General features: G+C 36.4%; 2 protein-coding genes and 1 long non-coding RNA gene across 3 annotated transcripts in view; all 3 read right to left on the bottom strand.

The window, feature by feature from the left end:
* Positions 1–1042: 1042 nt before the first annotated feature.
* Positions 1043–30191, bottom strand: LOC129452959 (uncharacterized). The gene is made up of 3 exons (XM_073861805.1): positions 29834–30191; positions 29334–29621; positions 1043–1364 (listed from the first exon to the last, which is right to left on the bottom strand). The coding sequence occupies exons 1-3, from the start codon at positions 30183–30185 to the stop codon at positions 1189–1191; spliced, it is 816 nt and encodes a 271-aa protein (XP_073717906.1). The 5' UTR covers positions 30186–30191; the 3' UTR covers positions 1043–1188.
* A 14397-nt stretch (positions 30192–44588) lies between these two features.
* The window catches only part of LOC141359324 (uncharacterized), a 564790-nt gene continuing 548430 nt past the window's right edge, over positions 44589–60948 (bottom strand). Inside the window, exons 2-4 of the mRNA XM_073861604.1 lie at positions 47814–48152; positions 45240–45527; positions 44589–45004 (exon numbers count right to left, since the gene is read on the bottom strand). Coding sequence (XP_073717705.1) covers positions 44895–45004; positions 45240–45527; positions 47814–48152 — 737 coding nt within the window. The 3' untranslated portion in view covers positions 44589–44894. The remainder of the gene's footprint in view (positions 45005–45239; positions 45528–47813; positions 48153–60948) is intronic.
* The window catches only part of LOC141359347 (uncharacterized), a 1960-nt gene continuing 149 nt past the window's right edge, over positions 59138–60948 (bottom strand). The window contains exons 1-3 of the long non-coding RNA XR_012365794.1: positions 60493–60948; positions 60075–60224; positions 59138–59540 (exon numbers count right to left, since the gene is read on the bottom strand). The exon at positions 60493–60948 is cut by the window's right edge and continues 149 nt beyond it. This is a non-coding gene — a long non-coding RNA (uncharacterized lncRNA). The remainder of the gene's footprint in view (positions 59541–60074; positions 60225–60492) is intronic.

Here is a 60948-nt window from a genome sequence, read left to right as displayed (position 1 = left end):
ATTTTTTAACTTTTTAACTTCATGCTGTATTTGTTTACAGTACATTGTAAATAGTATTTTAATTCAGCAAGATTGATTTTACTTTGTTCACTCGTTCAGAACTCAATTAAGGTAGAAATTATGAACTGAGCTTCAGCTGCAGTATAATTTTGTAATGCGCATGCTCATAGTGTGGGTAGTCTGAGAGGCAGAACAGATCATCAAAACATCTGCTCCAACCGTGCATTCAACACTATTTCGATTTCTCTATGCGCATTTCCAAACATCACAATTCTTTTTTCATGTCATCTGTGAAGATAATTCCTAACGTAAATCATGTAAATGTCAGTGAAGACCCAATCTGCAACCTAACAGGATGAAGCTTGGAAGGCACAAGAGTTACTACATTTTGTACAGTCAAAAGATGGTACTTACAACTTAAAACAAAAATGTATAACAACATAGCTGCTACCAAAAATGCATCTACAGGTTCACAGTATAGACTTAGAAGAGCACAGTGTTTGATGTCCTGAGTCCCAATATTCAAGTAATCTTTGTCAACACTTAGCATTCATACCTGACACTGTAGATGGTGCATCGAGAAATCAACTAGAGCAAACTAAGCATTTGGTGAGATAAAATGTGCAGAATAAAGTTATTGTAACAATAACATATATGTTTTTTATCCTCAGTACCGACAGCAAAACCGATAAAGGTGGAGCTTACACTCTAAAAGTGTTGGGTTGTTTTTAACCCAGGGTCGGGTAACCAGGACACAACACATTACTGGGTCAAAATGACCCAAATAATGGGCTGCTTCAACCCAACTGATGGGCTGCTTCAACGTGGTTGATTAACAATAACCCAGCAGTTGGGCAAAAACAACCCATTATATGGGTCATTTTAACCCAGAAATGTGTTCTGTCCAATAGTGACCCAGCCCCTGGGTTAAAAACAACCCAACATTTTTTAGAGCTTAGCAATGCTCTGGTCTTTCATAATTTTGCCCCAGAGCTCGTTTAATACCGGGTTTATTCTTTGTCAGAATGCTACTAAAAAAAAATTATTTTGCAAAACATAGGTAGTAAGTAGGCTAAGTTATCATACATTTTGATATCAAAATGTTTGATTTCACTGCTTTATTGCACTGGAATTAAAACGGGGAATCGAGAAGAAGCAGAATTGATCAAATTCAAACGATACCCAACACTAATTCGCAGATGAACCAGGTGTATTTAGCTGAATGTCTGATCTTCTCTTCTTCTGTTCATCTCTTCTGGATCTGATGTCATAAACCATAAAAGCAAGAGCAGCAATGCCCACCAGAACAGAGATGACCGATCGGATCACAACTTCAGTAAAACCACACTGACAGGTGTAGACTTCTGAGAGAAGAGAAGAAATAGCAACAGTGAAACAGAATAATTTTACAGTATTTAAAAACAGACTTATAGTTGCTCTGAGTTTATCTCAGGAAATAAACACCTGAACACATCTGACAGAGATCAGTGTTGAGATGTTGAGTTTGATTACTGATTGAATTGTTGAGTACACAGCTGTAAGAATCATCCAGACACTTCAGATGAAGAGAGATGCTGTTGACGATGTTGAGATCAGACACACTGATGCTGGACAATAAACTGTTTCCTTTATACCAGGACAGACTCACATCTCTCACATTCAACACTGAACACAATAATGAACAGATTGATGATGATGATGAAGAAACTCTGCTGATGACAGGAACAGGTAGACGAGCTGGAATACATTTAAAAAATGTATATAATTAATAACCTAATATCCAACCTGTTTGATTAGCTAATGATTAAAATAGGTGTGAGTAGACTAATTCATACATTCACAACCACTTTAACATTTACTTGGAAATTATGCTTTCCACTAAGATTGTTTGGTCTGCTGTAAGGAACTTTACAAGCTGGACTTTGAGCAATTGGTGTCCCATGATTATCTATTAATGTAAAGTTCAGAATGTTCTGGAAAGCACCAAAAAAAAAATTCAAATTTTGATTTTTAGGTGAACTATACACCTTTAAAGAAATAGAACAAAAAAATCTATTTCCACAATTAGGACATTAATGAATAGGCTACCAATAACATATATTTAAAAAATATATGATGTTACTTCCCCACAATTTACTATAGCATGTTTTAAATTGCCACGTTGTAGGTGTGAGCAAAAATTTGATGTTTTTGCGTGTGTCCTTTAAAATGCAAATGAGCTTATCTCTGCACTTAATTGCAGTGCTGTGGTTGGATAGTGCCGATTAAGGGGTGGTATAATCCCCTTCTGACATCACAAGTTTGTTTTTGCTGTAGTCCTGCACTGAATAAATTACTTCACATAGAAATTGTTTACAATAACGGTACACTCACACGGGCCATAAGCAATAACGCTTCTTACTTTTAATGGGTGACGTCATGCATTGCCAAGTGAAGTGTGGAAATAGTGCGAGCCACAGAGAATGTGTTGTGCCTACTGTGATTGGCTGTTGGTCACACTTCAGACATGCCTTCCATCAAGCAACACAGAATAATAAAAGAATATTGAAACATAACCTAGTTCAAGTTTTTTTAACACTGCATGTTTCCTGGACAATCAATGACAGTTTATATGTTTTGTGATAGTTGTTTAAAGGTTTTTCCTCCAGGTCCTGCAGAATCTTTGATTTTCAGCATCTTCTGCATATCTGGACCCTGAGCATCACTGAATGTACTGTATCATGTTAAGATTCAAATTTTCATATTGAGGACAATCAAGAGACTCATGCAACCTTTGAAAATGATTGTTGGTGTAAATTGTTAATATTTGTTTTCTAGAAAAACATGTATGTATTTTTAAAGCTTCTGAAGGACATTGCTAAATGAAAAATAAAATTTTAAAATAAAATCATGACAATTTACACGTCAACTTCCACGTCCTGACTTTTAAATGTATGGTTTCTTGAGCATCAATAAATGTTTGTATCCATTGTAATAGTAGCGTATTAGTCTCTTGATGGTCCTCAATGTAAAAAATTATCTTAACATCATACAGTCAAATATGCAGAAGATGCAGAAGGATTTTTCTTAAGATCACTGATCAGTTTAATGTCTCAGGACAGGCCGCCATTGAATTTTCCAAAATAATTTTATGTATGTATGTATAACTAGTTGTTCTTTACTTACCATAGACAGTAATGTTGAATGTTTTAAGTTTGGTGTTTTGTTTTGGTGTTGATTAGTTGATAAAGTCCACTGTGTGTGATGTTGGTGTTTGTGATGGTCAGAGATCCAGTGTGATCCAGCTTCAGTCTGAATCTGAATCTTCCTTCAACTCTATCTTTGTAGAAACGGAAATTATTTCCCTTATCTTCTATTTCAGCTATGGTTGTTTCTGGTGCGTTAATTTCTTGAGGTCCAAACTTCCAGGTGATTCCCTCTTCTATCTGTGATTCAGTGAGACTGACAGATAAAGTCACAGAATCTCCCTCCATCACTGACACAAACTCACTACCAAACACACCTGAAGAAATAAACAACAAGTATTACGAACATTCTGTATAAACCAGTATTGATTTAAATGTATTTGCAATAACTCTATTTTCATGTAGCCTAATTATAATATGTGTGCTTGCGTGTTGCTAAAAAAAAGATCATATGCTGTTAAAACTCTATTAATATTACATTTACAATAAAACTGATATTTTAATATTTTAATTTTCATGTTTTAGATTTGTGTAGTGAAATGTTTTTATTGGAGAAGATCAGATTTGTAATCACCAAAAATCATTACTGACTGACTGAAAAACTGAATATATAAAAAATACTCATATAACTTACCAGACAAGCACAAACAGAACAAAATCACATCAATCATTCTTCAGCAGTTCTCAGAACAGATCCAAATAATAAAGAGAAATGTTTGATCCTGAAAGTGTGATGCGCAATCTCTCTCTTCACTGATAGACCAGAAGAATGCGCAACTGATTTGTCAGATAAATCCTGAAATATGGGTTGATTCTCCCAAATCTTGTTTACTTGGGTTATAAAACACAGTTTAAGAATATGCATTCAACATGCTGAAAGCATACACCCATACCTGTCAAGTTTTAGATTTGAAAATAAGGGAAATTTTCCAGCACCCACCGCCAGCAGTCCTACCAACCCAACAAGCTCCAGTATCCCTTACATTTTAAGACTGGTTCTATAGCCTAAATGACAACACAAAATGGTATCAGGGGTGTCAAACTCATTTTAGGCTGACTGAGGGCCGGATGGTAAATAACGCCACAATGTGAGGGCCGGATAATATTTATTTAACCTTAGTGTGCTGAAATTGTGTTAAAATTAACTAGACAAACTAATTTAATAGCAAGAAAACTAGTGAAACACACAGCTCTGTGAAAACTACTTTTCATAAGTCACACTCATACTGTATACTATACACACAAATTTGCATCTGTACAAAACCCACTAGCCTTTGGTTGAAAAGCCTAAACTTAACTTATTTTGCGTTATACCTTAATGCCAAATTTATTTATAAACCATTCACTTTTCTTTGTAATGAGAACAGTCATTTAGAAAATGAAAATGCTAGATTGGGCAGTGTCCCAAACCAAAAAGGGCACTAAGGGGGGTGGTATAGTATGGTTTTAATAAAGTATAATAATATGATGTGTTATATTACTAGCATCAACTTAGACAAGTGATTATAATAGGAAAATATAATAACAAGAATTAAAGTGTGACAATAAATATTCAATATGATTTACCTGCTGGCTTGATGGATCTTTGAATCCATGTTTGCAATGTTGAACTTCCTTTAGAAGCAGCCTCCCTTTCCGTTCTCTGTCTTTATTTTGTGAAGGCATTGGTGTTTTTATGAGTTTTTTTGTCTACAAAGTGTGCCAACAACAGCAAATTTAGTGTTTATATTAACTTAGATCTGATCGGGAACATTAAATCCATTAGACAAGCGATAATACTAAGAATGTGGATATTTTGTTGTTGTTTGCTTGCTAAGTTTTTAGCAGTTTTAGAACACCGACAGCAAATCATTACCGGAAGAAATACATAAACAAACTTTCAAATTAGTAATTCTGCGGTTTAACAACTGATATAATGTAATAAATCTACCTGTTCATGCAACAAACTTCAGACAGAAACTGTCGTCTTCGCTCTCCAGGCAGAGACAGAGATGCTGCGGAGTGGGCGGGAAAACACGAAGTGGATTAGCGGAATCTGTGGATCTTTAGCAATCTTTAGGATCTTTTTTATAAATCACAACCTTTGCGTGCGAAATTACGGAGGTTAAAATACGGTAGATTTACGGGAAAATACTAATACTGGAGGACGGCGGGAAAGAAGGGTAAAATACGGGACTTTCCCGGCCAAAACGGGATACTTGACAGGTATGCATTCACCGGTGTTAACGCAGAGGTAACTCGGTTCTGGCTAGAAGGGATACAGCTACGACCGAATCTCGCGAGATACTGGGTTTAGGGTTAGGTTTGGGGGTAGGGGTTAGGATGAAAACAGCGCTCATCCGGCGAGATTATGGCCATAGCTGTATCCAATTCTAACCACAACCAGTTCACAAGTAACCATGGAAACGGCAGTGAAAATTATGACTGCATTAAATTATTAACCAGGTTAAAGTTTTATGAAATATCTAAAATATAAACTTTCGTTCATTAGTTTGGTCAATGTTTTTCTTCCTAATTTATGTGCCATGTTTGTGATTTGTCACAAATCTTTTTTTATATATAATGATATAGTGTGTGTGTGTGTGTGTGTGTGTGTGTGTGTGTGTGTGTGTGTGTGTGTGTGTGTGTGTGTGTGTGTGTGTGTGTGTGTGTGTGTGTGTGTGTGTGTGTGTGTCTGTGTGTGTGTGTGTGTGTGTGTGTGCGTGCGTGCGTGCGTGCGTGCGTGCGTGCGTGCGTGCGTGTGCGTGCGTGCGTGCGTGCGTGCGTGCGTGCGTGCGCAATGGCGTCAATATTTGACGACACTTGACCATGCGTCAATATGTTGACGCGGAGGGTATACCTTTCGCGTCATTTTTTGACGAACTGGGGACTTCAATACTATTAAAGCAACACCAAAGAGTTTTTTTTAACTTAAAATAACGTTTCCAAAAAAGTTTCAGTTGTTCATCCACTCAAAACAGGGTGAACGGCACTTTCACATTTGCTCTGCAGCCCTCTATCGGCTAAAACCGCACTAAAAAAGTTTCCAACCGTCTGGTCACGGTCCTGTAGTTCGAGTGAAAACTACAAAAACTTGCTTTACGGCAGACCTACAATCCAATCAGAGCCAGCTATGCTGCAGTATTTACGACAGTGGTAATGAACAATTACGCTTCTAACCTGTAGGGGGAGCAAAGAGCCAGAGTTCTTTAGTGTTGCTTTAAGTCCGTTGCATTCTCTTTCCTATTTTCTTACCATTTTCTACCATTTTCGCGTCGGTTTAGGGTTAGATTTACATAATGACATCCCTACCCAAACCTAACCCTAACCCCAATGCCAGGTGACAACTGTTTAATTTCGCGTACCTAATAGTATTGAAGTCCCCAGTTAAAAGGTTAAAAGGTATACCCTCCGCGTCAACATATTGGCTGCGTCCGAAAACTCTAAATTGCTGCCTTCTGAGGCAGCTTTCCAAGGCAGCAAGGCATCAAGGCATGTCTGAATTCAATGTTTGGTTTACTTCCTGTGTCCTGAGATACCTATGCGTGGACTTACATTAAGAATGTGATTGGTCGAGTCCGGTAGAGTTCGAAAAAATAAAATGGCGTCCAAGGACGAGACTTGAACACCAATATAGTGTAATTAATGGTAAATTTTCACTTTTTAAAACTATTAATTGCATTACAAGAGACAAATTAGAATTGTAGTTTTCAAATATGTGATTAGTTATCACAAAGGCGCTCTCTGTTTAAATTTCAAACACGCTGCCTTAGAAGTGTGTCCGAAAGTCTTTCTTTGAGCTACCTTCATGCCTCAGAATTCATTTCCTCATGAGGCAGCGAGGCAACGAGTGTCTGCCTTGAGTTTTCGGACGCAGCAATTGACGCATGGTCAAGTGTCGTCAAATATTGACGCCATGGGTGTGAGACTGTGTTAGCGTGCGTGCGTGCGAGAGAGAGAGATAGAGGAAGAGAAACGGAGAAGTCCAGACTCATGACAGCTATAACAGTGATGAGCTGAAAGGTTAGGATGATGAAGATTAAAGATTCATCTGAACACACAACAGTTTCTACATTTTATTGATAAAAATGTTTTTTTTATTAAGGGTAGGAAACAATGTAATAACTACATAGACCACATGGACTACAATAAGGTTAATATTAATATTAAAAAGTACTTAAGTAATTAAGTAAAACTTAAGCAAAGAATTGACAAATCATTATTATGGATTTATAATATTGACGATACAGAGATCAATGTTTAGTAACTGATGGAAGTGTATATGTTTGTTCCATTTCTACATCCAGTGTTTTCTGGACATGTTTTAAAAATAAACCCTACTGAAAAGTCAGACTAAAACCAGCCAACCAGCTAAAAAAAAAATAGCCAAAGCACCTCTAAAACCAGCCTGCTACAAGCTTAACAAGCTAAAAAAAATTAACAAGGAACCCTGCTGAAAAAACAGCATACCACCAAGACCAGCATATGTTGTGTTTTGGTGCTGGTTTGCTGATGAACACCAGCTAAACCAACACCAAACCAGCATCAGCACCAGCATTATCACCAGCTAAACCAGCACCACACCAGCATAAAAGGATCAGCATCCCATGCTGGTCATACCAGCAAGACACAGCATGTTGTGTTTTGGTGCTGGTATGCTGGTGCCCACCAGCTAAACCAGCGTCAAACCAGCATAGACCAGCATAATTCCCATGCTGGTCCATGCTGGTTTGATGCTGTTTTTTTTCAGCAGGGATGTAGCTACTGTATGATGAATAGTTTTCAGTGTTCCCATGTGTAACCACTAGATGGAGCTGGAGCTGCAGGTCCTAAAGTAGCAGAAACAGACTGCACCCTGAAGTTATTTCAAACCTGTGTACATTTATTTGTTCTGCTGAACACAAAGGAAGATACCAGTTATCAGAAATACTTCATGTTTACAGATAATCTAGAATTGAAGCATGTACAGAAACACACACAGATGTTAAGCATGAAGATGAATGAGATGAAGAAATGACATTACACATAAGAGCTGTAAGTGTTATTTGGTCAAAGACCAAATATTCATCTGAACACACAACAAGTTTCTACATATAATTTATAAAAGAGTAATAGCTCAACATAATCAATATGCACTCATTTTGTAATCTGTTTATCTGCCAGTTTCATTTAAAGTAATATAAAATATATATGTATATGTCTTTGCACAATTTTAAAGTTACTTTTCAGATGGACTTGTTTCTCACCTTTTCTTTCTCACCCATTTGCACATTTATATCAGTAGAAAAGATCTGTCGATGTTTTTGTCACGTTGGGTTTCTGTAGGCTTCAGTTTTCCATGAGCTCATTTCTCGGTGTTTATTTCAGCAGACAAAAGCTCAACACATTCATCTTCGCTTCTCTGTTCTTTCACTTCACTAAATTTTTATTTAAATCATCACATGTGATGGTAAAGTGAAATAAAAGTTAAAATCTTTCTTCGTTCTGCATTTTTAATATAGTTTGTCATTTCAGGATCTAAATTTATGCTCCATTTTCATTTGCTTTGACAATCAGCATTAGCCATACAACCGTATGTTTGAAACTTATATCTCATGACGAGAATATCATATAATTGGATGTGATCTTTTTGACCTGGGCCAAAAAAAAAAACACCCAATAATTCAAAACTTCTAAGCTGCAAAGAACATCCCAGTAAGCAACACACTTTAAGTTATTATTTGAGAATATGTATAGAAGATATAAGTGTACCCTGCTGAAAAAACAGCATACCAGCAAGACCAGCAAATATTATGTTTTGGTGCTGGTTTGCTAGTGAACACAGTATCAGCACCAGCATTAGCACCAGCTAAACCAGCACCGCACCAGCATTAGCATCAGCATATGTTGTGTTTTGGTGCTGCTATGCTGGTGACCACCAGCTAAACCAGCATCAAACCAGCATAATTCCCATGCTGGTTTGATGCTGTTTTTTCAGCAGGGTGAATAAATGTTGTTTATGAAGATGTTGGACTGAGGTCAGGGGTGCCAAATCCTGCTCCCGGTGATCGACTGTCCTGTAAAGTTCAGCTCCTCCAACCCAAATCAAATACACCTGAAGCAGCTAATCAAGGTCTTCAGGATCACTTGAAAATTGAAGCAGGTGTGTTTGATTTGAGTTGGACCTGAACTTGATAGTGGATCGTTAGGATTGGATACCTCTGCTTTAGATGAAGTTTGGTTTGTAGATCTCTGAGAAACATTGACCACTAAACCACAGACCTGAATTTGCTCCTGACTGTTAAAGAAAACACACAAAACTCAATCAGGAAACACTGGCGAGAGACATCTGAAGAGAGGAATCTCATGAGCGTCAGTAGATGAACAGATGTCGATAAAGAGATAAAGATCAAATGAAGAACCGAGAAGAACTTTTCGTCTTTATTTTTGTCTATAGGTTTGTGGTCAACAGTCAGTTTACATCTCTTCTGGAGCCAGTTTCACACTGAATGTTTTATCACTCTGAGGCCCTGCACGTTTTCTTAGTAACTGTTAAACTGTGACTTTATCAGCACAAATAGTTTTTTGTTTAAACTTCAGAAGACATTTTAAAGTTTGAAATGAACAAACATCTAGTTAAATAGTCATTTAAATGATGTACATGTACATTTACATTCAGCTAATGCTTTCATTCAAACTGATTTTTTCATAAAAATAATCATCACAAGCAGTTTACTATTTAAGAGCTAAAGTGGTGCCAATCACAATGATATGATATGTGTTCCCCAATAGTGTTGTGTGATAAGGTTTTGATCGGTCTCCAGAAACAAATGCTGTTTGAATTTATTCTAAAACCAAGAAGTAAAAACGTCAGCACATTAACCTTAAAGAACATGAATCTATAGCTGAAGTTGTACAGAAAAGAATAATACATTTTATACCACGGGTTAGTTAAATACTTTATTCTGATTGGTTGAGAAATGTTCCATGGGTTGATTATTTTTCTTTATACCACGGGTCTGTTGAATGCTGCATTCTGATTGGCTGAGAAATGTTCTATGGGTGTTGATTATTTTTCTGTAAACCGCACACCTATCTTTTCAAATGTCTTAAAAATAGGCACCAGAGCAATGTTTGTGGTAACCGTGGTATAAGCGGAATAATTGACTCCGGTCCTTTGAATTATTTGAAAATAATGCACACCTGCAGTGTAACGGCACTCCGCTTCGCATCGTGCCGCATTACCACCTTGGTGTGCATTATTTTCTTATAATTCAATGGCCCGTTGTCAATTATTCCTTACTAATTCAATGGCCCGTCATCAATTATTCCTTACATGTTGCACACTGTCACTTTAAATGGTTATATTAGTGACCAGTGTTGGGGGTAATAAGCAACGTGCATTATGTATTAATATTTCTTTTCTAAAGTAACAAGTAAAGTAACACATTACATTTTAAATGTACACATTAATATTTGAGTTACTTTTTAAAAAAAGTAATGCAATATACTTTTAGTTTAAATAATTTGATTTTAAAAAAATATGTACTGAATTAAGCTAAAGGTAGTCACATTATTTACTCTATGCGTACACGCCTGTGTGGGAACAGTTTGAGTCAGAAACTGAGATGGCAGGTCAGAGCTCCACATTTTTATGATGAAATATGCAGTTTCTGAATGCAGAACTTTTCAGTCATAAAAAAACATCTGCAAGGCCTGAAAGAGATCAAGCCTCAGCCAAGAAAAAGTAACTAAAAAGTAACGTAAGTATTACTTTCCATGAAAAGTAACTAAGTAACGCAATTTGTTACATTTTTTAGGAGTAACTAAATATTTGTAATGCATTACTTTTGAAAGTAAATTTCCGCAACACATTTAGTGACTGTGTTTATGTGTTTCTGTTGATGACAACTAGTATGTGAGCTAGTTTCTCAGTTTCACACTCAATGTCTTTATTTTTCTATCCTATGCTTTTTCCTGCAGGTGCTTATTCTCAGTAGGCCCAAACACTATGTACTGTATGTACTGCAGATGTACAATACTGATACTGTAAACTCAAAGGGAAGCTGTGGAGAAGGAATCTCTTACATCAATAATGCACACCTGCCCAACAAGTGAACATGAGACTATCAAACACTGGTAGCCGGTTGCTTCTCTTCCAAGGGGCACAAATTCAAAATATGTGTATTCATCATGCATCATCTCAAAATACATGCCTTCTGCACATGCGTTGAAAGGTTTTATGATAAAAGAGATGCTCACGTTCACAAAATACTCGCAGGACTCCAATTTAACACTAGCTCTGATTACGCATAAGATTAAGCGAGTATCTGGCAAAAGTGAGCGTCTCTTTTAGCATAAACCCCTTTGAAGCTTCTGCAGCAGGCTCGTATTTTGACGTGAATAACACACATGACAGGCTAAATACATGCTGTGACGAGCTTTGCATCATGCGCCCTTGAAAAAGAAGTCACCAGCCGCCACCGCTTTCAAATCTTAACTGATTTTAAGACCGTGAGAGACCTCACACATGCAAATAGTTGTAAAAATTTCACAGTGACACAACATCTCACAGAAACATGACTTCAGATGAGAAACAAATGAAGAGTTTATTTCAAAACGACATAACTTTAAAATTTTTCAGAAATCTTGTTTTTGTGGTTGTACATTCCAATTAACATCAATTCAACTGCAGTTGGTTTGTTTTGATTTAAACCTTCATAACTTAAAAAATACAGCTAAGTAGCACCATAAAACAAAATAATAACATGATAACATAATATTAAACATGTTTTGACAAAAAAAAAAAAACTGATTTATCTCATCTTTATTGCACAACACATTATAAATGCACTCATACTGCTGTGATAGTTGTACAAGTTGATCTTTTTTTAGTACACTCTGTGAAAGGATGAGTTAATGTTTACACATTTTTTGTTTTATGCTTTTATGTGTCATTTAAAATCAGGCCTAAAAGCACATTAGACAGCTCAATCAAAACATGTTTGGTTGTTTAGTGTACATTTTTTTTATTTTAATTCATTACATTTTTTCCTTCAGTCAGCATATTTAAGCTTCTCCTCCATTAACATCCTTTGAAAAACAGCCTCTGGTCTCCTATGCATACTCTTATGCATGCTTTGTAACACACCTAAAACAGACCTTTTTCATATATTGATCTTACGTTTGTTTTCAAGTCACATCATTTAAGTGCCATTTATCTGTATTGTTTTGTTTTGTTTTTTAATAAAAAATTACAAAGCATTCTGTGATTTGTGAGTTTTTGAATGTATGCTGATTAACAATATCTCTGATGTAACTGACTTGAAGATGACAAAGATGCTGCTACTCAATCACGAGACAGATACAGAGATGAAGGAGAAAAATAGAAGACACAGTCATGATAAAACAAAAATGAGCAAAGTTTATTGAAAAATCTGAAAAAGTTGTTTTTCAGTGCTCAGTCTGACTTCATCTGAATACAAACAGATGGTCAAAAGCCCTGCAAAAAGCCCTGTCTATTGTTTTTTTTTTAGCAGGGAGGTGTTATTATACTAAACACAGACAGTATAAATTAACTACTACACAACATTTATGTTATTAAAACGTTGCCACTATGAAAATGCAAAGACAAAATGTTGAATGCAAGTAAAAATGTTATGAGACTGCCTTTTAAGAATATTCAAACAAAAGTAACTGCACACTTTGTGCACATGATGTTTTACCATTTGTAATACGAATCACACATCTACATTCAAATGAAAAATCACTTATACATAAACCTCCACAGAATATCACAAACAAACAAAAAGCAATGAACAAAGTCAACCAGGCTAGTTTTTTACAGGAAAGTGCCTGGTTTGGTGTTTGTCTAACTGAAACAGCCACTAGTGAAACTAGCCAGCCTAAGGGCTCAGTCACACCAAAAGCGTTTATGGCAGTTGCAGGCGCCTTTTTTGAATGATATTCTATGGGCAGGGCGCGTTTGCACGCTGTTTATGCTCGCCGAGCGCCTTGCGTTTTTTTGCCGCCTGCCGCGCACGCGTTTTTGAAGGAGCTCTGAGAGCGGAGGAGCGCCTGACGTCATTCGCGTCTTCCATTGTCCAATCGAATGAGGGGAGAGGCGGGCCTTACGTTGTGGCGAGGGAAGTTTACAGTTGCTTTGAAGAACCGGACTCCACTCGCTCACTCTCTCCTGCGTGTTTGTGCTCCTCTTATCCTCAAACAAGGTCAGAGCAAGCGTCATCTTTTAAAAGTTTCTGCTAATATGACAGTTAACAGCAAAAGAGCGCTCACGCTTCAATATTTGATTGACAAGACAGCTGACTCGGTGGTTGCTTAGCAATATGAAAAGCCGCGCTGCACTGCTCTTTTTTAAAAAAGGCAGTGCGTCGCGCCTTGCGTTTGCAAGCGTTTAAAGCACTTTTGGTGTGACTGAGCCCTAACTGTGTTCTTCTCCAACATAATTTACTCTGTCAAGCTATCTGGACACCATGATTCAAACCAAACACAAGCAGAGATGGCTACACTCTAAAAATTGCTGGGTTGTTTTTGGCCCAGGGCTGGGTCGCTATTGGACGGAGCACACTGCCGGGTTGGAGTGACCCAGCTGCTGGGTTGTTTTAACCCAATTGCTGGGTTGTTGTCAATCAACCATCTTGAAACGGCCCAGCGGTTGGGTTAAAATAACCCAGCAGTTGGGTCATTTTAACCCGGCAGTGTGTTCTGTCCAAAAATAGTGACCCAGCCCTGGGTTAAAAACAACCCAGCATTTTTTAGAGTGTACTGTAATCTGAATCACAGTGAGTGTGTTCATCGTCTTTTGACTCCTGCATACACCACATCATCCTCTACTGCAGATCTCTGTATAAAAAAACACAAAACATGCACATGTACTTTAACATGATTATATAACAACAGTTTTTAGCATTTATCTGATCTTTCTCTTTTTAGTGCTTTGACAATACAAATACAAAATGTCCTATAATATTGGTTTCAAATTTACATTTTGTGATTTTGCCTCAGCAGCTCTGACTGTCACTGTAACCCAACATTAAAGGCGGATTCCACGATTCCACTTTGGAAAAGACAAACACACTAATAGCCAATCAAATCAAATCAAATGCCGGGTTGCGTATGTGTGGGGCGGGTCTATCAACAGAAGGTCAAGATTCTATTGGTGTATGTGCGTGTTTGTTTAGGTGATTTCAAATATCAACATTGGCTTTCAAACATCATGTACTCCGTCTTTAAAAACTAGTATACGCACAACCGGCGCAACGTCATAGAATGTCTCTGAACAGGTTCACGCCCACTTTTGGGGGAAACAGACTAGACCTTCCATTGGCTTCCATTCAAAATAGCGGAACAAAGCAACCTTCGTACACAGCCGGCAGGCGTAAATAACTCATGAAATCACTCAGATTAAACATGTTGAGTAATTATCTGTCCACCCTGCCTGCCATAGAGCGCGAAAAATACATTAACATATTTTATTTGGTCAATATGAAAACATGTCTCTTTCATTCTCCCAGCATCAAATTTGTGTAACAACGCTCCCTATTGGCCAGAGGTGTCTTACCCAAACATTTACTCGTACCTCATCGAGTCAACAGGGAAGCAAGTGAATGATTTTACTTCGTATTTGAAAGTTACTTTGTATTTATTTATTATGTCTTTATATTTAGAGTAATGAGTGCACGTTTCCGTCGAGTCATACAACTAACTGGCTTAGCGATATTTCCAGCAATCACTGGATAGCGTTGTTACACAAATTTGACGCTGTGAGAATGAAAGGGACATGCCTCTACACTGACCAAATTAAATGTGTCAATGCATCCCCCGGGCTCCACGGCAGGCAGGGTGGACAGACAACCACTCAACATGTTTAATCTGAGTGACTTACTTAAGTCATTTACGCCTGCCGTCTGTGCAAAAACGTTGCTTTGTTCCGCTATTTTGAATGGAAGCCAATGGAAGGGCTGCTTTTATCACCCAAAAAGGGGCGGTGACGAAATTTACAGTCAAGTTCCCGGATGTGCCGGTAGTCCGTATACTATTATAGGCTGCTGTCACTGTTTCTGTGTCTTTTTGTAAACAGCAGAATTCATGGTTCCATTTATCACAGCAAGTCTTCCAGGTCCTGAAGCAGCAAAACAGCCCCAGACCACCACATTACCACCACCACCATATTTTACTGTTGGTATGATGTTCTTTTTCTGAAATACTGTGTGACGCAGGAACGCTGCGGAAGCCCCCCTCTGGTGGGGTAAACGGGTGGTAGATGATATGAACAACCAATTGGTTGACATAAATAGACAGTAATAAGACATACTGGGGAGATGCAGAGCGGGCTCTGCTGAGGGAAAATGTGGGCTAGTAGGATTATTCCCATCGCAAAATACTCACAAAGGAACCCCGTGTAGGGGATGCAATGTGGAGGCCCAAGCCAAATTACAGAGAATGCAGCTAGTTAAAGGCTGACAGCTGATGCTCCGCAACATCATCTGTCAAGGCAGTGGAGGGAGTCAAAAGAGAACTTTCACACTTTTTGACCAATCGACCTTCCATACTGGTACTACGGTGTAGAGCCACTACGGGGCTGCAAGCTGACATGCAAGCCAGCGCTCTGTGTTCCACCAAATGAGGAGAGAACATGAGAGGAGACCATTTCAACATGCAAACTATAGAATCTAGTGAAAGTGTTAGGTGTCGCCCAACCAGCAGCTCAGCAGATGTCAGTTAGCAAGGAACCACGAGCGAGTGCCCAAGATGAAGTAACACTTCTAGTAGAGTGTGCTCTTAAATTAAATGGGCAAGGGGTGCCCTGCAGTTTATAAGCAAGGGCAATAGTGTCTACTATCCAGTGAGACATTCTCTGCTTGGTGACAGCTTTCCCTGCTGACCACCATAACAGACAAAGAGCTGGTCTGAGGTACTAAAACTTTGCATTCTGTCAACATAGAGGTGCAATGCGCGTACGGGACATAAAGCCATGGTTGGGTCTGCCTCCTCCAAAGGCAGCACTTGCAAGCTCACCACCTGATGTCTGAAAGGAGTGGTGGGAACTTTGGGGACATAGCCTGGCCTGGGTCTCAATGTTACACTAGAAACAGCAGGTCTAAACTGAAGGCACAACTCATCGACTGAAAATGCATGGAGGTCCCCTATCCTCTTAACGAAGGCCAATGCTAACAGTGTCAGAGTTTTCATTGTGAGAAACTTCAGACTCGCTGACTGCAAAAGCTCAGGGAAGCGGCTTGCAGAGCTTTCAGCACCATGGACAGATCCCAATGAGGGATAGAGGGAGACATGAAGGGTTTAGACTCCTCCTAAAAACTAATAACCAGGTTGTGGTGACCCACTGACCAGCCGTTTATTGGGGCATGGTGAGTGGATATCGCGGCAACATCTACTTTAACTCATTCACCGCCAGCCTTTTTGAGAAAAGTTGCCCACCTGCATTTTTGTGATTTTAACAAAATTTTCACAAAATTCCTTGCAAGAAAAATCATTTTCTATAAATATATAAACATACAAATTATATCAAATTAAAGAACACAGGGTGCTTTCAAACAAACAATAAACAAACAAACAAAATGGGGAAAAAACGTTTCATTATATATTTACTTTTTTTACTTAATTTAACCACTGAAATATGGATATTTCTCTTCAAAAATACAACATTTTGAGCAAAAAGCTTAAAAAATTGCGTTTTTGTAAAGGAATTTATGTTAGAGATCAGACTCAGAATGACTATCAAACATAAAGGCAGTTAAAAAAAATCATTAACTCTTTTTAACTTCCGTTTTTGATAAATTCGATTTGGTGTTATCTGGTGGATAAAAGCGGTATTACACTTTCACTTTGAAATTCGTCCAAAAAGGCATATTTATTAGTTAAATATGAACTCATAAATGACGAGATAACTCGTCAATGGCGGTGAATGAGTTAATGGTGGAGGGTGACAGCCTACCGTCCAACCGATGCTGAAGGTACGAAGCAAAACGCTAATGGGGCATTCTCGGGGGTCTTCTTGTTGAGAAGAACACCATACGACAAACAGGTTCCATTTTAGCGTGTTAGCGTTTCTTGTAGACATTAGTGGATATTAGCCATAACAGGACGTCCTCGCCGAAGAGCAGGCTGAGGCGGCAGCGTAGATGGACAGTAAGGGGCAGCTGGCTTCCGACGCGGCATGATGGCCTCAGTCTGCTTGGCGGTCGAGAACTGCTGTGAAGCACTCGATCATGTCACCGAAAAGGCTAGTCTGCACATTCAGGAGATGATTCTTATCGACGTCCTTCATGTCGGCAAGACACAGCCAGAGATGGTGTTTCTAGACCAGTAGCAACAGAGGGGGGGCATTCCCAGAGGAACATAAACCGTCTCTGCATATCTGCGAGGGTCAGGCTCTTGCAGTGAGAACATGAACCCCCCACAAACCGCACCTCAGTGTGCTGAATGCCCAACACGAAAGACGGAGATTGTAACCATCCTTAGGATCCATACATTTGCGGCATCCGTAACGGCACGGACGAAATTGCATCTTTTAAAGGTCCCGTTCTTTCTGTGTTTTCAAAGCTTTGTGTTTACAGTGCGCAATATAACATGTGTTCATGTTTCATGTGTAAAAAAAATTTACACAATTGACTTATCTGTATAGCGCTGTTTTCACTGTCCTAGATACGGTCTGATGTCTTCCTTGTTCTATGAAGTCCCTTCTTCAGAAATACATATCGAGTTCTGATTGTGTAGCTTGTTTAGTGTGTTGTGATTCGATAGCAGCTTAGCTTAGCAGAACCGTTTGAGCCAAAGCTGGGGACTGATGTATTCCTGTGGGCGGAGTTTAGCCAAAAAACTGTTCTAGTGACGTCATTAAAGCAGGAAGTAGAGGGCTGTAGTCCAAACCGGCTGTTCACTGTAGGCTTTGAAAGACGACCTTTATCATTTTACAGGTATTATTTATGCTATTATCGCAACATTACACACTAAGTAGGGTTTAAAAATGTGATCAGGAAAAACGTGACCTTTAAAAGATGCACTCTGCCGAGACATGAGAGAATGGCCTTTAAAAAAAAGACAAATTCCACCCGTGCTGCTCTTTTAAAAGGAAAAACACTCTATAGCTGTTGATTGATTGCACGCATGGGATAGGCAAGGCACACACTCAAACTCAAGTTCAAAACTGAGAAAAAAAGAGAGGTGAAGATCCACGAGCTCCCGCTGCAAAGCGCGGGATAGCCTATCAACTACGAGCCAGCAGCGTCTTCCAGAGCAAGTAAGAGAGTTTCTCAATAGCAGTTGATCTGCCGGCTTTCGAAGCGAAAAAATTTAGACTGGTATTGCATTTGCCTCTCGTTAAATACTCAACAGGCGGGGCGGCGCCGGCAGATGAACATACCTGCATGCAAAGTTCATCTGCATTATAGTAGTTTCTTGAAGAAGATGTATCCTGCGAAGCACGTTCCCAATTCGTCGGTTACGATGTGACGTCGTAGTGACCGAAAGAAACGGAATGACTCATTTTAAGGTTAATCTGGTTCATGTAAGGTCTTTATACACCACTGATAATATAGTTATGTAGATTATATTGCATTTCTGTCAAGAGATACTTCTAAAAGTTACACAATGCACCTTTAAATATGCGAGACTCCAGGTATCTTTTGCGGGGATGGGGTGCTCTATTCTTAAACCTCTGTATATTCTTTTGTTTTCTGCCCTTTGATCATGTAGCACAAAACAAATAACACAGATGACATGATTTACTTGCACTGTAACACAAGTAATGACCTATATATATGTTCTCTTTATTTTAAAACGAATGCTATATGGATTATTATGATGTTTAATGAAAACCCAACAAAGTAAAATCGTACAATACAATCTCGCTTATGTACATGTATGTAGACGTAATGTTTTTACAGCATTAAACTCACATTTCAAGTTATCATACTTGACAATCATGTCATTTTCACGTTATTGTGACAGAAAAACTATCAAAGGACCGCAAGTGCCCTCTTGAGGACGATACTATATCACACATGACGTCTTCAATGAGGACACATATCCAATTCTTGCATTTGTGGATCAAAGCTGTCTTCAACAAGAATCCACAAGTTCAAAAGTGCAAATTCACAGATATTCTTAAAGAGCACCTGGAGCTACAAAAATGCATGGTACACTATATTGCTAAACGTTTTGGGATACCTGCTTTTATATGCACATGAACCTGAATGACATCTCATTCTTTTTCTATTGGATTTAATATGGAGTTGGTCCTGCACCCTTTGCAGCTATAACAGCTTCAGCTTTTCTTGGAAGTCTTCTTACAAAGTTTAGGACCATTCTTCTAAAAGCACATTTGTAAAGTCAGACCCTCATGTTGGATGAGAAGGCCTCGCTTGTAGTCTCCGCTCTAATTCATCCCAAAGATGTTCTTTTGGGTCAGGTCTCTGTGCACTACTTTTTAGCACAAAAGTAGTCCATATGCCCTATAACTGCACTGTTGTGTTCGGCAGACGATTTCTGGGTTTTTGGGCTTTCTGGGCAGCAGTCTTTCCATTGCAGCCCCCACAGGTCAGGTCATGCTAGCTCACTTTACTTTGGCTTGGTTAGCTTTTCTATTAAGTTTAGTACCACTTCAGAGTGGGTTTGGTTGTGCTGGCTGGGAGTCCGGCCAGTAGCACATTGCAGTGGTCCAGTATGGACAGGACAAAAGCCTGGGACTAGAACTTGTGTAGCATGCTCAGATAGAAAAGGTCTAATTTTACTAATGTTGTAGAGGATGAATTAAAAGAGCCGGCGGTGCTGGCAATATGCTCTGTGAAACTAAGCTCACCATCAATGAACAAACCCAGGTTTCTGTCTGTTCCGAAAGGCCTAATGATCAAAGAACCAAGTTGAATGAAAAGATTGTGATAAATCTTAGGGCCAGATGATATGACAAGCAGTTTTGTCTTTACAAAGTTCAGCTGGAGATGATAATCCTTCATCCAGAGTGGCATAGCAGAGGTAGAACCCAGGAATGTCATGACAATGTCATAGAAAAGAGCAGTGGTCCAAGCACTGAGCCTTGAGGTACCCCGGTATTGAGATGTTGGGGTTCAGAGACATCACCTGTCCAGGACACTCTAAATGACCTCCCTAAGAGGTAAGACCTGAACCATAGTAGCACCATGCCAGAGACTCCTATAGCCTTGAGGGTCAACAGGAGAATGTGGGGATTGACAGTGTCAACAGTGGCAGATAGATCCAGTAGGATAAGTACAGATTATTTGAAGGCTGCCCTTGTCTGCCTTAGAGCTTCAATAACTGAGGGCAGTGCAGTTTCAGTGTAGTGACCGCTTTTGAAACCAGACTGGTTGCTGTCTAAGAGGTTATTTTGTGTGAAGAAGGAGGAGAGCTGGTCTAAAACAACACCCTAAAGAGTCTTGGCAATGAAGGCAAGAAGAAATACCGATTTGTCGTTTTCTAACATTGCAGAATTAATTTTGGGTTTCTTAAGGAGTGGTGTTATTCGGGCCCTTTAAAAGCTGTGGGGAATGTTCCAGTGGAAAGAGATGACTTGATTATGTGGGTAAGAGCAGGGATAATCAATGGAGGAATGGTCTAAAGGGGATGGGTGAGTATGGGATCTAGCGGGGAGGTAGAAACAAAGATCATGGAAACATCTGGTTCAGCTAGAAGAGGGGAGCAAGCATGCATCAGGAGTTTGAGCATGGGCAAGAGGTGGTAGCGCAGATGATGGACTGCTGATAGTGCTAGTTTTCTTCACAAAGAAAGAAGCAAAATCATCAGCCATTAAGTCAGATGAAGGTGGGGGGTGGTTAAAGGTTCAAGTTATATTTAAAAATGTCGATTCTCCCAAACCAATCAGTTATGTACAGTGTTTTCACATCACGTTTTAGCATCAGCTCAGTTGCTTGAAACCTCAACCGTGGTTGTACTAAAAAATTATAGTGTACTACGTACTGTACCCAGTAAAAAGCCCCCAAAAGTGAGCTAGAAGTTTTCTCCTGTTCAGGAACCAGTTCACCAATTTCCATCAACCAATCTGGGTGGGGGGGGGGGGTTTAAGAAGTCAAGGATGTATTTTGTTTAAAAAATTCAGAGTTACATTGAATGCCAAGTCTGTGTTTTAGCAAGAAAAGGGTATGTGTTTAAAAACACATACTGAGTAGTAGGGGTGTCAACAATAATCGATTCGGCAATGCATCGCAATGCGTGTATGCACGATTTAGCATCGATGCAGCAAAGTGCCATAATAGATTATGTCACTGTTTATTTTCTGGCCTCGAGTGGACAATAAAGTTGTGAAGTTTCAGTCACTTCCGGGTGCATAACAACAACAATCAAGATGGCTGAGGTGGAGAGAGATGACCGTGATAGACGGGTAAATAAAAACACACCCTTTTCCATGGAAAGTGGACATATTGGCACATTTCGGAATCTATGAAGTTAATGGGAAACTAGACAAGACTTACGCTGTGTGTAAAATTCTCATTTCAGGTATATAATTGTCATTGTCTTAAAGCTGCTAAGATTCAGTTTTTGTTGAAAATAGTTGCACTTGACTTTACTACTTGACTGATTAAACATTTGCCTTGTTGTGTAAAGTAGCATTCTGATGCATCGCAATGCATCGTAGAATCAACTTGAATTGAATCATTACCTGGTGAATCGTAATTGAATTGAATTGTGAGGGCAGTGCAAATGCACACCCCTACTGAGTAGGAGTTACATGGCATAAGCTACATCGTTTACATCTTTGGTTCACCCCAAAGAAAGATAAAACTTTACAGTAATCTCACAAAATCATGTATTCCATAAGTATGTAATCATGTCAGTGAAATTAGAGATTACTTGGCTAGGTGAAATAGTGAAGGAGTTAGGATATTTTAAGGGCTTCCTGCCCATATTGGATGCCATCTTGAAAATGACACCTTTCTAGTTGTCAAACCTTGGCAAACTTCCAGCACGTTACCAAGGACACCTAACACTAAAAAAAAACAGCTGAGAAACCCTTTGTTAGGGTTTTTTAGGGTACGGTGTTTTTTCATATATGCAGCCGCCTATAACAGAAATCGTAGCTATCGTTTTACAGACTGTCAAATATGGATTGTTCATGCCAACATCCACTGACCACAGGTGGGTCGACAAGTTGCTAGGGTCACTATCAAGTCCAACTTCGGCATGGCTTGTGGAAAAGTGACGTTAATGCAAATCCATTGTGAACATCGTTGCCAAAGTGTGAATAATATGTAATCATGTAATCCATAAAAAGTAACGGTAATCTGATTACGAGTAATTTAAAATGTAGTTTAATCTAAATACAAGTATACTTGATTTTTGGAATCTGATTACGTAATCCAGATTACATGTAATCTGTTACTATCTGTCGTTTTTCTGTGCTTTCCACTGCTTCTATTAATGTAAAGCTGCTTTGAAACAATCACCAATTGTGAAAAGCGCTATATAAATAAAATTGAATTGAATTGAATTGTTACTACCCAGCTCTGCTTACAGTATTTGTGGATTACAATATGTGCAAATTTCAGCAATAGGGTGGTGATGGTGCAGTGGATAAGACACACACCTTTGGTGTGAGATACCTGGGTTCAAATCCACTGTGACACACCATTGCGTCCCTGAACAAGGTGTTTGACCTCTGACATATATAGCAATTGTAAGTCACTTTGGATAAAAGCGTCAGCTAAATTAATGAATGTAAATGTTTATAGTTGTGTGTTCTGATACATGCATTTGTTGATTGCAGTGCTTGGATCTCTGTTGCACATTTGTGAATTGCAGTGTGCGCATCTGGAATTATTGTGTGTTTAGAATTGAATTGCGGTGCACAAACGTGATCTTTAGCATTTCTGAGAGGATTTGATACTAATTTCGCTCCATATAATAGTAGTAGTAGTATTATTTTATTATTACATGGTAACTTTTTTTATTTGTGTAAGGTATCTGTCTATTTTGTATGAGTTCTCAGTTTTCTAATATATTTTGATTAATTTTAAAATATGACTTATTTACATTTTATTTTAACTTTTTTCAATTCACAAACCCCCACTGTATGACAATTAACTCCGCTGTGTAAAAAGTTTTTCAATCCCAGGTATCAGTTACTAGGAGTTGCTGACATGTTTCAAAATGATTTTATGTTTTAGGTAACAAGACAGTGATTAAAATAATACAAGGTTGGATTTGGTGACTTAAGATGAAGAAATTTACTTCCATGCCTCCAAAACACTCTTTGTTCAATACCTTAACCAAAACACATGAAAACTTTTCACAAATTCACAGGAGATCATCTGACTGTAAGAGAAAAAGACCAAAAACACAGATTGCTCAGCCCTGTAGAAAGATGTAAAGTAGCCGTGTTACAGTTTGTGCCCCGCTGCACCTATACTCTACACAAGGATTTCACAATCTCACATTGGATTTAAACTAGATATTTTTATATTCCTATGTTTCCTTAAGCTTTCTTAAGTAAGATATATCATGCTTTATTTTGTTAGCAAATAATACATTTGAAAAATAATTTCAGCTGACAGCTAGATGGGGCCAGAGCATTATTTTCAGAAAGCATTTATTTAAATGTTCCTACTGCCAGTTTAATCTGTTTTGCTCTTAAGTTTTCAGTCATTTCGACCTGCTAATTCATAACTTACATTTTATTTCTTATAGTTTAGTCTTTTGTTTCTTGTGTTCTACTTTTATCTTTTGCGATAAAAGTAATGTTATAATATAATATAAAAAATAATATGTTTAAAAAAATATGAAAGATTAGTGATCAATTTTGTATGGGGAAATAATGTTCAATTCAAGTTTATTTGTAGGCCTATAATGCATTTCACACTACACATCTATACAGAAAATGCATGTATGTTTCAAAGTTATTCAATGTTATATTAAATGCATGTCAGAGATCATTGTAAATTAATGTGACTTGTATGTATTCTTCTTCTTCTTCCTTATTTACTCTTTATCACATTTCAGCATCTATGACTAAATTCATGGTGAAAACCAATTAATCCATACACAGGTTGGGGAGGGACATTTTGGTATCTCCAATTCACCTAAGTTGCATGTTTTTGGCCTTTGGGAGAAAGCCGGAGTACCCGGAGTAAACCTACGCCGACAAAGGGAGAACATGCAAACTCCGCACAGAAAGGCCACCTGACCTAGCCGGGACTCGAACTGGGGAGACCTCTATGTACTGAAGCCACTTTATGGCTTTATGTGTCCATCAAAGTGTTTTATCCTAAGGTGTCCATTTAAATTTTTCTCCAAAGCATGTATTTTAAATAAACTAGATTCTGAAGAAAATGTGAAGTGGTGCTTGCCGTGGCAAAATTCAGGAAGCAACTGGTACAATAATGTTAACATGTTTCAGAAGAAATGTTTCTACAATACTCTGCTGCAGAGTTATAGCTTGCTAAACGGTTGCTAAGGTACCTATATTTGGTTGATAGGGAGTGAATTGGCATCCACCAATGATTATACTCCAAACCACATGTGAAACGATTCAACCCTTATGTTTCTACAATGTTCTGATGCAGAGATACAGGCTTTGTTTATTCCATTGCTAAAGTACTGTCTTTGGTTGCCAGGGAGTGGCTTGGCAGCAGCCAATGATAGTACTTCAAATGCTGCTTGCCAGTTTGAGTGATATAAACCAACCGTCATGTCTCTACGACATTCAGATTTGAAGATATAACTGTTTGAGTTTTGGTTGCTAGGGTGTCATTGCACATGCGCAGGGCATCCGTTTCAGTTATCAATCCGATTAAGTGTCATTACAAACGGTATAAACATTCCTCTCCTTCCCACTCATTCTCCTTCACTACTCCCTGGCCTTGCTGGTGGAATCAATGATTAACAATCTGCAAAGTTACAAATCCTACGGTCTATGATGAGGCGAGTAATCATCTCCAACTAAAATCTGTTTTTAGATTTCTGTGCTGATCTTCAGCATATGTTAAGAAGCATCACATTTCCATCACATGCTTGAGGTAGAGGTCTTCTCGGGTCCAAAGAAATGTACCCAAACCCGACGTGCATAATCGTTTTTTTTTTTTTTTAAAGACCTGACTCGAGACAAACCCGTCAAAATTAGACACCTGTGACCAGTGGTGTAGTGGTGTCTGGAGAAGTGGGTACTCTTAATTTATGCCCCCAGTAGAAGTGGGTATACCCCATGCCATCAAATAAAGAGGTGGGTATACTCCGTATACCTGCGTATACCCTGCACTACACCACTGCCTGTGACTGACCCGAACCAGTGGCAATTTTTTTAACCCGAATGTAAATGACACTGAGGTGTGTGTAGTCAGCAGCCCCACACGCACCAGTTAGACAGAAAGAAACCCCATATTAAAAAAGCAAACATGAAGTGCAATTTTAGTCATTAGGAGAAGGCTGTCTAGCCTGGCGACGTGCTTCCGCTTAATTTTCATTTCGCTTCAGCAGTACGTCTGGGATTGCTCTGTAGAGATTCGTTTTCTCCTGCAAAAATCTGCAGGACCAATCAGCGAACAGATGGGGGTGGCTAAGAACGATGACTTTGAGGTCATGCGTCAGTTTGAGTTGTATTCAGTAATGGCAGCGGAGAAAGACGTGAGAAAAGCTATTCGGTCCGTTGTTGCAAAACTGCAGAATATACAGGAGTTAAAGCCGGAGCAAGAACCAGGTTTGCTAAGTTTTGTTTGTCTGATTATTCTGACTTGTTGTTTCCGGACGGTTTCGGTGCATGATATGCGTCACGACCACACGTTAGCGATTGGCTTTGGCAGATCCTGAGTGACTCAGGGCAGATCCAATAGTTTTAAACTTCAGCAATGGACCCTCCTTACCGGAAGTAACGCTTTGCAATGGAGAGTGGCCAGACTCTCTGTACAAATGAAATGAATGTACAAGAGTCTGGTTGGACCAGGCTAAAGGCTGTCTATATGTTCTGAATACTTGAAATGTGACAATTTATGAAAGTTAAACAGTTATAAACAAAAGTTTACTACATGTGTTGATCTTTTACACTTGCAATTTTTGTGCAATGTTAATAGTTGAACTATTAACTAAAATATGAGTTTTCAGTAATTAAAAGGCAAAATACTGGATACAAGAAGTGTGCATCTTTTTTTGAAAATGTGTGTATTTATTTATGGCCTATAACAAAAAGTAACAAAAGCAACATAAGTTATAACATATATATATATAATAGGTCAAAGTAAAAATAAAAGGTAAAAATAGGGGTAAAAGTTTAACCAATCTCATATTTACAATTTTAAAATCTGGCCCTCAAGAAGAGTAGCTGAAGACCTCTGATGTACGGTATGTAGAAAATAATGTGTTTTTAACCATAAATTACGTAAACACATTGCATTAAACCAAATGCACAAAGTAATGTTATTTTTAGCAACATCATAGGGGCTCTTTAAGTAATGAACTGCACTATTTGGTTATTTTCAGTTAGATGATAAGATAAGATATTATATTTGTGTTACAATTGTGTAGCCTGTAAAACAAAACAACCTCTCCAAAAAAGTAAACTTACAGACCTGACTATAGAGATCCTGGGCTTTCAAAAGTTAATGACCAAGATAAAACATAATATCATATAATACGGAAAAATATGCTGTGTTAACCATATATTTGATTATCCTTTAAAAATCAAGGAGGTAGGCCAATCATGTAAATATTATTTTACCAAATTTGGTTGTTATTGCATTTATATATATATATATATATATATATATATATATATATATATATATATATATATATATATATATATATATATATATATATATATATATATATATATATATACTGGGTTGATATATATATATCAAAGTCAGACATCTAAATCGGATTTACTGCAGACATAATACAATAATAAACAACAAGACAAATGATCTTACCCCTTTATGTGCATTTCGTTTGCAGAAGGTAGGATCTGCATAGGTGATCTCTTCAGAGGTTTGATCTGTTTCAACAATAAATCACAAAAAAAAAACATTTTACCACAACATAAGTCTGAATTAAAGGATGTTTTCAAACGTATATTCTTCTTTTCTCTGTAAAACTGTTTGTCGCATAACTTATTAGTTCAAGTTCACAAACAACTAAAAAATGAAATACTAAATAAGAAATTAATAAGTGCAATTTAAATTAAACAATATTAAGAGAAAATAAAAATAAAAATGACTGATGAGCCAAAGAAAATGAATACCTCTTTAAAAGAGACTTATAAATAGTCTGAGAGGGTGCCAATTGAATAATCACAGCATGAAGTATGTGAAACTACCGCTTCAGTGTTTACAAGTGATGGTAAGGAGAAGCGTTCAGACGTTGTTGATTGTGGACTGATACTTATTAATGTCTTTGTGTCAGTTTATTGTTTAAAATAGTTCGCAGGTGTGCTTTTCACATATGTAACACGTGACCTTTCCATCTGTACAGTAATACGTAAGGTTGCGCTGGTGCATCACATGGCTAGTGCAAGATGAGCAGTTGTAGTTTAAAAGTGCATATTTTTTTTCTTGTCAAAAATGACAATCGTTTCGCTAGATAAGACCCTTATGCACCCTTACACTGCAAAATCCCGGGAGTTAAATTAACACTGCTCAGTGTTTATATAGGTCCACCCCCCAGAGTGTTAAAAAAGTAACACCGAAGAGAGCCAAAAGCTACAATCTGCGACTCTATTCTCTCCATCACCAACTCTGTCCGAAAACCGAAATTGCATTTTAGATCTTACTTGTAGAGTTATTTTCTTAGCTTAGGATTAGATGTTGGCTGTTTCATTTAAAGTCACCATTATTGTGATTAGTGGTTGTTTTAATTGGACTCTTGAGTCTTAGACTTCGCTTTTTAGCTTTTTTTGGCTGTTATAATTGCATGTATTTAAAACATGTTTTTTTGTGGCCAAAGTGGATACACTAGTGCATTTCTATGATTATAATGGTTGTTAGGATATACTTTCAAATAACACTCTTAAAAATAATTAATTTAGTGACTTCTTACCAGAAGTGTTTATTTCTGTCAATAATATGATACTGTAGTATGAGGTCCAGCCATCTCATAGCAGTTTTTCATTCTGAACCATTTTTAAACACTGACACTTACAGATTAACTGCAATATAACGTAGACACTTAAACATCAAGAATCAGAGTATAAATCACAATGATGGTGACAGTAAAATGAAAAGCTTCATGCTGCAATGCATGCTGGGTATTAACAAATTACAAACCTCATCCAGAACTCCCAGAATGCACTGCGGCATGAATAAATAAAGAACTTTTTTACCATATTCTTTGTCACCATTGTTGAGATTCATACTCCGATTCTTGATGTCTTTGTATCTACATTGTTCAGCGGTTAATGTTTTTGTGCACACTATCAAAGTCTTTTAGAATGCCAAACTGCTATGAGAGTTCTGGACCTTGAACTGTAGTAATTTATTATTAATAGAAAATGATACTTCTGATGAGGGGGAAAACTATATTAATAAATCTGTTCATTAAATGATTATGTTTGACATTTTGTTTTAACCATCAATATTCAATCACACAATAACCTTTTCTTTGCTATAACAATGTGTGTTAAACACACTAAGATATAGCAGTTAGAAAAAACTAACAAGCTAATAGTCAAGAGTCAAGTCCTACTAAAACAACCACTGATCACAAAAATGGTGACTTTTAATGAAACAGCCAACATCTAAACCTAAGTTAAGAAAATAACCCAAGTAGGATGTAAAAGTAAGATGTAAAATGCAACTTCAGCCCTCAAACAGAGATGGTGACAGAGAGGATAAAGTCACAGATTGCAGCTTTTAACTCTCTCCGGTGTTACTTTTTTAACACTCTGGAGAGTGGACCTATATAAACACTGAGCAGTGTTAATTTAACTCCCAGGATTTTGCAGTGTATGAAACTGCAATTTGAAACTGCATTTAAACATTTACCTTGCTGTTGTGTGTTTTTGTGTTTTCTGTAGACGCAGAAGATCAGAACTGAAGCTACAATCATCAGACTGCCACCAGCAGCAGCACAATAGATCACAACTTTATGAACTGAGAAGAGGCCCTCTGTAATGGATAAACAGTTAACATTACTGTAACTGAATCTGACATTTTTATCAGATTAGTTAATAAACACTTATATGGAGCTATGTACCTGAACAAATCTGACAGAGATCAGTATTGAGATGTTGAGTCTGATTACTGATTGAATTATTCAGCACACAGCTGTAAGATTCATCCAGACACTTCAGATGAAGAGAGATGTTGCTGATGTTGAGATCAGACACACTGATGATGGACAGTAAATTGTTTCCTTTATACCAGGACAGACTCACATCTCTCACATTCAACACTGAGCACAATAATGAACAATTTGATGATGATGATGATGAAGAAGAACTTTGTGATGAAACTTTGCTGATGACAGGAACGGGCAGACGAGCTGGAAAAACATAAAAAATTAATTGTTAAAAAAGGCTAATATTTTCACATTTTTAATAAAGTTCACACAAATTTACATATATTGTATCAATCAAACTGTTTAAAAAGAAAGCATTAATAAATCTTGATGTAAGTTTTCTATCAATAATTCCATAATGTTCTGAATAATTATGACAATTAACAAGTTAAAAGGTGAACCTAGTTCTTACTCACCATAGACAGTAAGACTGAATGTTTTAAGTTGTTCTTTTGTTTTGGTGTTGATTAGTTGATAAAGTCCACTGTGTGTGATGTTGGTGTTTGTGATGGTCAGAGATCCAGTGTGATCCAGCTTCAGTCTGAATCTGAATCTTCCTTCAACTCTATCTTTGTAGAAACGGAAATTATTTCCCTTATCTTCTATTTCAGCTATGGTTGTTTCTGGTACAGTCATTTCTTGATGTCCAAACTTCCAGGCGATTCCATCTTTTATCTGTGCTTCATCAAGACTGAAAGATAAAGTCACAGAATCTCCCTCCATCACTGACACAAACTCACAAAACACACCTGAAGAAATAAACAACATGAATTACAAACATTCTGTACATCTGTATTCATTTAAATGTAGGCTATTATTCATTTATAAAATGTATGATTTACATTTTCATGTAATTCTAAAAATAATATGCTACCAAAAAATGAACAAATAATAAACAAACTCAATTATTAACGGATAAGATTAAAACGTTAAATTATAATTTAAATAAATTAGAATGAACAAGTGTTTACAAACCATTAAAAATACAATGAAATGTTATTTTCATTTAAAGGGGTTCATTTTTACATATTTGCAAATAGCAGCATACACAACACTTCACATTGACGGGACATAAAAAAATCATAAGACACGTTTTTGACAGTTTCTAAAAGTTCGTTTTTTAAAGCAAGCAGTATATCAACACAAAAACACATCGTGAACATGAACCCAACACTTAGAGATATTTATTTTGATATTTCAGTGTTATGTATTTATATCTCTGATTATATTTGAGTGATGAGTCTTCTTGACTACCCCTAACTTTTTCAGATTTAGGAGCTGATTTTACAGTTTTTCTCACATTTCTTGAAACTATGCCTCATATTCTCTAAACAGTAAACACAATATCATAACGCCTCACACAATTCTCCAAACCATTCACTCTTACTATAAAACAAACTTTTCCCTCAGACAACACACACAATCTTTCAAAAACACACACACTACTACAACATAGTATTACACACTGGTGCAATAAATTCAAAACAATATATTCAGATACTGGTAAGTTGCTTGTGGTTCTCCCGTTCAAAAACCTTTTCATATGACCAAAAAAGACACAATCAATGTATGCATTAGCACATTTTTATTCATTCATGAGCTACACAGCACAACTGCAAAACATTTTTTACAGTTTTTCTCAATTGCTAAAACACTAAACCCTGAACCCACTGATTGAATCAATCACTCTTTTGTCAAAACCATAAGCACGTTTCACCTGTTTAGACACAACTTGCCAACACATTTTCATTATGATGCACCCGTGCTGCAAAATGGTGAGCACAGGTGACAAAAGCCAAACACAATTAAAGCACCAGTGTCACCACTTGAACACAACAACTCAAGGTAGTGTTTAGTGACTGTTCTGTAGTGTTTTCTGTAGGCACGATTTGACATCATAGTTCAGTTTTGAGCACAGATTGAACTGTTTGAGGGGAAGGTTTGGTTTTGCAAGAAGAGTCTGAGGTTTTGTGAATTTGTGTTTTGTGTTCACAGTCTAGAGAAAAGGAGAGCAGCTTTCAAGAAATGTGTCTTAGCAATCGAGAAAAACTGTAAAAAAAAATATTCCTCCTCAACATCCTGTCTTTGTTCAGGGTCAGGCCAGAGAATCTCATATATATTGGTCCTAGCCAAACTGCGAGGGTAAAATCCTCTTGCCTGATCCACCCCTGCCATTCATCTACTGATGCCAATCTGTATGGAAGCCAATTTTATGCATTTCTTTATTCCAGTAGCATATTCCAACAGTGTATGCACACTAAAGTTACTGTACAGAGCAGTCTTAAGGGGATCGCACAACGGCCGCTCAGCTTAGCGCCGCCAGCGCCGCGCCGTTCTAAAAAACCGAACACATTGTTTTCTACCCAGCTAACAGAAAAAAGTTCTAAGAACGTTCCCTGAAAGTTCTTTACGTTCCCAAAAACGTTCTGCCAACGTTAAAAGTGTCCAGTTTTCTTGACGTTCTAAGAACGTTTTTGTGTTGTCTCAACGTTAGAGGAATGTTACATTTTACCATTTTTAAACGTTATGACAATGTCATGTTTTAATGTTCACACAATGTTTAAAACAACAACTGTTTATTATATTGACTTGTTTAATTGTTATGTAAATGATAGAGAAACATTGCATTTTATTATATTTATTTTTTATATTTATATTACTTTATTACATTTATTATATATTATATATTTATTATACACTATATATCTATTATATATAAGTTTAGATGTTGATGTTTTGTTTCATTTTAAGTCACCATTATTGTGATTAGTGTTCGTTTTAGTTGGGCTCTTGAGCCTTGTCTTTTGCTTGCTAGTTTTTTCCCTGGTTGTGTTAACTTTTTGTTAATACACCACATTTGTTATGAACATGTTAAGTCAGTAGTGTAATTCTGTGGTGTGGTGGCCGGCACACAATGGTAAAAAATCATTCCTAATTAATTAAAGTCTATTCTCTGTCAACAATGCAAATGAGATCCAGCACCTCCACAGCAGCTCGCCACCAAGGAGTCCAAGAAACCCTGGACAAAAAACATCCGCCGTACAATTGGGACGCACAAACATCAAGAATCAGACCATGAATCTCAACCATGGTGACAAAGAAAATTGGAAAAAAATCATTATTTATCCATGCTGCAGTGCATGCTGGGAGTCCTGAATGAGATTTGTAATTTGTTAATACCCAGCATGCATTGCAGCATGAAGTTTTTCATTTAATTGTCACCATGGTTGAGACTCACAGTCCGACCCCCGATGTTTGTGCATCCCAGTTATACAGCAGATATTTTTTGTCCAAAGTTTCTAAAACTCCTTAATGACAAACTGCTGTGAAACAGTTGGATCTCATTTACATTATTGACAGAAAATAAACTTTTGATTAGTAAATTAAAGGGGTCATATGATGAAAATGTTAGCATTGCCACTTTGTAGGTGTGAGCAAAAACAGGTCATTGAAATTTGGCTTTCATTATGATGTCATAAGGATATCTTATTAGAATAATACCGCCTCCTTAATCTGAACTCTGAAAGAGAGAGAAAAGAAGGACTTGACAGCACAATTGATTTTGAATTACAACAAACCACCATCATTGTGATCAGTGTTTGCACTTTATCCGCTCATTTGCATTTTAAAAAACACACCCAAAACGACACATTTTTGGACTTGACAGCACAATAGAGTTTCAATTACAACAAACCACCATCATTGTGATCAGTGTTTGCACTTCATCCGCTCATTTGCATTTTAAAAAACACACCCAAAACGACACATTTTTGCTCAAACCTACAAAGTGGCAATGCTAACATTTTCATCATATGACCCCTTTAATTAGGGATGATTTTTTACCATTATGTACCAACCACCACACCACAGAATTACACTACTAACTTAACATGTTCATAACATATGTGGTGTATTAACAAAAAGTTAATACAACCAGAACAAATGTGGTGTATTAACAAAAAGTTAATACAACCAGGGAAAAAACTAGCAAGCAAAAGACAAGGCTCAAGAGCCCAACTAAAACGAACACTAATCACAATAATGGTGACTTAAAATGAAACAAAACATCAACATCTAAACTTATATATAATAGGTATATAATATATAATAAATATAATAAAATAATATAAATATAAAAAATAAATATAATAAAATGCAATGTTTCTCTATCATTTACATAACAATTAAACAAGTCAATATAATAAACAGTTGTTGTTTTAAACATTGTGTGAACATTAAAACATGACATTGTCATAACGTTTAAAAATGGTAAAATGTAACATTACTCTAACGTTGAGACAACACAAAAACGTTCTTAGAACGTCAAGAAAACTGGACACTTTTAACGTTGGCAGAACGTTTTTGGGAGCGTTGGGGACTTTCGGGGAACGTTCTTAGAACTTTTTTCTGTTAGCTGGGTATGAGTATACGCACACCGGTGGCGCCTGTCCGCGCCGCCCAACTCAGGAAGTTGCTCAAATCCCTGTCACGCCACACAGCGCCACTCACATAGTTTAACATTAAATAACATCATATTTGTCCCAAATCATTAACATTGGCTGCTAACATATACTTTGCATTTTGAAGTAGACGCTATCTGACGAAGCTCGCGCTATTTAATGTGCACTTCCGGTTTACGATACCTCCGAGTTCTCCTAGGCGCGACTTACACGTAACGCGGCGCAACGCTGAGCTGAGCTGCGCGGCCGTTGTGCGATCCCCTTTACTGTAAGTACATCTATCTGTTGTCCTCCCTGAAGGTTCTGAAGATGGAGACAACAGTGAAGCGACTCATATTAGGCTTTACTCATTGCTCCCTCATTGTCATACCATGGACCAGGACATGGTCAACTAGAGTGGTTTGAATTTCATCTGAGACTGCTTGTTACCCTTCCATTCGTCTCCCTCCTCCTCTTTCACCACGTCCTCCTCTTCCTACTCCTTCACCATGTCCTTCTTCTTTCCCTCCTCCTCTTCTCCCTCCTCCTCTTCTTCCTCCTCCTCTTCTTCCTCCTTCACCTCGACCTATTCCTTCATTTCTCTGTTGATCCATTGTTCCAAAGCTCAGTAAACTGATTCGGGCCCTTTTATCTATCTATTGAAGGATCTGATTGATGTGTGTTCATTTTTTGACTCTTAGTGTTTCCACCTTGGTAATTGTTTGCTACAGTAATTGAGCCTAAGCCGTGTTGACTTGAGTGAACAGAATTGAATGCTAGTGCTTTCCATATGACCAGATGATGTAAGCACTGAGAAATGTAGGGATTTGTGTGTAGAGTTTTGAAGTAAAAGTTCACCAAAACTGACTAATGTGTTAAAACAGGGGAGTAATGTTTATAGTTCAGCAAAATGATTGTGCTTCTTGAAAAATGGCATTATGGTTTTGAAATATTTGTTCAGAAGCCTGGTTATAGTGTTTTAGCAATCGAGAAAAACTGTAATAGACTCAATTTTAATATTAATTTATTTCATTTTTGTATATTATCTTGGCTTCATGTTAACATTTTAAACAATGATAAAACACACCAGTAAATTAAAATAAAATCAACAAGTAAAAAAAGTTTTGAGGCCTAAACTATATTTTAAAAAGTAGCCCTCCAGATTGTTTTATCCATTGTGGTAGCACTTGCTCACAAAAAGGTTGGAGACCCCTTTAGTAAGGTAAAAGTCTGAAACAGCCCACCACTTCTAAACAGTCAATGAATATTTAATTTATGTAAATGGATTTTGTGATGCTACTTTATTCCTGAACCGGCTGGTTACTAGACTGGTTACTGAACTTATATGATTTTGCAAAGATGCAAAGTAGCCTAACGTTAATGCCTAACGCTTGTGATAGACACTATACAGTTTTATCAGTGTTATACACTATAAAGTGCTATCAGTGCTATAATGCAAAATCCCAAACGTTACCTACACAGCCATCTTATCACAAATAGCGAGCTAGACGGTGATAGTATTGACATTGTATGCAAAAGACAATAGTGTACTGATAAACATTTGAAGTGTATGGTCAAACGTTAAACAAATATATTGATCTTAGATTTTGACGTACCTTGGGTCTGAATCCATTCAGACCACACATCAGATGCGTGATTCAAAATCAAATCACACAAATCCCATAGGCCTCTTTGAAACGCATGAATTCAGAAAACAATATTTAGTTGAAGCATTAGAAAAAGAGGAATATAATTAACTTAGTAAAAAAAGAGTATTTTACTATTGATCAGCTTAGTATTTAGTAAAGCCTATAGTTTTTAAGTGTGTGATGTTTGTTTATCATGGATGTGGTTGTACAATAAACATAGTCTTCTGATAGAATAAACATATTAAACATTCACATACTCAAATTACAATGAAAAGAGCATGCATTTGTACACTACATATGCTTTCAAAATTAACCTAAACTGATTCTTTGGGGCATTAAATAATATATTTCAGGAATATGGTTTGTTATAATGATATCTTTAACCATACAGACAAATACCTAAATATATTATAAACTAAAATTCAAATCTTTATACTATTAAGTTGCACATAACTTTCATTTTAGGTTAATTTTAGGTTTTTATTTTTTTATATTTTAGAAAATAAAAAGTATGTTAAAAGTTAAATAGCAAATATAAGTACAAATATGTTGTAAATATACTATCAATATATTTAAAGATGTTAAGATGTTTGTAATGTACTATTGAAAAGTAAAAATATATTTGAAATATTTACCAGGGAAAATATGCATTAATTTCATATTAATGTATTGTTAACAAAAACAGCAATGTTTCTGACAGATATAGACTGTGTTTCAGCAACTTTATATTTCTTCACAAATGGGCACTAAATCACATTCCCGCTCATTTTCCTTCACTTCTCCATGCTGGAGAAATGATCTTATTGCAATCCGGTCAGCCACATCTCTTGCAACATTCAAAAATCAATTAAAAACTCATCTCTTCGAAAAATACTTGAAAAAGATATTGACCCATTTCTATCTCTTTTCAGATAAAAAAACAAACTCTTTTTTTCTCTCAGCAGGTATTGTTTTGGAATAGTGAAAATGTGTTTCTTGGTAAGCACCTTTAGTACTATTGCCTCCCTTGACATATTGCTTTTGTTTCCTAGAAGCGACAATGGTTTAAAAATAGGTAAAAGCAGTTGAGTAACCAATCCGAGAGAATGCCACGGAAAAAGAAAGTCCGTGGCAGGGCCACGGAAATATGCGGAGATCCGTGAGAATGACACGAACAATTAGCAAAAAATTCTGTGGCTATCCCACGGAACTTTGTGAGATCATGTTGGTTGAATAAAAGCGTGTACTCAATGCCTAAATGTAAATGTTATATTTACGTAACAATTTATGACAATTATATATGTAAAAAATCTATAAAATAACTTATTTCAACGTATTTCAACAAATTTTAACCTTGCACACTTCCATAAATTGTACATTTTGTGCATTCAACTCGTCAATAGTGTACTTATTTAAAGTAGCCTATCAAAAACATATTGACTTAAAATTATGTTTAAGTAAAATTTAATTACAAAGTGCACTTAAGTGTGTTAAAAAAGTAGTGAAAATGTGATATCTTCAAGTACACTTTTAAAAAGTGTACGACTACTTTAATGATCTGATGCATACACTCAATACAATTAAGTACACTTATTTTTCACAAGGGTTAAAAGACTCATATAACTTACCGACTTGAATCCACAAACAGAGCAAAACAACTGACATTTTCTTTAACATCTTGCAAAGAAAGTAAAAAATAAATGTATTTTTAATCTTGGGTTCTGGATGGGCGTGATCATTTTCAAAGCTTATCTAAGCAGCCGCCTACCTGCCCACTAATCTTATCCGGCATCTCTCCAACCCCCTGACTCCTCCCATGATATGATTCAAATTTCCTTCAATTCATTAGCCCACAGGGATTTTATTTCGTTATGACGGGAAAGCAAGTGAACTCGTTGTCTATAGCATGCATATAAATTTTGATTTTTTGATTTTATTGCCATACGAAGTTTAAAAAAGAATGTTTTAAACCTGGTAACCTGCACTTAGTCTATCTTAATGTGAAGTGACGTATTTGCCACTGTATGGTAACCCATACTTGGGGTTAATGTGCCTTGATCAATGTCACCATACCTGTCAAGTATCCTGTTTTGGCTGGGAAAGTCCCGTATTTTACCCTTCTTTCTCGCCGTCCTCCCGTATTAGTATTTTCCGTAAATGTCCCGTATTTTAAGCTGCGTTATTAACTGGGTTAGGGTTAGGTTAGGCCAAAACTGTCATGAGGTTAGTGTGTGAGGTCTGGAGCACGTTCAATCTCACACCGGTGCGCAACTTTTTGCCACGGTTTCTGGGTTGAACAACATGTTTCCTGGAAATGGTGTGCAACAGGTTTTAGATGCGTTTTCTCTTGTTTGCTATGACAGAGACAGAAGGCACTCTTGACATAAAAACAAAACCCTCATGTAAACCGCGATCAATGGGACAGCGAATTTACGTTTCTGAAGAGGACCATAATCGCAACCCACCAGTCGCGAGCCTCAAACCGGCAACTCTCGGGTTACAAGCCCGACACGCACAAACCACAGACTTACTCTTATTTATAAATATAAGTTCAGCTTAATGCAGTATTCGCCGTGCGGCCCTTTTGTGACCAACTACATCTCTTTGTGACCCCCCCATCATGACATAAAACAATCCCAAACTAAGAACTGGAATTAAATAAAACATATTAAATGATACAATGTTTTAGTTGTTAGTTATAGCCTTATTTTTCTGTGGTTTAATTACACAGAATTTATAAAACTATAGGGCCCCCCTCCGGCACAATTTCACGCCCCCAAGGGTGAGTTTGAGAACCACTGTGTATTCAGTGACAAGCTGATGTGATATTTACTAAATTAACTAAAGCCCCTGGATGAATGAAGACTTGTGTGACATATGTGAATTCATTACATGTAGCATTATAATAATTGTAGCATTGTAAAATAAATTCACTAAATGTAAACTATATTGTTTTTACAATAGCATTAAAAGGGACATCTTGAACAAAATGTGATTTCATTGCTGTCTGGGAGAAACAACTGAGGTTTTTTAATTAAGGTACTTAAACACAACTGAAACAGAAAATTGTAAAAATTGCCTTTATTAACAAAAACAATCAAGCTTCTCAAAATACTACATAGCTTTTGTGTTATATTTTCTAAATATAATGTTAACTGCGGACAAGACAGTGTGAAGTGAACCCAACCCGAGCTAAAGCGTATCCCATCATGCACCATGTTCTGGATGTAAATCGTAAGACTTAAAAGTTATTCAGTAGGCCTATCCCTTATGCAACAAAAATATACTGCATTATATTGGAAAATATCATGTAATATATTAGGCAATATATTCCCATATATCGGATTTAATATTTATATTTCCCAATATATTGTAATATATGCATAGAAAATATCATGTAATATATTGGGCAGTATATTCCCATATATAGGATTTAATATGTATATTTTCCATTATATTGCAGTATATGAATAGACCATACATGTATATATTGATACAAAATATATTGTAACCAAGACCAAAAAGGGCACTATGTTTTTCCATGTAATATTTTGTCTTTATATGATTTAATATACTGCAATATATGCATGGGCGTCGCTAGATCCCTTTTACTGGGGCACATGCCCCAGTGTAAATCTTTTGTGTCCTGGTGTAAATCTCAAGTTTAAATTTTAGCAGTTAACTAGTGTATTCCTATACAAAGATAATCCCGGCAGAAACGGATCTATATGCAATGTAGTTACCCAATTTACGCTTGTAAAAGCGACGAAGCAGTCGCATTGACTCGTGCACACACGTATCCATGTCCATGCACGTCTTTGCGTTCATCTGCACACAACCACATTCAAAAGGTGACGCCACGCGAGTTAGCTTATGAAAACATGACTAGACTAAAGTAAGTTTCTAAATAATAATGATAATCTTATTTTGACTCGATCATTATTGGCTTCTTTAGATGAACATGTTTTGTGCAAAGCAGGGAAAGCGAAGCAGACAAGAGAGATGATGAGTTTTAAGGAGGTAAAACAAACTACATCCTCACCCGGTCAGGTCTGAAACATTAGAGGAAAAATCTCAGGAAAACCTTGTCAAGTCTGTAGAATTGAATTGTTGCTGAGACAGATGTAAGATGTTCTTAAGATTATCTAAGTGTACTTCACTGTGCTATTTTGAGGCACCATGAATATGAACTAACATGCACTTTTAACATACTATCTCTGTATAAAAAAAATGTATTTAGTTTACACTTGTATTAAACTTGAACACAACTTTTATACAAAGATGGGTTTCAAGTTTACTACAAGTGGTACCTAAATACATTTTTTAATTACATTTTTAGCACATTTTAGTTCATATTTATGGTGTCTCAAAATAGCACAGTGAAGTACACTAAGATGATCTTAAGAACATCTTAAGAAGTACTAAAGATTAATTTTTAGTATATTAAGTACAAAATTAGTGTGCGAAAATAAAGCACTTTAAATACAATATGGAAGTGTACTACTTTTTCACCTGGGTTAACACATGAGTCAGTTTTGGTGAACTGTTACTTCAAAACTCTACACACAAATCCTTACATTTCTCAGTGCTTACACCATCTGGTCATATGGAAAGCACTAGCATTCAATACTGTTCACTCAAGTCAGCACAGCTTAGCAAACAATTACCAAGCTGGAAACACTAAAAGTCAAAATTGAACAAACAGCAATAAGATCCTTCAATAGATACATAAAAGGGCCTGAATCTGTTCATTGAGCTTTGAAACAATGGATCCACAGAGAAATGAAGGAATAGGTCGAGGAGAAGGAGGAGGAAGAGGAGGAGGGAGAGGAAGAGGAGGAGGGAAAGAAGGAGGACGTGTAGAAGAAGGAGAAAGAGGACATGGTGAAGGTGAAGGGAGAGGACATGATGAAGAAATAGGTCGAGGAGGAGGAGTAGGAATAGGAGGAGGGAGAGGAGAAGGGAAAGGAGGAGGACGTGGTGAAGGAGGAGGAAGAGGAGGAGGACGTGGTGAAAGAGGAGGAAGGAGATGAAGGGCAAGGTGACAAGCAATTTCAAGGTGAAATTCAAGCCACTCTAGTTGACCATGTCCTGGTCCATGGTATGACTATGATGGAGGCTGAGCAACGAATAAAGCCTAATTTGAGTCGCTTCACTTATGCCTCAATCTTCAGAGGCTTCAGGGAGGAAAACAGATAGGTGTACTTACAGTACTGCTCTATACAGTTACATTAGTGTGCATAAACTGTTGGACTATGCTACTGGAATAAAGAAATGCATCAAATTGCCTTCCATACAGATAGACATATCAGCAGATGAATGCAGAGGGTGGATCAGGCAAGAGGATTTTACCCTCGCTGTTTGGCTAGGACCAATATAGCCTGTGATGTGAATGAGATTCTCTGGCCTGACCCATAACTAAGACGGGATGTTGAGGCGAAATAATAAAAAAATTACAGTAGTGCTGTGAATAGCACATGAATGAATAAAAATGTGCTAATGCATACATTGATTGTGTCTTTTTGGTCATGTGAAAAGGTTTTTGAGGGGGAGAACCACAATCAACTTACCAGTTTTGGATATATTGTTTTGAATTGATTGCACCAGTACTATGTTGTAGTGTGTGTGTTTTTGAAAGCTTGTGTGTGTTGTCTGAGGAAAAAGTTTGGTTTTTCAGTAAGAGTGAATGGTTTTGAGTGTAGAGCTTCATTTTGACCTGAAAATATGATGTTTGGAGTATTGTGTGAGACTTTATGGAATTGTCTTTACTGTTTTGAGAATATGAGGCATAGTTTCAAGAAATGTGTAATAATGTTAGGTATAATGAAGATTATACTTGTATATATGTATCTTTTGCAGTAACTGTTGAACTGTAGAATAGTGGGTTATGCAAAGGACATTGTATAGAAGTGTTGCACACTTCTTGCACACAGCAGGCTTTCAAAAAAAAGTCAGCAAAAAATGAGGGGCCTGTGCCCCAGTAGAGCTTTATATCTAGCAATGCCCATGAATATATGCATGTGCTATGTATGTATGTATATATGATTTAACAATTTTTACTTTCCAAATAAACAACTACAGCATATTCATGAATATGCATGGCATATAGCCTAAAGAAAATATTGAAGACAAAAATCTGCATTACACAAATAACAGTTTTATTGAAACAGCAGAGACATTTCTTTCATTTTCTACGTTTGTCAGTACTCTACTCAGCACCGACTGCTTCAACCAGAACCCATGCCAAAGGCGATGGAGCATAATGCTTGAGTAGGAAGCTGAGATTCAGGCGCGAGGAGAGGACAGGACACATAAGAGAGACTAGCAACAAGGAGGCTGATAGGTCCTGACCTATAGTCCTAACTCATACTCCTAATCAGTAGGTGGCAGTACTGCACCTAAAAGCTGTTTGCTAACCACCAGTAAAACTCGAGAAGGAGACTGATGGTTGGCATGCTCTCAACCCAGGAAAAACTTCAAGTTTACAAGGTACATAGTTTTCAGAAGTGGTGCTTTCCAGTTTTGATTGCATCTCTTCCAGGAGAGATTTTTGTGACCAGAGGGGAAGGAGTGAGAAGGGAGAGAGTAATCATTGTTGTTTTGTTCCACAGATGCTGTTTTAAACCAGTTTCCACATCCAAAGCTGATGTTAGAAAATCCATCAACAGTAGAATATGCGAGCTAAGACACCAGGTGAAGTGCAAAAGCATGGGTATATAAGTCATTTAAATCAGTGAAGAGCCAAGATGGACTCCTAGCCAGGATAAAGGCCTGTTCTTTTGGCATTTTATTTCTTTGCTTTTACACATTGCCAAAGCTCCTTGAAAGTTTGTTTATTATTTATTTATCTATTATTGTCTGTGCATTTTGTTTATATTGTATTTTAACTGTATAACGGCACTGCTGAAAGTTTGAAATAAATAGACCTTGGTAATTTAAATTGCTTTAATTTATATTTTGTATATTTTCTGTTTTATGTCACTCTTTTAAAATGTAATTTATGTTAATGTAATGCAAGACATTTATGTAATGTAAAGCAAACCACATTGTCTGACCATGTGCAAAACCTCTTGTGGTTGTAATAGGTCTGTGTAGCTCTCTACCTAAAATTAGTTTTAGTATGTGTGCCTGATTAAAGAAAATAAAGGTGGCTTTTGATAGATTATCCATTAGTCTGTGTTAATATGTGGTATAAATGTGTGTACATATTTTTATGTATATATTTCTATATAATTTAACATGTTATTTAAAATACATTCTACCATATAGTAAACATACATGTGACACTATATCTGTACATATATTGTTAATACATTTTTGCATATCAATCGGAATACAATATGGCGGATATTTATAAATATAATATTGCATATATTTTGAGATATATAAACACATATATTATATTCACGTGCAATATATTAAAAGCGGCAATTATTTATATTTATCAATATTCTGCAATAAATTACATATATATAGAATATATGTATCAACATATTACTCATGTATTTTACAATATACTGCAATATATTGCATACATAAAGAATATATGCATCAACATATTACTCCATATATCGCCAATATATACTGCAATATATTACATACATTAAGATTATATTTATCAACATATTACTCCATATATTGCCAATATATACTGCAATATATTACATACATAAAGAATATATGTATCAACATATTACTCCATATATTGCCAATATATACTGCAATATATTACATACATAAAGAATATATGTATCAACATATTACTCCATATATTGCCAATATATACTGCAATATATTACATACATAAAGAATATATGTATCAACATATTACTCCATATATTGCCAATATATACTGCAATATATTACATACATATAGAATATATTCATCAACATATTACTACATATATTGCCAATATATACTGCAATATATTACATACATTTAGAATATATTTATCAACATATTACTCCATATATTGCCAATATATACTGCAATATATTACATACATATAGAACATATGTATCAACATATTACTCCATATATTGCCAATGTACACTGCAATATATTACATACATATAGAATATATGTATCAATATATTACTTACATTTAAAATATATGTATCAACATATTACTCCATATATTGCCAATATATACTGCACTATATTACATACATATAGAATATATGTATCAACATATTACTCCATATATTGCCAATATATACTGCAATCTATTACATACATTTAGAATATATGTATCAATATATTACATACATTTAAAATATATGTATCAACATATTACTATATTGCCAATATATACTTCAATATATTACATACATTTAGAATATATGCATCAATATATTACTTCATATATTTCCAATATATTATGGGATATATTAAATAGTATAATGAGATGTATTTAATCAATATATGAAAACGGCAATAATTGCAGTATTGTATAATATATTGCAATATATCACTTACATATATTAAATATATTTTTATATAATATATCATGATATATATTACTATGTACATTTCACAATATATGGAGACACATTAAATATATTGTCATGTAATATATTGAGAAATATATTTTTGTTGCATAAGGGATAGTTCCTGTCCCTGAACAAAACCACATGTTGTATGCACAAAATTAAGTTTTTTTTAAAGTGATATCATTAGGAGTGTGTGTCTTTTACAAGTACAAAGAAACAAAGGAAACTGTTTTTGAAAGTTGTGCAAATCTGGAAACCAGGCTAATAAGAATGAATCATCTCATACATCTCTACTCATTTGTTGCAAGTAGTTTTCTGATTTGAACTGTCTCTGATCATGTACAGCAAAAAAAATGTTTGAAGACACATAGTGACAAAGTCCCTGCTGGTGTAAACACAGTCTGTTTCTATGTTGCTGATGTCGCTCAATCGCTCATTTCCTAGGTTGTTAATTTTAAACATTGATTCAGGCACTGAGCCTTGGATTACTTAAGGTGCTTCTCAAATAGAAGGCTTTATTCTAGTAAGACTTAATATCTTGAGTGCTGTCAAAGGCCATTTTTAATTTGTAGGATCCTTAAAAGGATCTATTTTGAAAGATGCATGAAATGTGTCGCTCACATCCTCTAATCACCCACAATCCTTTGCACACATTCCAAAAACATGACTTGTCACTGTGCTTGCCTGATATTCATGTAAATTTTAGATGAACGTTAAATTTAAATGTTAACTAGATTGTGATCTATATGTACTCTGTCTAGCGATGTGTTTGTTTACATATAAAAGTTTGTTTTTTCAAAAGTTAAGTTCTATTGCATGATAGATGAGTAGACAGGCAAGCAGACAAACAAAGACCGATATCATCATGATGATTAAACTACGAATTCATCAATCATTTAATTGAATGTTTGATCTCATCATCTGGTTCTGATGTCGTAAACCACAACAGCAACAGCAGTCACGCCCACCAGAGCAGAGACGGACAACTGGATCACAACTCCAGTAAAACCACAACAGCAGATGAAATCTACTAATGTAAAAATGAACAATAGTTAAACTGAATTATAATTCATTGCAATGTTTCCAATATTACTTTCAGCAAATTCAGGGCATAAAATTTGTGTTTCATTATGTTAAGTATTATTTATGTGCATTTATTGTGGACTATCTATATTATTTAAATAGAGTAAAAAATACACTAAACAGAAATTAGGATTCTCAAGCAGCTCATAAAATTAACACTGATATCACCTATGACTCACCTGAACTTGGCTGACAGACTTCATTGATGTTGAGATGTTGAGTCTGATTCCCAATGGTATGATTGAGTACACAGCTGTATGTGTTGTTATCCTGATATTCAACCTCCAGATGAAGAGATACGCTTGTTTTAATGTTAGACACACTGATGCTGGACAATAAACTGTTTCCTTTGTACCAGGACACACTCACATCACTCAAATTAAACACTGAACACAACAACAAACAGTTTGATGATGATGCAGAGTTTTGTGGAGAGACTCTGCTGATGAAATGAACCGGGAAATGATCTGAAAAATTGTTTAAAAAAAATTAATACCCTCATTAGAAATTTCTCTCTTCCAATCTTAACATGTTTATTGAATAATAACAAGTGGATTTAAAAGAAACACTCCAAAATAAGTCAAACATTCAATGTTACTTGATAATTCTGTTTAGCTCATCATCACAATTGAGCCTTTCAATGATTACAACCATTTAGACCAAGAGTAGGCAACGTCTGCCCTGGAGTGCTGATGTCCTGCAGAGTTTAGCTCCAGGCAGATTGCATAAACATAGCCGTGACATTAAGGGCCCTATTTTAACGATCTAAGCGCAATGTCTAAAGCGCACAGCGCAACGTCTAAATGGGCGTGTCCGAATCCACTTTTGCTAATTTAACGACGGGAAAAAACGTTTTTGCGCCGATCGCATGGTCGAAAAGGGTTGGTCCTATTGTAATGGTAGTATTTTGGGCGTAACGTGCAGTAAACCAATGAGAGTCACAGCTCTCATTCCCTTTAAAAGCAAGTTGCGCTGGCGCTATGTCTAATCCCTATTTAGATGACGGACTTTGTAAACTGAAAAACTAAGCGGAGGAAGAAGATCCCCAGTTTAAGATTAATGTTAAATAATTGTGTTGTTTTTCCCTTATATTTAAATTGTTATTTTTTTATTAAAACCTTTAAAACCCGTTATCTTAGTCATGGAAGTAAAAAGCAGGCTTGTAATTGCTTTAAATGTATGGCTATCCAATATCATCAAAACATAATTTACAAGTATGTAAGATAAGGTTTGTACTCTAAAAATACTTTATTTGTAACAAACAGGAGATAAAGAAATTACAAACGGCTCTCACGTTTCAGCACTTTGGACAGCGTTTTTTAGCAAAGAGTTTTTTTAAGCATTACTTACAAATGTTTCTCATCTCACCATATCCGCAGGTACAGAGTCATCATATACAATAAATCCGTGAGGTAGCATTAAAAAAAAACATTCAAAAACAGATGCATTTGTTTAAAGCAAAGCATTTATTTACTTATCAGGCTGCAGGTAAAGCAGCTCTTTGCGCCTTCTAACGTCTCATAATTAGTCCTCATTTATGTCCAAGAGACTCAATAATAATCTCTGCAAAAAAGTCCTCCGACGATGCAAAAATCGTCATATTACATCATCGGAGGACTCTCCTGCAGAACCAAACTGCAGACACCCCTCCCCTCAGGGGGAAACGATGGAGGGAAACATGGTCATTCAGTAATACTGCCGGGTTTCTACAGATACAAAGCTGAATGCTAAATCGGTGAAGTATCCCTTTAATCTTTCATATTTAAAAGCATTTTTGTGCTGCTGCGCATTTATGTACTTTGTGATAAGCAAACCCGCGTTGTCCTCCCGTTTATAGCCGCATATTACTAATGCGCTCTTTAAATAACATAAAACACATTGCGCCATTGACTTAAGACTTTAGACCAGGTTTTTGTTGGTCAATAGCGTAGTCCATTTTAGTTGCCTCAAAATAGCAACGCGCCAACAATGCGCCTGAACACACCTCGTTTTTCAGACCAGAACGCCCATGGGCGCAAAGGGGGCGCAAATGCATTTGCTATTTAAACAACGCGGCGCTACACGTGAAAATTAGGGTGGAAACTAGCGAAAGACACTTGCGTCGCGCATTGCGCTGCATTGCGCCGGGTGTAAGATAGAGCCCTAAGACTCCATCTTAAGAATGATTCTGACTAACTAGCAATTACTTAGGGCTAATTAGTCTTATTATTTGGATTTAAATTAGACCAATCTACCTTTCTATGTAACATACTTAAAACAGTTAAGATAAGTCTTGAAGAAAAAAAATTAATGTCTAACTTTTAAGACTAGTCTTAAAGGTTTATTCAACCGGATCTAATCAAGCAGACCTGAACAAGATAATCAAAGTCTAAAAAGTCACCTGAAACTACAGGTAGCCAAGGTTTTATAAGGGTTGGAGCTAAAATCTGCAGGACATCGGCACTTCAGGACTAACATTGCCTACCCTTGATTTAGACCATAAAAATAAGAGAAAGGTTGATAAAACTGGCATAGGTCTATACACTGGATTAATAAATGTATTAATATTTAACACAAATAAATATATAATAAACTGTACATGGAATCAGAGTTGATACATTTTTATTAAGCATTGGAGAAACAATATTTTTTTATTATATTCAATAATTAAAAAATTAATAAAGGAATCTGTGTGACACATATGTTAAAATAAAAATTATTATTAATTAATTATTAGGTTACTGTGCTGCATGTATAAGTTCTTCTTTACTCACCATAGACAGTAATGTTGAATGTTTTAAGTTGGTCTTTTGTTTTGGTGTTGATGACTTTATAAAGTCCACTGTGTGTGATGTTGGTGTTTGTGATGGTCAGAGATCCAGTCTGATTGTCCAGCTTCAGTCTGAATCTGAATCTTCCTTCAACTCTATCTTTGTAGAAACGGAAATTATTTCCCTTATCTTCTATTTCAGCTATGGTTGTTTCTGGTGCGTTAATTTCTTGAGGTCCAAACTTCCAGGTGATTCCCTCTTCTATCTGTGATTCAGTGAGACTGACAGATAAAGTCACAGAATCTCCCTCCATCACTGACACAAACTCACTACCAAACACACCTGAAGAAATAAACAGAAACGGCAAGTCAATTTACTTTCTAGCCATTTGTGCAACACCTTCAGAGATCAGACAATATATTATAGTTTACAGATAATTATATTAAGTGTATATCTGTTTATTTTGGTTTAAACAATCAAACAAACAAACAAAAATGCGTTAGATAAGGAGTTAATGAGCAAATCCAAATTATCTTAAAACCACCTCTGATATAAAACAAACAACTTCTTTCCCAATTTTGTGAATTCACAGTATTCATTTCACGAGTATCATTTAACAGCACATAATAACTGGAGAATTAAAATGCCCAAAATAAACGTATAACTTACCAAACAAGCACAAACTGAACAAAATCACATTAAACATTTTCTTAGAACAGATCCAAATAAAAACTGAAGAGAAAGATCAGAAATGTTAAAATAATTGGATCCTGAGACTCTAATGCGCGATCTTGTCCTTTTACTGTCGAGTGAACAACTGATGCTGGTCTAATTGACACTCTCCTTCTATCTGTAACGAACAAAAAGTAAATTACACTTTTTTACGATGATGAAAAAACAAAATGAAAGAAATGATAACTTAATGTGCAAGTGCATTTTGAAAATTACATTAATATTCTTATATATATATTTTTTTTTTATTTTAAGTTTAAACATTATAACTTTTACACATACTAACGCGATTAAATTCCAGTGTAATTTAAATATTACATATGCCAATTCACATGCAGATATACACTGACATTTTACATATCACACTGACAGTTTGTATATTACATATCACTTTGACAGTTTAGAGGTTTTTATTGAAAAGTGAGGAAATGTTTTAGTGAAGTTTCTTATGTCGTCCAGCAAGCGGCACAAGTGATGTTGACGCTGCATCACCAACCGACATAAACCAGAAGAAGAAGAAAAAGAAGAGTTTTGTCGGTAGAGGGCGCCCGCCCGTAAAATCTATTAGCAAAGACACTTTGCTATCAGTGGCCTACTTAATAGTATTCGAAATTAGATTTACTGCGTCCCAGCTCTTTTAATGTAGTATATATACCTTAACCTTCCCATAACCAAAACAGTTAAATTAGGAATGTGGATGCAGGCATAAATACATACATAGACGAGGCATTGATCACTCTGGTCTGTTGCTGGGATACGTCAAAGGCGCCATCATATTGGTCAGGGCACAATAGAATCACATAGCTTTTTTGGAGTAAAAGCACAAAAACGTTTACATTTCTCAAATGATTTCAATAGTCTATGACCACAAGGAGTACACAAACTTTTCGTCTCCAGTCACTTATAATTTAGTTAGACATGAAAAATTATTCATTTTCATAAGGAATAATTAAAGCTAGAAATAGTGAACTGTTAGTATTTGTAATTTGTATACAAGTCTATTTATAACCTAAAGACTTGTTAAAATGAAAGTTGATTATGTTTGGTCATACACTTATGCTAAATGTATTTCTTTAGACAATAATTCAATCTCAGTTTAGTCAGTGATGCTACAGATTTATGCTTTATTTTATGCTATAATTTATTTGTGAAACCAGTTTTATAATTTTGTTTTAGACTCAGATATATTATATCATCAGCAACTAAAATAATTTAAGCCATAGACACCACCAGCCTGGCCAAGCTGGGAGACCAGCTAAAACCAGCTATTTTCATCTTAAACCAACTTAAACTAGCCAAACAGCTTAGGCTGGTTTAAGCTGTTTTTTCAGCAGGGTCTACTCAGTGGCGTAGCTCCAAATGCTCAGCCCTGCAAAACTATGTTTAAACTGAGATTTTTAGCGCCAAATAAACACATACAAGTGAAAATGGAGCCTCTACTGTCACTTGTTTAGGTTTATTCGGTGCGCATGCCCGGACCAATGTGGCGGCGCCGTTGACGTTTGATACACTGGGTAAAGTCCCGGCTATGTATTTACCATGTGTAGGGCGCCATAATCCTCATAACGCCATGACAAGGCTTCTCCGTGGTTCGCAATCTTTCGGGATATTCATAAACGTATTATGAATGTTTTATTCCTGGTAATTGATATAAAACAAGTAAATTCGTTAGTGCATAGTACCGTGAGTTTGTTTCCGTTAATTTCTGTAGATTTTCTGTTGTCGTCGTTGTCTGTCAGTGTGGGTGCGGCACACAGACTTCAAACACTTTAGATTAGATTTGTTTATGACCTCAACTAAACGTATTCAGTTGTTATTGGAATCAATAGCAGTATGAGGAACTCTGTTCAAGGCATTATTTTATTACTCGTGTACGGTAAGTGTTTGATTTTAAACTTAACATTTTAACATTGTTTCCGGAAACAGCATTTGCTTGACGAAAGTGAAAGTGAATTAGCGGTAACGTTAATTTGGTCGAAATGCGGCCTCGAGCATTTATATGTGGTACCCAGCCAGTGTTAATCATGATACATATTTGTGATGTTTTTCATGATTAAAATTAGACGGTACAACAACATCAATAAACATATCTTTATACATTTAGATAATTCAAACTCCTTTCCACGTAAAAACATCTAGTATAGGTGACACAGCCTTATATGTGATTCCATTAGAGTACATTGTTGCAAAACGTTTGTATTTATTTATTTTTGTAATTTTCTATAATACATTTGATGATATAATGTAAAGGGTGAGTCGAACCGTCAACATTTGATTTACAAGCAGGGGCGCAACTGCATTTTTGCTGAGGGGCAGGGGCGTAGCCATCATTTCAAAAGTGTGGGGGGGATGAAATGTCTAGTTTTATACCTTTTTTTCAGTGCACCCTTGTGTAATTGAAAGGTTTTATTTTTAATCATACATTTTTTTTTGCTGTATATGCTTTATGATCATGGCCGTAGCCAGGGTTTGAAAATTAGTGAGGTCCAGTGGTGTTAAGATTTAACATATGCTATCCCAGGAGGAAAAGGTGACCTAAAATATACTTTAAGTACACTTTGTAAGTGTACTATACATACCAAAAATGAGTCTTTAGTACTTCTTAAGATAAACTTAGGAACACCTAAGTGTACTTAACTGTGCTATTTTGAGACACCATATTTCAATACACACTAATAAAAATCTATATTTAAGTATTACTGGTATTGGTTCGTGATAGAAGATTTTGGTCATATCCCAAATCTAGTTTACATTTTAAAACGCATTACTTTTGCCACATTTACGCCTTTCATTTAGATCCTGTTTAGAGCATTTGCGTTTTAAAACAGCATTTTAAAATGAAAATAATCCTTGTCTGTACTGGCATTTAAAAAGAATCTTCATCCACACTATACACAACCATAAATCCATGAAACATGTCTATTCACTTAACTGGGCATGCGCATAAAAGTGTAAAATTACTTATTACTCTAATAGCAGCTTAGAGCTGCACGATTCTGTATAAATGAGAATCATGATTCTTTTGCTTAAAATAAAGATCACAATTCTCTCACGATTCTTAAATAACTTTATTTTAAAGATTTACAACCCCTGAAGATTATGTTAACATAAAGCATACAGAGCTGTCGACTCCTGTATGATATGAGGCTATAATATTTATTCTGTAGAGGTGTGAATCTTCACTGGTTCCTCGATTCGATTCCGATTATTAAATTAACGATTCGATTCAATTCGATGTTACGATGCATCATGATGCATCACGATGCATTGCATCCTTTTTTTATTACTGCACATTGCTACATTTATATTGATGAATGTAAGAAGGCAGATACAGTATGTAAACTCCTTTTTATTTTGTTTTCTTTAAGAAGTATACAGAGTATACTACTTAATAGGAAACAAGACAAACTTGTTCTGTAAACAGCAGACAACAGCAGCATTTAAAACTAAAACATTAGGAAAAACTAAAAGTGCATAAAACTGTCAATTAGTGTTTTTAAGTACTTAAGTACTTTAATTGCATTTTTTATCACTCGTGTCTCACAACCCTTCGCCATTTTTCTACCGCCACATAACTGTACGCGACAAATGACGTCAACAGGCTATAATCGATTATGGGTTATTACTGCATCGATGCAGAATCGTCCACCCCCGCATCGCGATGCATCGCACAATCGATTAATTGTGACTAGAGCCCGACCGATATGCGTTTTTTCGGGCCGATGCCGATACAGATTAGCCTGGTAATACCATCCTCTGCTATTTTGCTTCGCTTCATAGACAGAGTCTGGCTGGGCACAATTGACAATCGTTTTCCTTCTCGTGGGAGGGGCTTGTCTGAAGTTTAAAATCATTGGTCTAAACGTAAGCCAATCACACATAACATTTAGATATGATGTGCTTTATGCGCCGGAGCAGCGCATCGATCGAATCTCTGCTGTAAAATACACGTATGATGTGAAAACAAACCCATCGAGCGAAATACCGGAGTTAACATGGCTATGAACGACTTTTGCAGATTATGTAAAGTAAATCGGGCCATAGCTAGTTGAACACTATCCTTACGGTGGCTTTCCACTCACGTCTAACGGGAGGAAAGCCCCTCTCTCCTCTCAAACTCTTCCACCAGACAACCATAACCATATGTAAATTAAATCTTCCTACCTTATTTTCTGGTTAATCAGGAATGTCACCAAAGAATGCTTGCCCACGCGTCCTCCACCATTAACTGTGAACAATATAATTCCCTTCCATGATTTTTCGATCGTTGTGCACGTCAAGCTGTGCTGCACACAGTTTCTCGCTGACGATCGGTAAAGTTGATAAATTAAACTTTTCCAAAAACTTGTCGGGAGTAGGGCAACAACATAATCTCCATTCAAATGTTTAACAAACACTTTTCTTGTTCGGGTTTAAGTTGGCAAGTGCCGGTTCTCCACAACAGAGCTTTCTGTGTCGTCTTCTTCTTCTTTTGAATTTGCGGCAGCATAGACGCATCACCGGCGTATTACTGCCAACTTTCTGTGTCTCCATGTCCTCAACAGACTTCAACCGTGATTCGGCGTTTAGCGTCTACGTCACGGCTCTCAGCCCGCCCTCTGTTCGTTGATTGGACGGTCGTTTTGAGACCGGGGGAAAACGGTTTGAATGGGAGGTATCTCAGACTGAGTACAGAAGCGTAATGAAATTTAGCGGAAGTACGAAGTCTGACGTAGTCAGGCTAGATACAGATATTAGGGAGTAAAAAAAGACCGATAACGATATATCGGCCGATATTCTTTATGTGTACATTATAGTTCAGTATATACTACAGTATATTATACTAAAGTACTGTACATAGAATACACTATATACTTTAACATAATATACTATGAATAAATACAATGCAATGCAATGATCACTCACAAATGTGGTGATATCACTCACAAATGTGGTGATCCAACACTTATATTGATGTGACAAAGATATGTACTATAGGCAAGAAGTTAACAATAAACTTTATTATCCAAAATTAGTTGGATATCAGTGCACTAAACAGTAAACTTGACTTATTATAAATAACTTTAAAACACAAAGAGAACAAAATACATAAAACTTGCATCATTTGCAGTTTTGACGAGAATAACGTTATAAAGAGAAACTTATGAAGTCATTGATTAATATTAGCTTTACAGTAAGTTGTGTACTTCACAAATTAGTTAGCCACTCACAGTTACGAAGACAATGCTTGACGGAGCACATATTAATGTCCGCTATGTTTAATGTTGTGCACAACGTTTTTATAACACAAACCCAGGGTTCCGTGCAAACTTTAGACTTTTATAAAAATAAAGCGTCTTCGCTCCGCCTCTTTTATTTAGCAAGGGTGTAGAGTTGCGCGAGCTTATTGAATCAATTGCTCTGAAATGAGCACGTTAACTAACAACACAAGCAGCAGTAATCTCATATAGTGTTCTATAAGTGCACGGCTGCGCGTAGTTTAAACGTGTCATTTCTCCGTCTCGCGTCATTTCTCCCGCTTGCGTTTTAACTCGCAAGTCGACAAAGAGACGGATTAAAAAACACCAAATGTAAGCGGGAATGCGTCTCTCTTGTCCATTTATAATCCAATCGACCAAAGCGCGTCTTAATACCAGGTGTAAAAATGTTGTGAAGAAGACACTGCGTGACTGCAGCCACCTGAACTGAGAGACTGACTAACTGAAGTGAAGGGGGTGGGGGATTGGCTGGTGTCACTACAGTGAGTGATCTGGGTCGCCATTAGCAACCAGTATGGCGCACTCTGCTGGACAAACAAGTACTTACATCTTTCAAATGCATTTAATGTGTTCTGTAACAAACGTTCATATCGGCGCATATCTGCGGCTTATACGCCGATACAGATATATCTGCGACATGCTCATATCGGCCGATAAAATCGGCAAAACGATAAATCGGTCGGGCTCTAATTGTGCACCCCTATTATTCTGGGGGGTCCTCCCACCTTGCGGCCCCATTAGAGGCCACATCGCCCCTCGAGCGCCCTTCTCACCTTTTTCACCCCAGACCCGTTCTCATGCCTGAACATTAGTTTTTACAGGTGCAAAGAATTCTACTTCTGAAAGTTTCAGATAAATGTAGATAATAATATTTAAGTTGCAAATGTTAATTTCAGAGTGATTATGTGTTCATTTTATAAAAAAACTTACAATTATATATATTTTAAAGCTCACGTAACACACGCTGTTTCTGCATTTCTGATATTAATCTGGAGTACCTATAGAGTAGTATGACATATTTTATATCTCTGAAGAGTCTTTAGTTTAATCAGATTTATAAAAGAAAGATTAGCTTTACCGAATCTTTCCAATAACGTACGAAAAAATGAAGAAGGAGGAGTTATACCGCGGGAGGAGCGAGTACGAGTCATGCAACACTATACAACACTTATAACTTATGATTCACTACATGTTCGTGTATTTATATAATACACACGCGCCTATTTCCAACATAAGACAGAAGTCTTACTTACCGCATGCAACTCGTGACCGGGTTGGGAAAATCCAGCGCATCAAACACACACGCAAAACTCCGCTGCTACCCCGGATAATAAACTATATCCATTGTTTCCATAAGGCTGGATTTCTTCTCCTTACATCCAAAAACACACTTCATCTTTCATGCTATTGTTTTGAGTTTTGAAATTAAACAAAGCTGTCGTGTGATGTGATGTTTGTAAGTTCTAGCGTCTCCCGCTGATTGACGGGTGGGCGGGGTTTTCCGGGGCAAGTGCCCATAAAAGAAGTGATACGTATCGAAAACCCCTGAAACGTCAGTTGGACCTGTAATCGAAAAAAACACTTTCCGAAACTTGTACGAACCCTGGTGAAGTGCATTCGGCACAGAAATACTCTGTAACACGTCCAACTGCTGTTTTGACACTTTGCCTATGTTTAGCATGAGGAAACAACTCCATAGAGACAGAGCGGAGTTATGCAAATTTTAAAACCACGCCCACCGGGGGGGGGCACAATCCAACCGTTTCCATTGACTTTGTATTGCGAGAAGCCGCCTCCTTGTCATTTCTGGCTTATAACAAAAAAAGATAATGCCTAAAAGCTGCTGTGTGACAATATGTACAGCTAATAAGCCAAAGAACCCAGAAATACGTTTTTATAAGCTGTCGAGCCGTAAAACCCAGCCTTTAAGTTAGGGATGCACCGATACCACTTTTTCCGTCTCCGATCCGATTCCGATACCCGAATTCTGAGTATCGGCCGATTCCGATACCTGCCGATCCGATACTACTGTTACTATTTTTACAGGCAATTTAAATTACACACAGACACACACACACACTATATATATATATATATATATATATATATATATATATATATATATATATAAATATATATATATATATATATATATATATATATATATATATATATATATATATATATATATATATATATATATATATATATATATATATATATATATAAATGTGTATAGTGCTTTCTGCTAAATCTAGCATAATATAATTATATTATAATTATAATTTTAAAGTAAAAACCAATCATTTAAAATGATTTACAAGTTACAAGAACATTATTAACCATGGCAGTGTTTTGGAGAAAATAAAATAGGCACGTTTGATCAAAGAAGTATGCCAAATATATTTTCCTTAATTGCGCAAAAAGTCACAGTAAAGAAGCTTTAGTGTGCAGATGGTTATTTTGGGAATTATGCACTTAACCGGACCTTTTATGCACATTTCGCGTGCAGAATTGATGCGCCTAAAGCATATTGAGTGCGCAATACTGTGCTTCCTGGGTGCAGCATTGATGCTCTAGAAGCGTCCTCACACTCACATGGGAATCTTCGCTCCGCAATAGAAAGTTACATTCATAACTATTAAAACAAAGAGATTAGATGCATCGTGTGCTCAGCACATACTGAATTGCATCCATTCAACAGCTTACTGAGACTTTATAAAATCAGATCTTTTAAACAGCCTACAGTTATTGAGTGTTCGTGTGTTGAATGACGCGTTTCATCCGTCCGCTTCACCGGTGAATTAACTCAGCACATAGTGAATTGCATCCAGCTTACTGAGACTTTATAAAATCAGATCTTTAATAAAGCCTAACGTTACAGTTAACTTGTGTGTGTGCGTGTGTTGAATGGCGTGTTTTCATCCGTCCGCTTCTCATCAGTGGATTAACTCAGTTTGCAAGTAAGTTAACTTACAGTGTTTCTGTGAACATTAATATCTTTAAATGTGCGTTTGTTTCTTCACATGAAGCTATTGAGTGTAAGATGACTTTGATTATAGTGCATAAAAACGTTTATGGTGCTTTTATAATACTTTGTCGTTTTAATCGCTTGTCAGTGACAACCATGGGTAACGCGCAGTATCGGAAGTGGATCGGTCCTGTTAGTCCGATATCCGATCCAGCAAAAAAGGCCGGATCGGCCCCGATACCGATCCAGAATATCGGATCGGTGCATCCCTACTTTAAGTAGAATAAAGTGGATCGCTGACTACGTTTCCCCCTATTGGACGCAGTTCTACTAATAGAAGTACTATGAAAAGTTGCCTGTATGCATTTTTGTGTCTTTAAACGCTCGTTTTTTGGGGTCGACAGCTTATAAAAACTTATTTACAGATTAAACTTAAAAACAGAATAATACCTAAAAGCTGCTGTGTGACAAGTAGGGCCGGACCAGAAAATTCGAATATTCGTTCCGTGGGTTGACATTTGATTTTCAGCTTTGAGATTCGAATATATATATATATATATATATATATATATATATATATATATATATATATATATATATATATATATATATATAAATATTTTTCAGCGTTAATGCAGAGCTTTTGCCAAGCAGGAAGTGTGCTTCATGTCTCGCTCTGTAGGTGGCGCAGAGAGACCAACATCCATAGTCAACAGCCATCAAACGCCACCAGTAGAAGAGATTGCCTCAAACGGAAAGAGCGCTTCCTGCTTTGGCATTCACGCTAATAGTGTTGTAAATAACGTTCAGTTTCTTGCAAAAACTGATTGATTTGCTTCACAAGACGTCAACATGTCACACAGAGTTATGGGGGATTACTGTTGTATTGGAGATATATGCTTTAGCTCTTAAAGTGTGCCGATCGGTTGACTTGCATGACGGAGCACTGGGCTTTCTGCAAAATATCTTCTTTATTGTTCTACTGATGAAAAAAACATTGGATGGTGTAAGTGTTATAAATAAACTTGATTTTGAAAGTATGCTACCGTTTTATTACAGTTTGTTGAACTTCGTTCATTTATTTTTGTTGTTTTGTTTAAATAGTCTACCCTTTACGTTGTCAGTAATTACTGTGCTGCTTATTTCTGATACGGGAATGTTTGTTTGTTAGAAAAATGTTAGGCTACCTTATTAAAAGTATTGCTCTTGTGTTTTGTTTCACTAATGCTGTTCTCGCATGACGCGTGACAGGCACGTCGCTTCCGGCTTGCGCTGTTCTGTAGATTTGTTTTTTTAAGTTTATTAATTCTAAACGTGTTACATGTCCATATTGCACGAAAAAAAGGCACTATACTCCCTTGGGTCCGCAGGAACACATCCGCCACATAATAAAACTGTAGATAGACAGACAGACACATACACACAGAGATTCCTGCCTTTATTAAAGAGAAAAATATGTTCAGCCCCTCCTTCCGAAGCTTCGAATATTTGATTTTATTTCTACTAGAGCTTCAAAGCTCAAAAAATGGTATTCGGAACAGCCCTAGTGAAAAGGTGTACATCTAAGCCAAAAAAAAAAAAAAAACGTTTTTATAAGCTGTCGACTGCAAAAAACGAGCGTTTAAAGACATAGAAATGGAAACAGGCAACTTTTCATAGTACTCCTATTAGTAGAACTGCGTCCAATAGGGGGAAACGTAGTCGGCGATCCACTTTATTCTCCTTAAAGACTGGGTTTTACGGCTCGACAGCTTAAAAAAAAACTTATTTCTGGGTTCTTTGGCTTGTTTGCTGTACATATTGTCACACAGCAGCTTTTTAAAAAAAAAAAACGTTTTGGTGCAAATTGCTGCCACTACATTGATTTTAATTTTAACGCTTGCTAAGTGTGTCTCATCGGGTGAATAATCCTACATGCATGCTTGGGATCTTCATGTCCACTAGAATACTTAAAATACAGGTAATACATCATGTAAAGTGCAAAGACCAAAAGTGGTTATTTCGAAGCAGCCAATGTTTCCCCCTGCACAAGGCCTTAGCCAGGATTTTTCAAATACCGAGGACATTTTTTTATTATTTACATTTTTCCATATTACAGAATAATAATAAACACGTCCAAACTACGACATAGCACAAATGTAACTGCACTGTAAAAAGAATCCTGCGAAAAATACAGTAACTTGCTGGCAGCAATTAGCTAGTAAGTTGCTGTATTTCATTTCACAGTATTCTTACTGTAAATGTAATTGCAGTAAAATTAAAATTACTGTAAACTCTTTTAAAGTAATAATCACAGTACTGTATTTCATAACTACTGTAATAGGGATTACTGCATTTATTTTGTGTACTGTAAAATGAAGACACTGTTTGTCACAAAAATGCCATTTATTTTATCACTTTAAATTACAAAAATTCATAAATTAAAAATAGCATAGCATACATTTTTTGTGTTACATTTTTTCTGTGAACATCTCAAAACTTTTCTGAACATATACATTTTTTTAAATATGTTAACATTTTTCTGTGAATGTTTCATTTAATTTCAACACTTTTCTGAACATACAAAAACACTTTTTTTCTGAACACACAAAACAATCAATATTTATTAAAAAGTTTCTGGTAAATTACAAATGCATAAAAGTTAAATGATTTACATTTACAGCAGGATTTCAAACCTGAATATTGTTTTTCTCCAAGACCTTTTTTTCAGAAATATTATTCTTTTAAATCTGGACATGAACTAGTTGACTTCCTGGGCTGGACTCCACCCTGTAATGAAAGAATTTGACTATTAATGTAAAAGCAAGACAGATGGGTTGATGACATATACATAAAAGTTTACTTCGCAGTGATTTACTTTTAAATAAACAATTTTAATTTTTTTATATGCTCTGTTGGTGGTTTGTGGAGTTTACAGTTTACAGTTAGTGATACAACAGTGAAATTTATGGTAAATATTTGTTAATTTGTGAATGGAAAAGTATTGTTTCACTCGACGCGCCAAACACATATTTTGAAATGACGAACCACACACATGATGGGCTACATACATGTTGTGACAAACGCCCTCGAAAAAAGAAGTCACCGGCTGCCACTGTATTAGACTAGCTGTGCTGCTTTTCTACCTTTTGCATGGCGAGTTAAATGAAACGTTTGATATTTAACAATAGCACAACAGTTCATTTAAAAAAAAAACACTTTAAGAAGTATTTTACTAATCGGGTAGTTGGCTAAAGAATGAGTACTCAAATATTTGTTCCCATTCTTAGTCAAAACTATATAAAAAAACAAATAAGTGCTTACCTCTGGATAAATCCCAATGTAGTAGCTGCCTCATACATAGTATGACGCAAAAAGGCTAGAGCAGAAGTGAAATCACAACCGTCACTCAATTGGAGGAGAACTCAGCACTCGATGGAAAGCATCAATTTTTTGCCCTCAGATTGGACTCTCCTAAAAAAATATTAAATAAAAGTTGACATTGCACAGTATTCAATCTGATATGGTTTACTATTTTACATAAAGCAAAATTAATTGAAAACACTAGCCCTACATAACTACCTTTTTCTTTCCTATTAGATCAATAACCACTAGAGAATTTTGGAATATACGTGCAAGATGACATAAAACTTTGTTCACACAGTGACTTGATACAAATACGCTTTATAGATGAAGTAACCCCTAAAATTGGCATCTATTATGTTGAGTGCTGGGATCATACCGAGCATGATGAGCCTTGGAGTGCTTAGCATGGAAATCTGGGCCTCAGCATCTGCTTACTGTAGGTGAAAGTTTCCTGTAACACAAAATAAACAAACAAAAAAATAACTTTTAGAAATCACAAGTACAATATTCATAAGAGTAAAAGTGTGTCAATACTGTACAAAAATAACTTGCATCAACCAAGAGAAAAACAGCTTCTTCCTGTTGCATGGTTTCTGTGCACTTTAACATGTTTGATATATTAAAGGCGGAGTCCACGATGTTTGAAAAACGCGTTGGAAAAGGAGACGGGCCGACTACCAAAACACACTTATAGCCAATAAAATCAAATCAAATGCCGGTTTGCGTATGTGTGGGGCGGGTCTATCAACAGAAGGTCCAGATTCTATTGGGGTAGGGGCGTGTTTGTTTAGGTGATTTCAAATATCAACATTGGCTTTCAAACATCATGGAC

Source organism: Misgurnus anguillicaudatus, chromosome 23 (assembly GCF_027580225.2).
Source record: "Misgurnus anguillicaudatus chromosome 23, ASM2758022v2, whole genome shotgun sequence".
Taxonomy (NCBI): domain Eukaryota; kingdom Metazoa; phylum Chordata; class Actinopteri; order Cypriniformes; family Cobitidae; genus Misgurnus; species Misgurnus anguillicaudatus.
This window is presented reverse-complemented; position numbering and strand designations above follow the sequence as displayed.

Coding starts and splice junctions, on each gene's coding strand:
- LOC129452959 (XM_073861805.1), bottom strand. CDS start 30,185: ATGTTGTTTATTTCTTCAGGTGTGTTTTGTGAGTTTGTGTCAGTGATG. Junction 29,622..29,833: donor ATTCAGTCTTACTGTCTATG/GTGAGTAAGAAC, acceptor ATGTTTTTCCAG/CTCGTCTGCCCGTTCCTGTC. Junction 1,365..29,333: donor TCTCTGTCAGATTTGTTCAG/GTACATAGCTCC, acceptor CTCTTCTCTCAG/AAGTCTACACCTGTCAGTGT.